The following is a 72,089-nucleotide window of genomic DNA, read 5'->3' as shown; positions in this document are numbered from 1 at the left end:
TCTTTCTTATTACTTGAAAAAAGTCTCCTAAGATATGAACAAAACCAATACACATAGCAGAAGGGTCCCTGGGGATCTATTCTACAAAATGACAATTAGACAAGATCTAAACTAGGGGCTTGATCATAACAGCGATTAAGGGTCTGACTCTTTCTTTAAACTATTGAAATAAAAGCTAAAGCATAGATTCAATTTTCTCAGAAAAGTATGATTTGCCTTGCATAGCTTTATTAGACTTGGTGAATTAGAATCGTTGCATGGCCTGTACCTACTTATTTATCAGCATATATTATATCACCCCTAGGAAGTCTTGTCAGAGCAACCCTACTACTGTAGACTAGACCTCAATCCACAATTCCAGCTATTTTATTTATTGTACTGCATCCCTTAAAAATTTTGCACCTTGCATGTTATTTCTGTGCAAGCCCAAATAATACTTAATAGGCTTCTTCATTCACTCTGTAATGCTCCAATTTCCCAGTACTTTGTGAGTGGCTCCAGTGCTGTGGTTTGATCCTGATCCATGTTCATTTGTGGGTGATCACACCAGTTTTAATGGCCTATGTGTTTGTTGTAAGTTTTAAATGCATGTGTAGTGGCTCTCAGTGAAGGGAAGGAAACTCATACAGATAGATCTATCTTGGGGATTGTGTTTGTGCTTGTGGTAGCGACCATAATGATTGGGATTATAGCAGAAAAAGAGAGTTTGAAGCTTGACTTCTAGTTAGACAGAAAAAAATCAGACCTTTTACCACTGACAGCATGTAGTTACCCATCATCTAGCTTTCTCCACTTCCTCAAGATGTGCTAGCATCTTTGACAGAGATGGATTTAAATTTAAAAAAAGAGGTCTATGTCATGACTGAGCGGTTTGATACAAGTCATTTAAAGAAGTATATTTTAAGACTGACTATGATTAGGTTATGGGCTACTTTTCTTTAAAGTAAATTTGTTACCTACTGTGCATTAGTATCAGGCACGAGGCTTTTGTCACTGGAGGAAATCTCTTTAAAGGACCAGAGCAAATCCCTCACATTGGTGAAGTATCTATAATTCCTGATCTCCCACGCATGACTGATTTCCACAGGAGTGAAGCTTTTGTGATCCGTGCATTAGCAATAACCAGTTACAGCTACAGTAATTAAATGGTCTAAATCTACCATCCTGTATAGATCCACTTTGATTGCTTTTTTTCTAACTGTTCTTGTTAGTGGACTCCAGAGATTAACACTTTGGTAGGCGCTGGAAAAGCCAGGTTGCGCTTTCCCCAATTCCTGTTGTAAAATGGACAAGCCATTTATTGGTGTTAAATTTGTGTTCATATAGTAATAATATTTATGCTTTCAATAACTGCAAATTGCAAAGTGCGATGCCAATTCAAGCAGAGATACTATTTGGTGCTATTTTTTCAGCAAGTTTTTGCTAGTGCATTGGGTTGAACAGAATTAAAGGGCCACTTTGAGAAAAAAGTATGAAACATCTTCTGGTGGGTAATACACACTGGTCGACTCGCAGGTTGTTTCAAGTTTTGCCTTCATTTGTTGACCAGTAAAGGCAAGCGCTATGACTGGAAGAATATTGACTCATGACATGGGACATTTTTGTTGAAGCTGGCCCTCGAGATTTTGTCTGTCTGGCCTGTTGGGCCGCAAGCCAAACTGAAAATTATCGTTACCCATCTATAGGCCTGACAGTTTTGCAGCTCAGCTTCACATCTAGAGGAGGTATCAAGTGTTCAGTCTCCAATGTTTGTTTACAAAAGACACATAAGTTATCTTTCTCATCCTCTCACAGGAATGTGAAAGCTTAAAACCCACTTTTTTTCCCCTTTGTTCGCAAACTCTAAGCTTTTCACCTGGGAAACCCTTCTAGGTCAAAGCTCCTCCTCTGAGACCATATGACCTTTAAAGGTGGGCTTGAACCTTTTTTTACACAGCTGCTCTGCAATACAAATGAACCTCAAAGCTTTAGCAGCCAGACAAAGAAGAGGTCTTTAACCCACACAGTCTCTGTAAGGGGGGTCATTTATGCTTAAATGACCCCTAATGGGCAAGTGATGAGTACTGTTCAGCACAACAATATTAATGGGCAGGCAGGAGCACAGAGCAAGGGGTAGGATGGATGTTTGCATGTTTCCATACCTTACAAAGCAAAAAGGGGTAGGCAAACTTACCTTCTCCTTTCCCAAAGGACAGCCAATAGCATCTGAGTACTTCAAAAGCGATGTGGCTTTTGTCCATTTATTTCAATGAAATGAAAAGATTTCTAAATTCACATTTAATTAGATAAGTTTAGATTTATCCGGATTGTATAGACCGACCGATATAAAGGTGAGGAGAAGTAGAAAATTTACTTTATTTCCAATGATCTGATGTCCATTTCCATGGAAACAGAAATGGAAGCAGGAACCAAACATAAGCAGTCACAGCCCTGGTTAATTGCCCATGGCTGCTTTCTGTTTCCACTTCTATAGTGCTGAACTCTATGTTTTCTACTGACCCCATTCCTATAAAAGTGTGTGTGAGAGGGGAGTGGTGAGGGGAAGGGAAAACTGGGCACAGGAAGACGGAGGGTGGAAAGATCTGAGACAGAGCGAGCAGGCTCTCCGGGCTGACCAGTGAAGATTTCTCCTTTAAGGTTTGTTTTACTTGACTGGAAAAAAATGGAGGAGTAACATCAGCAAAGCTAATTTTAATTAAGTTATTGCTATGAGCCTGGTGGTAAAACAACTCTTAATGATGATCAATGTAAATCTGGAATTGCTCCATGGAAGTCAATGGCAGCCTCACAGGTATTAAGAACAGAGGCTGGCTTTTAACGAGAAAGGCAAAAAAACATTAACAGAAAGTGCGTTTTCTCTGGTTGCTGGGACAGTGACAAAAGTAGTAGAAAGAGTCAGGTTTTCTTGATTTGGCAAGTTCTGATAGATCTACCATGCAATGGAGGTCTAGAGGTAGGCCACCGTATCCAATGATCAAATAAGAATTGAGTATGGGAAACAAACCACAAGCAAATCTATTTCCAGGCTGTGAAACTGTTATATTTGTTCATTAAAGTAATTGAGCACCTCTGCACTCGCAAATTTGGCCTAAAACCAGGAGCAGAAAATAACATTAAAAACAGTACTCCCTGTTCTTGTTGTTTCCAAAACCAGACCCCCCCCAACAGGAAGCAATGATCCCCAGAGGTTCAGCTTCATGGAAACCAAACCAGATCTTAGGCCTTTTGAGGTTTACCCATCTCTTGTAATCATGCTGGCGTCTGTCCTGCAACAGATTTCTTGCTGATACAGAACAGCTCGTTCTAACCTAAGCTATAAACTAACAAAAGACTGCTGTTTGGAAGAGTTTGAAAAGGCTGGTGTAAAAATAAAAAAAAAAAGGGGTTGGGGGGTGTTTTTTCTCAAATGTTTTGTGGACAAAATACTGGAAATAATCCAGCATTGCCTTTCAATATGGAAAATAAAGAAGGAGAAATCAGGAGTGGAAAGAAAAAAATAAAGATCTATGTTATAAAGTGGATGTCCTTAAGCTTGGAGAAAAGGTATGTTCAAAGCAGAACAGCTTCCTCCTCCCTGCCCCAAGTCCCACCACTGTTCAGTGATGTTCTGCAAACGCTCCTGTCTGCCATGTGAGCACCCCTCGTGCTGCTCTCCCTTTCCCCAACGCCCTTCCGAGTGGACATGACCTTCCTTTACACGTTAAACTTTGACCCGCCAACGAACAGGAGGTGACGATGGAGTTGTCCATCAAACTATCCCAACAGCAAACACCCAAAGAACAGAAGTACAAACTTTTACAAGCACTATTCCATCAGGATGCACTGCGGTATCGAAACACACTCGCATTTTCTTCCTCAAATAAATCTTCCCCTCCATTTTAAATGCTGCCTGGGGTATCATGGAAAAGGAATGGTGATTTTAAGCTGGGCAATTTTTCCACAGCTTTTGGAAGCGCTTCCCTGATTGTCTAATTTTGTATTGCTTGATAGATTGAGCGAGAATTGTTTCAGGTGCGTGGAGTCAAAAGATCAGGTGTAAGTGGTGAGGGACGTCTGACTGCAGCTGGAGTGTGGACAGGCCAGATGGCTGTCGAGGAAGGAGGTGGAAACCTGGGGAATTCTAATGATGAGAAGCTCTGAAAGAGTCCTGGGACACAGTAAAGCTGAGGTTTCTGGGAGATTTAGCAATCAGCCTCCACGCAGCTAGTGCAGGACATTCTCACACATACAACTGCGTTGTATGGATGGCAGAGCCTTACAATTTGTGGTGCACGCGTGAAATTAAAGTTGGAGCACACATACCAGCTCCAAAGCAGTGCACGTATATTGGAATCACGGGGTAAAGTCTGACTGAGGAAGAGCAAAGGACACTGATTTTACCGATATCCATGGTTTCCAAAATGTCCAGCTTAAAATCATACGCTTGCTCTGACTAAAAGTTTGTATTTATAGAAAATAAAAACATATAGAAAAACATAGATATCTGTGAGCCAGAAACCTCATTCTCCATTTCCTCACACCTTATACTACCAGGCTGACTTGGTGGTGGTTTGCCACCTTTTTGCACAAATATAAAGGGCTGTTCGAGGCATAAGATAAGGGAAAATCAGGCTTAATATGTAAATAACTTACTTCTGTCCTACGCTTTGCAGCAGAGAAATATCAGTTGCAAATGGCTTTCTGTAGATTTTGATGATCCTAGGGAAAGTGCAGCAAAGATGGGCTCTGACAAGTTAAGGCAGTCACATTCCTATGTAGGCTAACTAGAATGGAAGCGTTCAAAGCCAGGCTGGATGGGGCTTTGAGCAACCTGCTCCAGTGGGAGATGTCCCTGCCCATGGCAGGGGGGTTGGAACTCAATGATTTTTAAGGTCCTTCCAACCCAAACCATTATCATAGACTCACACAATCATCTAGGTTGGAAAAGACCCTTGGGATCATCGAGTCCAACCATCTACCCCACTCTACAAAGTTCTTCCCTACACCATATCCTTCAACACCACATCTAAGCGACTCTTAAACTCATGCAAGGATGGTGACTCAACCACCTCCCTGGGCAGCCTATTCCAGTGTCTGATCACTCTTTCTGTGAAGAATTTCTTCCTAATGTCCAGTTTAAACCTACCCTGTTGCAGCTTCAATTCATTCCCTCTTGTTCTATCGCTATTTGCTTGTGAGAAGAGACCAGCACCAACCTCTCTGCAATGTCCTTTCAAGTAGTTGTAGAGAGTGATGAGGTCTCCCCTCAGCCTCCTCTTCCTCAGACTAAACAGTCCCAACTCCCTCAATCGCTCTTCATACGATTTATTCTCCAGGCCCTTCACCAGCTTCGTTGCCCTCCTCTGTACCCGCTCCAGCACCTCGATATCTCTCTTGTATTGAGGTGCCCAAAACCGGACACAATACTCCATTCTATGATTCTACGGAGATATGTGTTGTGCTCTGTGCAGCACATGCCCCCTGCATCTGACGCTTTGTCAGATACCGCCAACCCTCTTTTTGCCTATGGCTTCGCTCAACAGACACCTGCACAGATGATCAGTACAAAGTCAAGGCACAGGGATGCTTTCACCGCGGCCAGGCATCTGTTGCACCTCAAGTGTCGAGCACCACGGTTGTAGCTTTGGGGTTGTGTTACTCCTAGAACAGATTGGGCTTCGCTGCCAATGCACGGTCCCTCCTCACATGCTCAATGGCCATTTTGTATGGTTATTCCAGGTAAGAGTCAGCTCAGTCACACTCAGTGCTTCACTCTCACGTGCTCTCATGTTGATAAATACACAAATTGATGGTTTTTTTTTTAATCTAAAAAAAAAAAAAGAAAGAAAAATGGAGGAATGGAGGACTACCAAACATTAGAGCTTCCCATAGGAAACTATATGTAGTGTCTAGTACCGAATGTGGAAAGCCCAGCGAGGTTTATAATCTGATTGAGTTTCTGGAAATAAGAATGGCGCAAAAAAAAAAGAGAAAATGTTTGGAGGTTGCAAAGTCTAAACCCTGGATTTCCTGTGAGTGGGAAAGTACAATCTAGAGACTTACTTGACTTCGTACATACTCATCAAATATTACAGTCCTAAAATACCCTGTCTCTTAGTGGCCAAGCAGTTAAGATGTTATTGAACTTTAGACTGTAATACTCAAAAAGTATAGTGAGAGGCCATATTGAATGAGTCTGTTTTTTCATTTTTTCACAGCAGCTGCTTCTGCTTTGTTCTATCATATTAAAGGACAGGAAGACTTTCAGAGCAGTAGAGCTCCCAAAACAGAAGAGTGACTTGATTCAAAGTGAAGAGCAGGTAACTGCCAGCACAGGAGCCTGCAGGTTAATTGGGTATCCTGACCCAGACAAAACTCAAAAGAGAGAGCAGTTCAATTCTTTCATGCGGTCATGAAAAATTGCTGTTTGTGTTGCACGGAGTTCAGTTTAATCAGCCCTGTGAGCTACTGTTGTATCGTGAAGTGGATCACTTCTTCCCAGGAAAGAGGAGGAGAACTACAGAGGAGACCCATGAGAATTAAAAGATGGTAACTTTAAAAAAAAAAAGTGAAGTTAGTGATTTTGAAAGGCACCGGATTAGCAGCACAGGAAATGGCCTCCTTTATTTAATCATGCCTAAGTGCTTTGAGATAGATTCTTATTCCTTTTATCTTGATGAGTAGCACATCTCCACGATGGGCACAGCATCTGCAGGGGCAGCTGTGCCAGAGAGATAGGGGTCAAGCCTTAGGTAAACCCAGCCAGACCTGTCAGCAGCAGGAAGTGGATAAGCACAGCTTCGTTCCTCTGCCACCATGTCCCCTATCTACACATCTTGAGGTTAGCCTAGGAAAAAACTGCAAAGGAAAAAGGTGTTTTAAGTGGTGTGCTGAAGCAGATTTGCAGCTGAAGAGCTAAAATAAACTGAGACTTAGTGCTACCTAAACACTTTGAGATGAATGCTGATGGCCTTCTTTTGGACTAGGCAGTTTCAGAGGACTGTGGAATATATATATATATATGGGATGCCAGAAACATGGCACATGCTGTACCCTACCCACCTGCTATCTCCATAGCTGTCCTGTGGACAGTCTGCTAAAACCAAGTGCCTACCTGATATTTGAATCTCACCGTCCAAGGCCAGGCTGGATGGGGCTTTGAGCAACCTGGTCTATTGGGATGTGTCCCTGCCCATGGCAGGGAGGTTGGAACTCGATCTTTAGGATCCCTTCCAACCTGAACCATTCTGTGATTCAATGATCCTTTGGAGGGTACACCCCAGCCATACCAAGAGATATGTCTACAGATTTGTAGTCTGAAGATATGGTAGGGACTTGAGTTCGCACTCAAAATAACTTGGTAGGATGACCAGTAACAGCCTGTGGTCAGAGACCTTAACTTTGGGCATACTTCTGGTAGTTAGGTGGTACAACGTTGTCAAAGATTGATCCTGTATCAAATACTACTGTTAATTCACAGAAGATGGCTCAGAAGTGGTGCCAGAATGATGTCTGACCACTGAGACACCCAGATTGAGAATAAAGACCTGTAGGGTGAGAGAGAAAAAGAGACTTAGACGGGTGTAAAACAGCTGTGAATGACCTGCATTCTTCAGTCCCTTGGAGATTAATTCGGGGACAGTGTGTGTTTTTTGGCTCCACTGAAGTGAAGAGGCTTTCCATTAATGGAGTGTTTTGTTTTGTTTTGTTTGGTTTTTCCCCACAAGTGGGTGAACATAAGAAAGGGGGTATAATATTGAAGGATCATAAGACAGGCATGCTTTACAAAGTCAGGCATATAGGAACACATTTTTATGTAGACTAGACATGTGATGTCAACTCTTTATGTCCCAGGAGTGGTTAATGGTTCTTACCTTCACATTTTCTTCAAAGGATCTTGCTGATAGATTTGCTTTTGGCAGATGCTGCTCTGCATTTGAAAATGCACCTATTTGTTCCTTTCCCCTTTTCCACCTTGCCTTGTCAGTCTCCTTGTGAACTGCTTGCAGTCCTTGTTCCTGGCGCAGGTCAGAACTTGTTGCCTCTCACCTCTCTTGCCCCAGGAAGCTTGAGGAGCAGTTGTAAGCACGCTGTTGCTCTTCAGGTCTGCATGAGAGTGGATGTCACTTCAGGTACATATACCCAAGTGTGGATTTTTCAAAACAGCAGCAGCTCTGAGCTGTTTGCTTCTCTGTGTAGCTAGTCAAGGATAAAAAAAGGGTAGGTGTACTTGTGGCTCTTGCTTAGTTTCCTCACCCTCAATGGTATTGGTGGCATGGAAACAAAGACTAGAGGTTGTCCCATCTGCTGTTTGTACTGAGCTTCAGATTTGTCAATTCTTGACCAAGAAGCAAGAAAAAAAGAAAGAGCAGAGTAGACTGAAGGAAGTCTATTGTATCAAACAATTGTATGTGCAAAATCCTGCCATTTGTCCCCCCATAAACAAGAATATCTTTATAAAATGTCCAGTAGTGGAAGGCACCCATCTAAGAACGCATGGCACTCAGATCATATAAATATGCACATCTCTATGTATTCCATTAGTTGTTGCTAGTTCTTTCTCAGCTTATGGGGCTAATGACTAACTCCAAATCAGTAAAATCTTAGTTTCCTGTTGGCAGATTTCCTTCATTACAAGTGCTTCTATTCCTGTGGGTATCAAAATGATTCCAACACCCCATAATTAGATCTCATGTCAGCCTAATATACGTGAATTTGCCTTATGGATTTAGTCTGCAACCTCATTAGCTCTGAGTCAAGTCAGTCTATTCTCAGATAAGACATTGGATAGACAGGAAACTCTTGGTGCCACATCTTGTTGCAGAACTGGTTTGGTGGCTTGAACATAAAAATACATGGGAAAGCTTCTCCTTGATAAGGACCTTAATCACAGCTGCATCACTAACACATTAGGAGCTAATTTTTTTACCACCTTTGTAGTCACAGAATTTTGGCCCAGGAACTATGTTATGAAATGACATACAGATTTCCTGGAGGTGGGAAATACAGAAGTGGCCTGAACAGCATTCTGATCTCAAACCTTAGCAGGATGACTCTTCACAGAGTCATGGCAGATGCATATTAAGAAAACAATCTCCACGAAGGCTTCACACTCATACCTGGGGAATCCAAATGGTCCTTCATCTCCAGGAGCCTGAAAAAAGATGCAACATCTTCCTAAGGAGGCAGTCCATAAGTAGTAAATACAGACTTTGTATATGGAGGCATCATTGGGAAGACCCCAGAACAGATTTGCTCACCTCCACGAATAAGAGCTTCTGATCCAAGGAGGCCCAGGTCCAGGATTGTTATTGGATTGTTTTTCTCCTGCTGAGCCCTGTATTATGCCTTTCCAGTAGCTCCCCTGATTCCTAAGGTAATCTGAAAGATCAAAAAGAGACAAAGACATGATCATTCTCCAGCCCTGTAGTGGCCAAGACAGTTTTGGCTGACAGACTAAGTACAGATGGTCATCAGCCTCTGATCCAGCTCCTGGACTGCCTGGACCTGATCTCACAGCCCTGCAGCCAGACACTCTGTCCAGACCCAGAGTCACTGCACCTGACGACACTGCTGTTGCTTGGCTCAGTAGCACTGAGAGACATGAATCCCTACATCTGTAGGGATCCTGACACAGTGTAGAAAAACAGAGGAGGAAATATACTTGTCCAAGTGGAGAGTTTTCTTTATAGGCAGTCCAAAATTGACTGATCTGACCTTGCTACCAAAGGCATTTCTCTGTATTTAAAACAAGCTGCCTTTGTTTATCTTGGTTTGAACTGATTTGCACATGCCACCTGCTTATTTAATTATTCTTGGTCTTTTCTGAGAGCTGTTGCCCAGCGGCCAGAGACAAAACTTTGGCTTTGTGTCTGGAATTAATGTTCCCAAGACTCCTAATCTCTTGGAATATCTCTTATATCGCTTGTATATTACCTGGTTTTGAAATCCACCTTTCTAGCAGCTATCACCTAAACCACAAGGCAGACCTCAACTCTCTCTTCTAAACTTCTTCTCTAAACTCTACCATGTAAACTATGATTTTGAATCTGAAGCCAGATTTGATACCAGAAGAAAAGACCCCTGTAAAAAAATGACAGCATCACGCTGGTGTCAGCTGACTGGTGACATTCATTCCTCCAAGACTAACTCAATGTTGCTTGTCAACTTTACAAATGATCCTAAATCCCCATTTGGCCAGAAAATTACTGAGTACCACTCCCAAACGTAACTTTTATGACTACAGTCCATGTTCTTCGACTGAAGCAGAATCTAGTTATTTTTGCACTCAACATTACAGTGACTCCTGTGTTATTCTGATACTTTGGTAAAGGTAGTGCATCTTTAGGACACTTCTAAGATTATGTCTGATTTTGTTTGTACATTAGGAATACGCTCGCAAATCTGGAGTTTCCAGCTCAGCTGTTAATTAGAATGACTGCCTTTTCCTAGTACTTATGGAAGACCTGCAACAGTTTCTGAGAATGCTATTTCTTCATTTTTACTCAGCTATATCTAAAGAGATCTAGGCCTTATGCTGGAATAGAAACTACACTGAGCTGTAAAACACTTGGGGACTGCGAATCGAATCAGCTCAGCCTCTGTTTGCACTTTTGCTGCTTTGATTTCTGTGGAGCCACACCAGAATCAACCCAGCCAGAGGTTTTGGCCCTAAGTCTTCAGAGCGACACCCAGTTCTTACGCTGGTGTTTCACAGCAAAAGACCATTTCAGATCCTTCACTTTGGTTTACGCTTGCAGCTTTCTTGCTCTTTAATCTGCAATATGTGGCTTAGTGCAGTGAGAATGATGTCACCAAACAGGAGCCCGAGCTCCAGCTGATCCTTTTGTAAAAACAGTTTCTGCTTTGGTTTAATTTATGGCAGTTGCTGAATAGCTAGTTTGGTTTACCAGCTATGCTCTGTCAGCTATTAATAAAGGTGAATTTCGTGAAGGGTATATTTTTCTTTCTGGCAATAGGACTTACTTTGCTCGGTTTAAATGAAATCCTTTTGTTCACCAACGGGATTTCCATTGAATCATTTTCTCGTTGAATGCTAAATATTGGAAGGGGTGAAATCTGGAAATGGAAATGGTGATTCCTTTCATTTATTGTGAATGAGCCATTACTCAGCCACTGTAATTTGTCAACGCTCCCGAACAGTAGGAGCAGTCGCTTAAGATTGGCCTCATTGCAGTATTTAAAAAGGTACTTGATAGAGCTGCCTGTATCTCTGCAGTAAAATCTTCCCCAGACCCCCGTTTCCGAAGCGGGGACCGCGCCGCATCCGCTGAGCTGAGCTGGGCTGTCAACTGAGCTCCAGGTCTTGAATAAAGATGGCAAAATCTCACAAAGAGGGAAAGGAGGAGGAGGCCTGGGTGATTTTATTGAACGTTATGACATCTAAGTGCCAGAATACCAAAGAGCTTGTTACAGCATAGAAAATCCCCTCTGCTCGCGACTCCATTTGCACTCCAGCGCTATTCCGTTGCAGGGCCTATAAAGCAGATTGCTAACAAAAAGGTTATTCAGAGGGTTCCTTTCAATAAACCCAAAGGTAACAAGTATCCACTGAGCAGATGTCATGAGACTGAGCTGCACTCTGGAAAACTGCCGAGATATTTAAAAATAACGCTTTCTTATTAACCTAAGTACAATACTAAAAGTCTTTTAAAATAAAACTTTCCAGATGCCACCTGCATCTGAGATGCTAATAGGATGAATGCCAGTAAGCCCACTAATACTGGAAATGCTCTTAAGGAACAGCTACAACTGATTGTACTGGCACAAACAAATCAAAAACTAATTTATGTATTCCTGCAGCTGCATCTCCAGCCAAAGCAGAGGCAGGAGTCAGGACCAATTCACAGCTGACTAATGTTGCCTCGTTCTTTGCAGATTTCTGGCATTTAAGTGTAATTAAGATTTATTGTTTGCTAACTCGCAGGTCAGAACAAGCACTGCAATACGGATAACTTTTTGTCGAATAGTAAAATGCCTGTTAGGAGGAATCATCAAACCTTCCAAGCAGAACATGACGGAAATACACAACAGAGTTATCCTCATTTCATCTGACTGTTGTGATCCCAGTAGGATCAGGAAGGGCTGAGTGAGTGGGTTGGGGAAACCCACTGCACATGGTGGCACGGTGTAGAGATGGCTGAGTGCATGGCAGCACAGGACATGGTGGGCACACTGTAAAAGCTGGTTGGTCTTAACTCCAAGACGGATTTACCTACCACCATCAGTGCTATGGCCTTGCTTTTATCACCCCTGATGCCTTACAGAGGGATGTGGGAGACAATGCAGGGCTCCCTTCACCTCTGCTGGTGTCACCAGGTAAATAAAGAATCCACCAAAGCTTACCATCCTAGAAAGGAGGTGAGAAAGGGATTGGTTTCTACTACAGCTTGGCTGCAGAGATGATAAGGAGAGGCAGAAGGACATGAGCTAGGCACCGCTGGTCCGCGGCTTCTATCATCAGTAGGTTCAGTTCATTCATTTCCGTTACGTTGGCAGAACTATACACTAGCTGATGACTGGGCCCTAAACACACTTGGGGACAGAATCAGCGTCAGGGATGGTGAATTTCTTCTTTGCAATTTGCGTGGGACTTTGTTTAGTACAGATGGCATGAATTTGAAGCTGAAAGCTCAGCTGATGAGGAAAAGCTATCTAATGTGCAAAATCACACTCTCATTCTTAGAACAACATTTTATGCGTTTGTGTTCCTTGCAGCTAAGACTTTCCCAGCACTTTTTTTGGCATTAGTAACTTAAACTTCCTGGTGCACCTGAGAGTTACCTGCATGTGACTGTCACTGCTTGACAGAGGGGTAACTGGAGGGTACTGGACTCGTTTCCTTTTTCTCGGTGCATTTTAGCTGGTTGCCATTATCTGTGCAAAGAGGAGACAAATGTAATCACTTTGGGCTTTCAGACAGCCTAACGCCTGGGCCTGGAGATGCAACGAAGGCGGTTTGGTGCAAGGAATGAAGCTGGTTTGTCTCAGGTATCGCAGGAGCAGAGGGGTAAAGCTGCAAGCAAAGCCCGGCTTTCCTTGGCTGCTGCTGCCAAGCCTGATCACTAGGGCTAGGACTGCCTTGAATCTTGTAGTCACTTACATCCCTGCCAAGAAACCTTTACCAAAGCAGGGTGTTAGGTTTCTACAGCTTCATTCTCTTCATCCTACTCATTCTTTCTTCCACCTCAAATCTCTCCATAGGCTGAGTCCAAACTGCCGAGGAGGGACGCGGGACAGGGAGAAGGAGAGCTGTACAGATCCAGCTCATTGACCCGGCAGTGCCAGCACTGTATGACAGCAAAAGTGGCTGTCATACATCCTGGCACCAAAGGATGGAGCAGGAACATGTCTGAATGTAATCACTTTCAGGAACCTCAGCAAATAACGAAGGGCTGACTAATACCAGCAGCCTCTTCCACAGTTCATTTACTGTATATGAGCTAGTTCTGAGGCACGCTCGGCAGACGAGAACGCACATCAAATGTTTTGATCTATGGAAGAACATTTTTCCTAATATTTTTTCAAGGATTTTTTTCTCAGCTTTGTAATGTGACTCTGAAGATGGTCATGCCATATTTTTAAAGGAGACACTCTGTGTGTGTTTTTTAAGACCTTTTTGGAAGGGGGATGGAGGGTTGCATATTTTTTAACTCCAAAACCCAGATGTTCTTTAACAGAGAAAAATAGAATAACATACATTAATAGCTTGGAAAACAATGGCAATATTTAATTAACCTTTAGAAATGGCTAATCTGTGAATCTGCACGTGTCAGCTCATCTTTAGAACAGAGTGACTGTGTGTGCCTTTGCCAAAATCAACATGCTTGTTCGGTGGATTTCTTCCACTGGGGATTCACATGAAGAACAAAAAAATGAAAAAAAAAAGAAGAAAAAATAAATTTTTTTCTGTTGTTTGACTTGAAGCATTCATGTGATCCAGATGACCTCGTCAGGGTTGATGTAGCCTGGTGTGCCACAGATCCAAGATCCGTGTGTTCAAGGCTTGGCTCTTAGCCCTTAGTCGTTGGACCAGACAGTCCGCAGGTCTTGTGGGACCATTAAAAGCTTCAGTTTAGCAAGGGGGCCGTTACCTCTTCATCACTGACTTTCTCTCTCTCTCTCTCTATCCCTTTAGCTTGGCTGCCATCAGCGCTTATCTTCAGCCGACCCTCTACCTGCCAAATCCTCTCTCTTCTGAATCCTTTAAGTAGGAATACAGACTGCGGGAGGGGAGAAAAAGGCCCGTGAACGTTTGGCTCCTTTTTTGGAGCCCCCCGTTTCCCATCTGATAGGAGTCCCCCCGCTAAAATGGGCTGGGCTATATCCCTCCTCCAGCTGGCTGCCAGGGCTGCAAGGTGCAGGCAGATCACAGCGTTTCTCAGCATGCAGGAGAGGTATCCGAAGCATAAGGCTCGTGGTGCATACGGGAGGAGTGGCAAGTACACCAGAAGGTGAAGAGATGGCTGGAAGCAACACTAATGCCCCTCCATCTGGAAAGATGAGTGCTGTTTAGTACGTCTGGAAAGCATTATTTCTGCAAATAGCTCAACCTCTTTCAGCTTAGAGGCAGGGATCCCAGTCTGCTGCCAAGCTCAGATCTCCCTGATGGCAATGTGGTAGGGGAGATGGTGAACAAGTGTACTAATGGCATAAAGCAGGAAAAAACAGCATCCAATACATCAGCTTAAGGTACATCAGGCATCTGCCCTTCTCCCAGAAGGCAGCCTGCGACTTCAAATTGCATTAAGACACACTTGTGTTTTATATCACGGGATCAACCCATATGATAAAAGTTTAATTGGGTGGGTGTGAAGGGGAATTTAGAAGTTGCTCAGCTGATTGTTCCCGGTGATTTAGCTTCGCAAAAGAGATATGGGAAAGGTTCAGCTCTAATCTACTGGTGTCCCTGATTTTTTTTGTTTGTAAATGTAGCCCTGCAATGATCCAGCTTTACAGGAAGCTCATCTGAAAGCACTGAGGTGCTATTTCATGCTGTTTCAGAACAAACGCCTGACCCAAGCCTTGATTCAAATTCGGAGACCAGAGGGGATCGCTCAGCACACCGCACCAGGCCTTTGGCTTTGTAGCAGGGCTTTTCTCTAAATATTTTTGAACGGCTAGAGATGTAGGTGGAAGTTGCAATAAAATACTTGTTTAGCTTTTAACTATATTAAGTCCACGGTCTAAACATCTATTGGAAATGCACTCCTCGTGAATTTCAAGCAGGACACTTTCCAAACTCCTTCTTATCAGTGTACAGCCTGTTTTCTAATGATATATATTCATGATCAATGTGGGATGCTGTGCGTGGTAATGAACAAGTTGTAATGCAGCTGATGTGTGAGGGTCTTGTGTGTATTCTCCTGGGTCACTGTTGACCAGCCATCTGATATGTGCCAAGTTTGGATGAGACACGTGGTGTGCAAAGCCCATGAAGGGTTTCTGGAAAGCATGGCTTTGGTTTATTTACATCAGATTTGCACCTTGCAAAATGGCTTCGTTTCCCCATGAAATTCAATAGATGTTCTCATTTGAAAGCATAGCTTCAAAATTTATTTTAAAACACTCTTGGATTGGACTCCAGACCCTGAAATACATTTTTGGAAAAGCAATCTATTTTCAGACTTGAAAACAAAGGCACAAACCCCACTTTTTCAGCAGTTCCAGGAGAATTTTGTCAATAGTTGTGATGGGTTTGTACATCTTCTCACAGATTTGTGGATGTTTGCTTTGAAAATTTATTGAAGAGGTATCTTTCCACGTCTGTCTTCTGTACTGCATGTGAGCCTGTTCTAAAATATTTGTTGAATTTTGTGCAACTTGAAGGACTCCCCATCACTTATATGCTTAAGTGTGTGGAAAACTTCACAGGTTAGGGCTGACATTTGTTTCCTTTTTAGAGTTTAAAAATTGGCTATGGTGATTTAAGATAACTGTAGATGCAAACTCGTGCATTCACTGGCAATATATCATACTTTTTAATGGAAGAAATCAAAATGCGAGGAATGAGTAGCAAAACCAGTAGCAAACCCAAAATCTTTATAAGCCCATTTTCCTTGCTTTAAAAAATGGACTTTACTGTTTCTTTTGACATTCCCTAGGTGTTTTCTATAGTTTTCACCAATATTGTTTCAAAACTATTTGCTTGTCAATTTTTATTTCTTAGCGAAAAAGTCTCCATAAGGATTGTTTGGTTTTGTGGTTTTCTTTTTTGTTTGTTTGGTTGGTTTTTTTTTTACTGTACAAAGTTAAAAGGTCCGTGGGCGTTCTGCTAAAATATGATAGAAAATCTTCAATAATAAAGAAAAATGACTGGCGTATTTTGGTATTTTGTGAAGAATTGTTTTTGGATAAAATGGGTTCTTTTCAAGTGAAAAGGCATGTCGTGCAAAAAATTCAATTAGTTCTAGTTTCAAGATCCCTATGGGCCATATCCTGAATAGTTATTGAGACAAAGCTCCCATTGAAGTCACTGGGCATACTTCCTGATTAAAGCCTTCAGGACTAGGTCAACTGGGAGTTTTGCCTGAGTAAGCACTTCAGGATTTGAGTGTAAACACAGCCATTGGGGAATAAATGGGTTAATACAGCAGCCTAATACATTCTCTGCATTTGTAAGCTCTGCTTTATATAAGGGACGTGGAACCCTCTTCCTCCTCCTGAGGATGGCAGACATTTTATTTTCCATAAGCCACTGTGCTGGTGCCTTTTCATTCGTGTCACCAGAGCGGTGTTGTCTGGTCTTAGTCTTTCCCTGTTCCCCTGCATCTCTCCCCTCCGAGACTGAACCCCACCCCCTCATAAAAGGCCAAACCACTTTTTTCCTACAGTACCGAGGGAGGAATCCCCCTGCCCCCTCCCAGCCAAGCCCATTCCCCCATCCAGGCTGAGTTAGTCATGTCTGACTTCTCCTATTCACATTATGGCTACCCTTGTTGCTTTTTGGGTTTTGTTTTGCTTCCTTACTGTTGTTGTTTTTCAGCCAAAGCTGTCATTTATCATGAGAACAAGAGCAGCCATGTGTTGATTTTTCTGGATTCCTTTTGGACAGTGTCCCAGTGCTAATGAAGGCCCTTCCAAAGTGCTAAAGAGCTGGTGCCAAAATCAGTTACAGTGAAAACAATAGGGGAGTGGTGCACAGACAGCACATCTAGTGTGTGTGTGCGTGCATGCGTGTGTGAGCGGAGGGAGCACTTACAATTGTGATTTTGGTCCCCCCTCCCTGAAGGATAATAAATTCGACTGAACTAAGGGGCTCGAATTCACATTTGCTCAGGGTCGGAGGCACATTAGAAATAAAAGCCAGTGGAAAAATAGATGGTAGATGTTCACACATTATGTCCTGGCTGGTCTGGATAATAACACAAAAATCAATGTTGTACGTAAGCTGTGACAATGATGAGGAAGCTTCTGCAAGAGTTATAGGGCCTTGAAATTCAGGGCTTTATCTCTGCTCGTGGGTCATTTATCTAAAAACTTTTTGTTTATGGGCTCATGAAAATGCCTTTTTTTTTTTTTTCTTTTTAATATATGTAATACACTTCTTAAAAACTGAACTATTCTGCTTCTCAGACTTTATAAGCTGCTACATTTACGATGCATGCTAGGTCTTACCCATACCAAGCGGGGGTTATTACATGCTATACTGTTAAGGTGCAGGAAGGCGATGGGAACACACTTTCCCTGGGACCACGAAGGTGAGAGACACGCAGAAGGTGCCCGAATCTCAGCAAAACTACCGACAGAGCTGCTCTCTCAATCTGAACTCAAGAGTAAACACAGGCGCTCAGACAGCTCGGGTGCTGGGGCTTTGAGCGTTTTCCCCTCGTCGGAAGCGCACAGCCCCTGCGTTTTCCTGTTATTATTCATCTCGGAGGATTTATGCATTTTATGAATCAAAAACACTCGGCAATTTCGCAGCCCCGCGAGCGCTTCCTCCACCCCCCCCCCAACCTCCCCAGCCCAGCTTCTAGCCTTGTGCTCCACCTACCGGCTACCGGCCACCGTGCTGCCGCCTCGCTTTCTGCCCAGCCGAATGGCTTTGGGACACGGGGACCGAGGGGGGAAACCCCTTCCCCCCCACCTCGCCCCAACTCCCCGCCGCCGGGGGGTCCCGCTGCCGCTGGCCCCGGGGCCGCCGCCGGGCACTGTGAGCCTCCCCCGTCCTGGCCCCGGCGCTGCCCCTCGAGCCCACGGTAGCCAAAACCATCCAGAAGAGAGCCTACATATAAATATACATATACACGCACGTATATACGTGTGCATTCGTATACCTTGGGCCTGAGAGGGATCCGGCCACTTTCGTTGTGTTTCTGCAGCACCCATTCTTCTTTATTAAACCCCAAATGATTTAATCAAAATGGTGTTTACCCAACATAGCCGGGGAGCAATACTTTCATTACCAGATGCCAATCTCTCTTGTGTGCGTTTCAGTTGTGAGCAAGCCAGTTAGTGTTCAGAGGCAGATGCTAGTGATTTGGAAAGGTCTTTCTGTTGATAGTACCCACTAGCACTGCTGTTGTTTATTTTGAGTTTCGTTCCAAAATATATAAATATACAGGATTTCGACAGAATAATCTCTATAGCTTGGACAAATCTGGGGAGCGAGTGAATCTACACATCAGTTTAATTTACATCTGCTATCTATATAGATTTGCTTCAGTGAATAAAAAATAACAGATTTAGATCCCCATTTAACATATATTGTTACTGTAACTATGTACTTGATTTTCATGTTTCTTGTCTGCATAGACATCACCGTCTGCAAGATTTGGTAGACTCCATAGATTCTTAGGCCAGAAGGGCCATTATATTCATCTGGTCTGACCTCCTGCATAGCACCGGGCATACGATTTCACACTGTGATTTCTTCATCTACGCAAGCAATTTGCAGCTGAGCCAAGTCGTAGCTTATAGAAAGACAGCAAAAATGCACACAGCCCCATGTTGCACTCCTACCTACCTATCTGGGCTTTAAATTTTCTTTGAAACATAGCGCTCCATTAGAAGTTTCCATCCATGCTCCCCCCCACCCATACCACAAGATTTCCTTATCCCCCTTTGACAGCACTCAGCTATTTTAGATGTAACATTTATGCACATAGATGTTTTCAGGAGAGCTCTAATTTATCAGCTCTCTCCTCTTCTTTCACCCTCTTATTCAAGTATTTCAACAGAGCAACAGATGGTCCTTGCAGGCCATTTGCTGTGATCGGAATTGTAGTGTCCCAAAGAAGGGCGTCTTTCTTATAGCTAAAAGTGAGTCTGTTTCCTTACCCAGTAAGAATTTCAAGTTATGCCTTTATTTGCCTTTCTACAAAAGAAAACAAGTTTCCCAACAGTTGAAGGGCAAAATCTGCAAACTTTTAAAAACATCTCTCACCATATGGACTATCATACCCTTATAATAAGACAGAATGGAGATTTTGAAGACACAGCAAAGAAAAGTCCTCATTTTTGTCTCTGTACCTTTGGATCCTGAAATTGGGATGACTGAAATAGTTATTTGTTTCCAAGTAACGCCTCTTCTCATTATTTATTGATAGCATTGGCACATTTAAAGATTTGTAGGGACTAGTTTCAGTTGTGTACCCTATTGATGCACCTTAGGAGCACAGGCATTACATGAGCCAAAAGTTTTGTCCTAATACAAAAAAAAAGGATTAGAATGAAAACTACTGGGATATAGTTCTACACAGCTACAGAGTATTGTTACAGGTCTGTAGGTCGAAAGCTATGTGGTTTACTTTGCTTATCGTCTGCTTCCAGGGACCTCCGTGCCCAAAGGTACTTTGAAACTTGGGCCCTGATTCACATTGTGGGCATTCATAACTCTTAGGGAAATGAGAGCCAGGCACCTTGATCCTTCATGCTTTTTGTATTTTTTCCCTAGTTGACCAGCTGAAGTGAATGCTAGGCTATGGGCATCTTCCCAGGGGACACTTTGGCCAGATGAGGTCTGTAACTTGGATGTACAGCAATGTTTTGAGTTAGAGGGAGTTGGGGTTGTTTAGCCTGGAAAAAAAGGAGGCTGAGGGGAGACCTTATCGTTCTCTACAACTACCTGAAAGGAGGTTGTGTAGTGAGGTAGGTGTTGGTCTCTTCACCCAAGTAACAAGCGATAGGACGAGAAGAAACGGCTCAAGTTGCACCAGGGGAGGTTTAGATTGGATATTAGGAAAAAATTTTACACTGAGAGGGTTATCAAGCATTGTAACAGGCTGCCCAGGGAAGTGGTGGAATCACCATCCCTGAAGGTATTTAAAAGATGGGTAGATGTGGTGCTTAGTGACATGGTTTAGTGATGGTTTTGTAAGTGTTAGGTTGATGGTTGGACTCAATGATCTTAAATGTCCCTCCCAACTTAGTCAATTCTATGATACTATGACGCCTGGGTGACATTGAGGACTGCTAAGGCTCCTTGTAGAGCACACGAGGTCTTCTGCTGAGTTTATTCTATTCCTGTTTTATGTAAAACAGGTTTCAAATTCTTGGTAAAAGAGAAGGTAATAGGCATCTTCCTTCCTCTCCTCTAATGGCCCTATGGCTAGGTATTCAGGGCACTTTCTATCAGTATGGAAAATATAAATTTGAACCCTGTGTGGCTGTACAGGACTCTGAATCCCATCTGTAGCTTTTAGTCCTCAGCTCGGGCTGAGGAGAGGTTTTATTCACCACTTTTTTAGGTGTCTCAGGTCTTCCCTTATGTACAGCTTTACAGCCTACAGACCTGAACTCATCCAGCCTCTTGGCTCTGGGAATTGACTTTGTGCCATAGCCTGTTCACATCTGTCTTGTATGAGATGTACAAGTTCACAAACCAAGCAAAGGGATGATTCAAGCCTGTGATCTGAACCCTTAGACCAGGACTTAAGTGTAAAGAGTCACATTGTGTGATGTCAGGTTCTCAGAGGGCAACAAATTTTTCTCTCCCTCTACAAGAAAGATGTTCTTGTTTTCTCCCAGGTTAGAACATTAAATATAGCTTAATACACTTCTTTCATACCTCAACAGATTTTATGCAGAGCTCAACATAACCAGGTCCATGGATAAGTAAAATAAACTGGGAGTTTTCAGACGGAAAAGACATTGTGGCAGGAGAGGAGGTTACTGAGGGAAATATGTTGATTTAGCCAGACAGGAAAAGCATATGTGCTAATTGAGGTAGTCTGGATTATGGAAGTAAACTCTGTAATTTTAAACTACGTTCACAAGGTGAACTCATACAGCAAACCTTTACTCTTTTATGTTCTATCATCTTGGGGAATTCATAACCCAGATTAGATTACAGACTCCCTTATGTAATGCAGAAGAATTAGATGCCTGAGAATAGGAAATACAGAAAGCATCATAGCGAACAGGAAGCTGTAGGGGTGAATCCATGGAAAATGTCAGTAGATTTTGCCTATCCTTGACCTGGAAGTTTTCTGATTGCCCCATGTGCTCAGAAGTGTTTATTCTGTGGAGATAATCACCTTTCTACAGTATGAAGCTTCAGCCTGGTCCAGATTTAGGGCAGATGAGTCTGTGAACTCCATCTAGGAGTCCTTGGAGAGTCGTGAAAAGCTAGGTGTGTCTAAGACTGACTAGCTTTGGTGGTGCCCATCTTTTACATAACTTCCTACCACAAGGGCATGGCAAGAACGTTCTCATTAGCTTTATGAGGACTGAACTCAGACAGACATAATAAACACCAGACCATGGAGTACCTGGTGTGACAGCACTTTCCAGTTTTATAATTTTTTTCTGTCAAAGTTGAGTCACTGTGCAGCTGTGTATGCAACGCTGGTGGGAACACAAACCATGAAGTGGTTATAGCACTCACCTGGGTTGGATGGTCGGGCTCAGAAGGTAGAGGTTAATGGATCGTACGTTACCTGGAGGCTGGTAACAACTGAAGAATTACAGGGGACTGTACTGGGACTTGTCTCGTTAAACATCTTTATCAATGACCTGGAGGACATGACAGGCTACACTTGTCACATTTGCAAATGGCACCAAAAGGAGGGGCAGGGGAGGGAATGGGGACCCACTGATATGCCTGAGGGCAGGGTCACCATCCAGAGGGACACAGGTGGGCTGGAGGAACGGGCCAACAGGAGGTTTATGAAATTCAATCAGGACAAACGCCAAGTCCTGCACCTAGGATCACCTTGCAGTGATACAGGCTGGGGATGCTCCAGCAGGGGAGCAGCTCTGCTGAGAAGGACCCGAGGGCTGTAGCAGGCAGCAAGGTGAATATGAACCTCCAGTGTGCTCCAGCAGCAAAGGCAGCCAGCACTGTCCTGGGATGTATTAACAGCAGCATGGCCAGTACAGGGAGGGCAGTGATTATCCCCCTTTGCTCAGAACTCCTTAGATGGCACCTAGAATACCACAACCAGTTTCTGGCCCCCCCAGTGCAAGACAGACATCAATCAAATGGAACAAGTTCGGATGAAAGCTACCACGATGGCTGAGGTCTGGAGCCCTTACCTTGTGGAGATAGACTGAAGGATCTGGGGTTGCTTCAGAGGAACTTGACTGCTGTGGACTGCTTTTGGATGTGAGGAGCAAAACCCTGTCTTTCCTAGCAGGCTGCCAGTAACTGTGAGGAAGTTATTGAGAAGACATAGCCAGGCTCTTCACAGAGAGGCGTGCTAGGAGGGTGAGAGATAATGGGTGTTGAGGTAGGAGGTTCAGGTGGGTATAAGGAAAACCTTTTCCCCCGTGAGGACAGTTAGGCGGTGAAACAGATCACCCAGAGGCTATAATCTCCACCTTTGGAGGTTTTCAAAACCAAAACTGGACAAGGCCCTGGCCAACCTATTCTGATCTCATAGGTGAGCTGAACTCAGGACATAGTCCTGGCTCCCATCTGAATGTAAGTGAAATGCAAAGTGTAATGTCTTTGACAGGACTGGGTGCAGTGGTGAGGGATGGTAACCTAGGCTTCATCTGGGGAAATGGGAGGTGAGAATGCAGTTCTTCAAAACAGGGTGGAAATTACTTATAGTTTTCTGAATGATGATTAGGGTACTAAATATGAAGCCTAGAGATGGCAAGGAACTGTGCCATTTTCTCTTCTACCTTTGCTGCACAAAGCCCTCTTGTGACCATACTCTGGGCCTTGCAGACCTTCTTCAGGAGGTGGGACAGGGGCTCTTCCTGTGGCTGTGCAGCCCCCTTGGAAGAAAGGGGGTACTTGTCTCTAAGTGACTTAGGGTGAATCCGAAGGTAGGTAGTGGACTTCAGTGCTGAGCTAGGTCATTGTGTTCTCTGAGTGAATCTGGGCTCATGCTCTTTTTTTATTCAAAACAATTCGCCGGTATAGTCAAATTGCTTAAAGTCAATATACTGGACTCCACGGATGTAGCTACCTCATTTCCCTTCTTTCAGTGCCCTTATATGTGCTGCTTGAGTGATATGGGAGGGATTAAACATTTTTCCAGGCAAGAGATCTATAGAACAAAGAAGGTTGATGGGGAGGGAAGGGTAGCAATATAATTTATAAAAAGCTCTTACAAGCAACAGCCTTAGCTTTCTACTGTCGTGGAGTACGGCTGAAAATAGCAGGTAATGGGACCGGTGTCCCTTTAAGAATTCTTGAGGTTACTAATGGATATAGGTCATGGTGACAGCCTTAAATAAACCTTCAGTAATAAACAAATCATTTTGAGTTTTCATAAGATTACCATCACTCTAAGGCTGCTCCAGTAGGGCTAAGAATGCGTGAAGGAAATGAGCATGATAGATCATATACATCATACTGTCATACCCCAAGAAAAGGACAAAAAAAATCTTTCAAGGAGGCTCACACTGTATTCCTGATAAAAGCTGTTAAGAATGTGCATTAATATTAATCCTGTATTTTACAATAAGCTATTCACTGCCTCTACACAAAATGCAACATTGCATCAGAGGAAGAGGAAAACAAAACTTAGGAAAAAAGGTCTCAGCAGGCATGAGTATCCTGTTCCCAGGATTTGGAAATTGAAAGCACCAAGTGGGCTACAAGGAATAATCATGTATCCAAAATCATTGTAAGAATAATATGGAAGTCTACACATAACAGAAATTCCATATCTCATTGTTTCCTGCAGTACATTCCTTATGTATTGCAGCTTTCATTTGGTTTTAGTTATTTACATTTAATTTAAATAGAGTTCATAGTTCTTATCTATTCTAAAAGTGCTCCCTTTTTGATAGCTTTACTGCATTCTTATGGTGAAGGACGAGGTGCATTTAAACAGAAATATTGCTTGTTCTTATTTGATGCTTCTGTATATCTTACTGTAATCAATGCTTGCACTTGGTGTTCTTACTACGGCACTGAGAAAGCTGAACTGGAGTTCAACTGAATCAAGGTGTGATTAAAATAAGATTTCCTTCTTTAGTAATAAAGCCTTCTCTAAATTGAGTGTCACTTCGTTATTTACCTAAGTCCCATTCTGGTATACAAATGTCTCATGGATTGTTTTTAAACATTTCATACCTCTTCATAAATTCCTCCACCCCCAAAAAGGAGTGTAAGAGAGTGAAAAAAGATTTTGGTGTAGAGCGGAGAAGTAGTAGGATTCATTGCTGAGGAGAAAAATTAGTTGAGATATCTTTATGGATAATGACCTGCCAATGATTGTAAATACAAGGTGAAATCTTTAAAGATAAGGACATTCACAAATCGATTAGACAAATCAGTTAAGCAAGGCCACACAGATATATAGCTATATTGGGACTAAAATATCCTACTGTATGGAACACATAGATGATTGCAAATATTGTAATGTCTTCTTCCTTGTGTCCATAAATAATAATAATCATCATAAACGTGCTCCTGCCGACAGCCTAAGCATCCCAGTAATGTGAATTGATTGTTAGCATTTTGCTTTAGAGGTAGATTAATTAAGGCTGAATCATATAGCAATCCTTACAAAAGTACTGTACATATGACATCTAAATTAATACCAGATGAATTCATCACAAACAGGGTAATTACAATGAATATCTAATGAATTAATAATGATAGATCATTTATGATTCATGCATATATATATGTATATATACACACACACTCACATGCACAGAGGATAGCAAATTTGCTGCTGCCACATGGAAGAGTGAGATCTATGATTTTTAGCTCTGTATGACAGAGTTCCTACTGGTTTTCAGTGAGCTTAGCACTGTATTATGCCAACTGCTGGGCAAAATGGAGGCAGAGAAACTAGCTGAAATAACATCCAGCTACGGGCGGTGAGTCACTGTCATAAAGCTGTGATCCTTCCTTCCTGTATAACAAAAAATACTGGCAGTGACAGAAGCAGGGACATAATTTTCATGCCATTTCAAAGCCACTCTGGATGGACTTTGGATACTTTTTTGAAGCCATGCAGATGGGACGTGGAAGCTGGGTGCCTAAATGGTACTTATGCTCCAGCAGCAGCGGTTTGCTGTGACTGGCTGGCTGTGCCAGGAGCCTGCTTTCACTAGCAACAGCCCTGAGTTCTCCCGTCATCTGTTCATCAGCCTCTACAGGTTATCACTACTTAGAGTGAGAAGGCTTTCAGTTTTAGAAATGCGAATAGACAGTGCATATAGGCATGAACAAAGACCTAAAAACCTGAAAGCGTTGGGCTCATCCCTATCCTCCAGGTCACAGATACTTTACTTTCCCACCATTTAAATGTCTTTTCCCTCTGTCATCTGACCCATCCCTCATCTCCTCTGTCTTTTAAAATCTAGTATCTAGATTTTTCCTTTCTCAGCAACTTCTATCTACTTCTGATTTCAAACTTGGTGAAGGTGCCTCCTGCTGCCACCACTTGACTTGCATTGAATCTCCCATCCATTACTCTGCTATGGGGCTGAAATGAGGCACCTTCATCCACTAACAAGATGTTTGTCAAGGCCAACATGACCCTTTCTGGCTGCTGCCAAGGCTTCTTGCTATTTTCATGTTCCCCAGTCTGTCTGTGACTACCGAGTTACCAATGATAACTCAAATAATCAATTTCTCATTGATTATTCTCTCCTCAGACATCTTTGACCGTGCTTCCCTCCTTCTCAGCCTTCCCTTTCTGACCAGGCCTTAGTGACTCTTTGTTACTTTGGCTCTGTCTTTAGCCTGTTCTCATTTTCAACATCTGGTAATCCCTTGGCAGCCCATTCCCCTGTCCATGCTGGCAGCTCACATGGCCATCACCTTGTCCTTGACCCACTGCCTGGCCATTCTGTCTCTAGACTTCTTCCATAGCTCTGACATTGCTGTGATGTCCTCATCAACTCAAACTCAGCTTTATATCAACTGGATTCTATTTTTATCTTTTATTTTCCTTCCTTCTCCATTACCAGTATGATTTCCCCGGGCTCCTTGGCAAATCAACATGACTGGACTCTTGCCAGATGGTCATGATAGTGTCCAGACTTTAGAGGCTGTAAGTCCTTATCTTACCGGGACTGAGAACAGGCTAAACCCTGTTCCTGCATTTCAGGAGCAAACCTCATGCCTGGCAGCAGGAGGGATTCCTCAGTCTTGTAGTTCAGCTCTGTCCAATTCTTCTCAGCCCTTGTTATGTCTCCTTGTATCCCACTGGAGGAATATCAGTCTTCATCTGGTTTACAATTTGTTTCTTCAAGGACACGAGAGATGCAGGTGAAAAAAAATATCTCTGCATATGCAGACATACACACACAGAGTTTGCTTAAGAGTCTAAAACTTGACTGATCTTTTCTAAATAATACAAGAAGCATGTGAGTCTAGGCAAGGTTAATAAAGCCATAAAGCCATAAAGCCTCCATGCATTTCCATTACCTCCATTTCCTCCTCATTCTGGATGCAATCTTTGGGCTCCATTCAGAGCCATTTAAGAACACAGAAAATATTTTCTCTGCAACACTGAATTGTCTTTTAAACCAAAAGTTTCATTCAGCTCACTTTAGTACAGTTGGTCTTGTCAATAAAGAGGGTCTTCCTATTACAAAGGCATATCTTTTTGTTCCCCTCTCTTATTTTAAACCCTCTCTCACTGCCATCTCAGTGAGTGTCTTCTGTGCATGTGTTCCAATGCTTGATTCCTTTGTTTTGCTGCTGGCTCTTCTTTCCTTTCCACTTCACCTGCAGACTAGCTGGAGTAAAGTGCTTCTCCTTGCTTCTGCTGACCCCCTTGGCATTGTCTGTTTAGAGTAGAGACATGAAGATCTCTATTATAGCTAGTCTGGGAAAGACATGCTTATGGCCTTGTGAGTGAATACACAGTGGCATTCAACGATACAATAGTTTTCATAGGAACAATTTCATCATATCAAACACAACTGTGAATTTATACTTGCAATCTTTGACCCATTTTTCATCTCCTCTTTCTCTTATTCCCCTCCCATCCATACACCTGGCTGATGCTCAGCAGAAAAGACAACGCGGTAACCAAACTCTTTTCCCTCCTTTGCAGCTTTCATGTGATACCTTTGCGTAGTTGTGCAGCCTGGGACCCCCTCGTCCCTCGAATCAGTACTCCTTATTCAGCTCCTTATTCTGGGCAAAAAATGTGTTTACCATCTGGCAAATTATCTTCCTGGCCTACCACACCCACATAGAAAACGGGAAGGGAGCTCAAAAGGTCATCGGGCATATCGCTTGCCCCAGGGCAGGATCAGCCACATCTACAACATTCCCAACAGATGTTTATCTAACTTGTTCTTAAAACCTTCAAATGTGGAGATTTTCCAAGCTCCTCATGCAGCGCTCAATTCTCCTTGCAAATTCTTAATGATCCTCGGTGTCCTGAGCTCTTCAATTACAACCTCTCACATTCCCCCATTAAATTCAACCTGCTTATCTGCTCCTTCAAAGGCTCTGCACAGCTCTGGCTCCATCTGTCCCTAGTTCTTTATGAGAGTGTCTTCACAGGGTGTCTGGGTGCCTTTGCCCTCTTACTGATTAGCTATTTAAGCCGCATATCTCTCCTCACTTACATTCTGCACCCACCCATCTCCCTATCTCCATCTGTCTGGCGTCCCTTTGCCCCAAAATCGCTTCATCGGGCTTTCATTTTCACTTTCAAGAACTTTCCCCTTAAACTCTTTTCTTTTTGTAAAGTAAGCAGGCTCAAGGCCACTCAAAAATGTGCTTTTTTTTTTTTTTTAAAGGAACCACCCCCCATCCCTCCCAGCCCAGAAGGTACCATTCAGCCCGCCACCCTGTGCACCCAGCCAAGTGTAGGGTTTTGTTTGCCTTCATTAGCCTGTAAACTCATTTTGGGTGGGGCTGTTTTCTGCCCTTTGTTCTCCGCTGTGTTGAATGTGCTGACAGTGCTGAACTCTCCATAATTAATAGCACAAACAAAGCTTAAAAAGGGACGGATCAAAGGAAGGAGAAAGGGAAGGCAGAGGGAGTATGAAGTTTTGTTTAAAGCAGCAAGGAAGCTTCAGGATAAATGTATCCTGTTGGGATGTGTTGAACACCTGTTAGGAAGAGGTTATGGATAAGACTGTTGAACAATCTGCGCGGAGGCGGCCTCTGCATCTCCCTAAAATACTCAGAAAAAAATCCATTCAGTGTAACACGTAGACAGTTTGCATAAGTTAATTTGAAATGAGGGAGACCACCAGTAAATGAGTGAAATGAGTGGAAAGCAGGCAAGTTGCAAATAGGAGGCAGGAAAAGTGCCACTGACCCTTTACCAAAGGGTTTACCTTGGTCTGATCATTCAGTCTCACTGGCATGTGTCCACTCTGCTACACTTGGGTTAGACCCATTTAGTGATGACCACATTGTCACAGTACTAAGAGTTCCACAAATCTAAAGCAGACCTTTGAAGTTTCATACTGTAGACTTAAAGGTGACTGCCCGTTCCTCTGTGTGGAACTGCTGAGCAAATGCAGGTGGTGCTGGCCCTACAGGATGAGGAAACCTCATCCTATCACTCTGCTTTCAGCAAACCCAAAGTGGCATGAGACCGGAGAGACAGAAGCTGGTGCTTCCATGAGACATGGTATAGAGCTTTCTGATGGTGGTCAGAGGGCGATTTCACACACTGATGAGTGGATAACATGGACCACCTGGAGACCTCTGACTGTAGCCATGAAGGGTTTCAGAGTCCTTATGTGCTGACCACTGACGGTGGAGCAGGAGCACAAGGACAAAAAGGTCCATTCTACAGATCTAGGGAGGGCAGGACTCCCAAGGAACTGTGCAAGGAGTTTTCTTCACATCTTCTGTGCTAGGACACTTCAGATCTGACACCCTCACAAACTCCAGAGGCAGATTTCCATCATCCTCTGTCAGCAACTCACTCCACACTGCTGCCAGTCTGTTGGAGGCTGGACTATGGTTGGCAAACCAAATGCCAATGCTGTGGTGATAGAAGAACATGAGGTCTATTATTGCTGCTTTTCCCACCAAAATCATGGTTACCTCTGAGAAAATAAAACCCCCAAATTGTGCTGGGAACACAAGTGGCAGGCATGTGTTCATTGTCTGCCTCTGTGTGTGTGAATTGAAACCTAAGAAAACACTGCTTGTCCATTATCCAGTCTTTGGACAGTCATCAACATCAATGTGGGATGTGCCAATTGGTTACAGAAGGCAGGGTGGTAAGGACTTCTGGAGTTAACCTGTCTGGTCACGAAGAACTGTGTTGCCTCACAGTAACACGAATATCAATGGACAGTCTGCCTCGCTGCTGTTCAAGTGACTTGGGCCACCATATTTCATGTTGGCCCTGAAGATGGACGTGGATGAAAGAGCACCTGGGAAAAAGTGGCTGCCCTCACTTCAATGTCCAGAGAGTGTACACCTGGTGAGATGTCCTGCTGCACCCTAACTTCCACCCCGGTGTCTCTAATCTTATTTGTACTATTAAGGGTGTGCAATGCACAGCATGACACATGCATCAAGAAGGGATTGGTGGGGCTTTCACCAGGAATGGGAGGATTTCAATGTTTCACAGGCCTGATCCAGGCAATCAGAGAGTGCACCTCTCATCACAGAAGCTGTGTCAGGAAAGCAAGGGGGTTGCTTTTTAAGAGAAAAAGCAATTTGGGGAAGTGCTGTAATACACATATCAATCTGTCTATTTGCTATTATTATGATGATGAGAATTTATTAAAAGTTTTAGTTTAAACTTCCTGCCTCTTTATTTTTGTAAAGAACCAGATAATCAGTAGATTGTGTAACCGCGGTGGGTTGTACAAACACAGACATCCCTGCCGTTGCGATACGAGGAGCGCAAATGTTAATATAAGCAAAAAGGTTCAATGGGCAAGGACAAGCGGCAGACAATGTCAGAGAGGCCAGTGCCAGCGGCTGCCGAATCGCCCAGACTCTGGCAGCCGTGAGAGCACAAGGCAGGGGTGAGCAGGGGCTGCCTGGCCACGCTCGCTTCCCTCCCAGGAGTTCACTGACCCATCGGTCCAGGCAAAATCTTCCAGTCCTCGCTTCGGCTACAGCACATGGCAAAAGCAACCCAGAGCTGAAGGGCTAGGGAGATTATTTGGAAGATGTTTTTCCAATAGGATCTGCCCATCGGGGTTAACTAAAATTACATTTCAGATACTGATTTTGCTATACAGGTCAGAATTTTCACCTCACTATTTTCTAGGAAAAACCACCTAATTGTATTTGCTTGAAAATATTTTGCTTTGAAATTAGTTTCTATTTGATAGCTAAAAATGTATTAATGAATGATTTTTAATTTCAAATTATTCACATGATTCAAAATGAATTACTTCCAGGAAGTTTTATTTTTATAGAAAAAAACCCCAACAAATTATTTAAAATAATAACCTTTACCCCTCCAGACAGAGCATAAAGTCTGTTAACAAGATTTTACCTACACCCGCACCACCAAGTGGATATGTTAGTACTAATGTTAATGTGAAGCCTAGGTTTAATTTATGTCACCGTTTGAGTAACCAAGCCCGTATTCAGGGCACAGATACATCTGAGTGAAAGACTTCTGTGCCTAGATAAGAAGAGTTTAAAGACAATCTGGCTCGCAGGCTAACTGAAGAGATGATGTGTTCCCAAAAGGCTGGGGAGGGGGAAGTGCACAGCAGAGAGGAATTGGAAGAGAGGGAGGGAGGGAGGGAGGGAGGGAGGGAGAGGGAGGATGTGTGCATTAGGGAAATTGCCAATAGGATGGTTGGAAAAAGATTAATTACAGCAGTAGCAGCATAGCAAAGACAAAAGAACTGACTATGCCTGATGGCCATATAAGGTGGATTAGTGCAAAAGAACAAGATCAAATATCAAGTTCTTCTTTAAAATGTAGTGGTGGCAATCTGTGGTCTTAGCTGACATCAGTGGTATTACTCCAGGCTTACACCACTTTCAGTGAGAGGATTCTCTGACTTGTACCTATTATGTCGCACTCTTTCAGTCAGATACCCAGGTGGGTCTGAGGTGCCTCTTTGGAAAAGGTGGAATTCTCCCAGTCGATACCAGCAGAGGATCAGCTTCTGAAAAGGATGAGATTGTTTTAGTGACATTTGGCTGTGAATTTAATTTCATCCTATTGAAAGATGGATTCCTCTCCAGTCCTAGTGAATTATCTTTGTGGCTTTGTCCATACCTGCTAAACACTCCCCTGTAGTTTCCCAGGCATGTGTTCCTGGAGAACGTCTGTGGAAATGTTGAGGGCCTGGTGTAATCATCTGAACAGCAAGTACCCTGATCAGTGAGCCACATGCCAAGTGAGTTTCATGAAGTTAAATGAAAAAGGAGCTCAAAGGATGGCTGCTCTTCTAATTAACGGTATCTCTGATGTTGCACTGCACCTTCAAATTATATGTATGCCTACAGTTCACCAGAGCATCCATCCTTCCTTCACACAGCTGATTAATGATTCTCTTGCACATGCATTTGAAGCTTGAGGAATTTCATTTCCTGATGATAATTTTCTTTATCTCTGCTGTCAGTGAGGGAGTGTCTCTTTGTCCAGGGCAGAACCTGGCAAGAGAGGAGGCAAAGCTGTGGGTGGCTGCTTACACCGCACACGCATGTTAGAGAAGTCCCAGGGGACACCTGTGGAGGTGAAGCAGCCTGTGAAACTGGCTTTCAGTAAGGACCAGTACTCCCACCTGGGAACACGCTGCGATGAAGGGAGGAGGAAGGATGGAGGCAGGGAGGGAAGGGACTACAAAGATGGTCACGGTTTCCACGCACTGAAGGAGCTTAGGATTGTTGTGCCACCATCTGGGGTCAATTGCTAAGTGTAGAGCAGCCACAGCATGCTCTGAACTCCCACCATATCTCCTCATTTATGGCTTGAACCTTCCGAAAGGGACTGGACAATGCCACCCCACCTTCACAGACGAAGTCTTCAGGCTTCATCTTCTGAAGACTGTATGCAATGTTTTCACACCGCTCAGTTCTCCCTGGGGGTTAAGATTTCTGTAGTTTTCTGTGCAAGTCTGAATTTTATCTGCAAGCGCATAACTTCACTTGAAGTCCACCAGGGGCCAAACCCTGCTCTCAGACAGTCTCGGGTATGTCCATGGGCATCTGCAGAAGCTCAGAGTGAGGATCCAGTTCTGCCCAAAGGAACTGATGAAAAGTCAGAGACTGAAAGATGAGGTCTTTTCTCTTTTATTCCTTAGGACACAAAGAGTTATTTATTTAAATGACTGGCTTAGCATTATTGTAATTAGTTTCACAATGGGTGTCTGGACGTTCCAGCCCGGACCAGGGACCTCTTGTTCTAGGCCCTAATCTTGTCACTGTGACCTTTGGTTCATTTAATACCTGGGTGTATCTCTCTGATTTTTTTTTTTTAATGAGATAAATTTACATGTCAGAGTCCATTCACATGTGCTAATCTAGTTATGAGCCAGTTTCACTCTTCATGAACTTCCTGCCTACAGGCATTTTTTTGTAAATTGCTGTAATATGATAACTGGAAATCCTTTTTACTATCTCAAAATGGGAAATAAACATCCTGTTGTGAGGAGAGAATTAGAATTATGCATGATGCTTCTGTTGTAATTTAGTCAATCTTGATAACATGTATTATGTGGGAGAGACTTCTAGGGCATTAAAGTAAAGATGACCAGCCATAAATCAACCTCGAGGAGAGAGTATGCTGAATCCCTGTTGAATAGCACTTAGATCATTCTTGTTCAGTTTGACTGTTGCCTTTGAGACTGACAAGGAATTAGTGAGATTGGAAAATATTCAGAAATTCAACAGCTCTGGGTCTGCATTGTGTTGATTTTCAGGTGAAGACTCAAATAATTTGTACTTTCTGTCACCTATTACTTTATATTTGGGAGATGTTTCCTTAAACATCAGAAGTGTCTGCTTGTAGAATGTACCTAGGACAGTCTTTTGTGAGATGGAGATTTCCTTTTCAGCAGTGGGCAGCAAACTCTGGTATCTGAGGTCTTGAGGTATGTATTCTGCTTCTCATCCTTATATTCCCCAATCAATATAAATAAAGTTTCTCTTATCAGTCTTCCTAAATCTGCATTTTTTTTCTCTGTTGGAATTATTGAAATGTAATGTCTTTTCCTCAAGGGAATCTTTCCCCTTTGCTTTTCACTTAATTTAGGCTTTTTTTTTTTTTCTCTTCTTTTCTTTTTAATTGCATATATTAACACAGGATATTGCTAGAGGTCTCATGAAGATGTTCTTATTTTAGGTGTCAATAGGAATTTTAAAGAATTGCTTCTCATTTTATACGTTACATGTCAAGTCAGTGATGAATTTCATTTGAAAAGGGAAAGAGCCAGCCACGTTACTGTAATTTCTGAAAAGTGTCTTGGTGATGATTTGTGACAGAGGAATGTTACGATATCTCTAAGTTACATAACATCAGAGAAATTACACTAACGTCAATGTTTGGATTTCTACCGTCATTCCCGAGAAGTCTTTGAACCAAAACATTAGGGCAAATAATCTTCGTATGATATTCCTTTCTGAGTGATGCTACACAATTATTTATGAATTTGGAGTTCTTTGTTATACTAATCATAATATTATGAGAGAAATAATTCCAGTTTGGCATACATTTATAAACACTGTTGAAATGTTTAAGTGCTTGCAACAGCTGTAGGACTGATTTTTTTGGAGCCTTTCTTTCTATGCATGTGTCGTGTTTTTATTTTTAGTTTAATAGAAGTAGCTTTCAGAAGAATGAGAAATAAGTGCAAGACAGTGCGCTCACACAAGGTAATATTTGAACCTGGAGAAGGGATTACTGGTCTGACTTTATTCAGGTGCTGCTGGTCAAACTGGATAACAACTGTTTTAACCTGGGTTTTTTGAGCCTTGGTAGGATCCTTCAGACGAACTCTGAGGTTTCTCTTAAAATAGACTCTTCTCTTTTTTCCCCGCCATTCTAAGAATACAGTTTAAGTATTTTACCCAAGCACATTTTCTGAGAAGTGGCTGGTGGTTAAAGGATAGGTCTCTGAGTCAGATGTACGGGGTTCTAATCCGCTGTCTGCTTTTGAGTCATTCAGCTTTGTCTACCCTGATGAGTTCAGGCAATCGCACCTCTCCTTCACCCACACACCAAGTTGGCCACATGTGGGCCAGCACTGGAGCAGCTGCATTTTTGTGGTGCTAAACCCAAACAACTATATCCTGCCTCTTAGCATGGCTTATTACAAGCTTGTAACCAAAGCTGTGATTACACAAGCCACGCACTGAAATGTTCATCTCTCCAAACCCTGCAAGACATCCCACATATCTCGGGGAGCAGGAGCTCTGGGAACGCTTCATAGGAGGGAGGTAGTGATGACTTATCTCCCTACTCTGTTACCAAAGGGAATGGGTCTGGGCATTCATTTGGTTCCCAAGGCAACTGAGCAATATTGACTTTATCATCCTTTGATGATTTGCTTATTGCCACAGCTGGGAACTCAGATTACTCGGAAGTCCCCATGGCTGTAGGGTCTTGCTGCTGATCATGAGTGCAAAACACACTTGAACTAATCAAGAACCACAGCTGGGCCACTTTGAGATTATTGCCTTGGACTTGTGCCTGCAGAGCTCCTGGATTGGAGCTGGTTCCTGTCCATCAGAAGACAAGCAAAGCAGATGCATGACTGTCAGCACCTGTAGGCCCCTCAGCTCTGAAATCAGGCAAGCTACCAACCTCTTCCTTCCAGCACCTGCTTGTAAAAGAGGTTTCTTACACATTAGGAAGCTGTGATTCCTGGTCTTTATTTGCTTAATTGTGCTTTAACATATTCTTAATTCATTTTCAGAAATGACTGCAACTGCAACATGCTGGCGTCTTTAAAAGTGACTTTAAAAGTGGTTAAAGAAGAAATGTCTCTGCCTTGAAGAGTTTTCTGATAAGGCCCCAGTTCTGCATCTTGATGCAAGTGGGCATGTCCAAACACCTCTCTGGAATGTCAGACTTGTTCCTCCTTGCGCATATTTGTCATTTTAAACAACAAAGTATTCTCAGCAGAAGTTTGTTTTGCTTTTTGTATAAGTGCGTAGATGAACACTCCCTTTGAGTTCAGTGGAGCTGAGGTTTCATTTGTATAGTTATGAACCTCCAAGGAGTTTCTGCAGCTTAGGTAGCGTCCATAGCGCCACTCCAGAAACGTAAGTTAGTTTTGATATTTTATTGACTTATTAAATGGTGCTGCCTTGCTTTTGATTTATTAGTTACAGCTATTTACACAGTGACCGTTTTCATCTCCACAATCAGCTTGCTCTGGGAGTAGCTTTTGCAGTGTGGAGGGTGGTGAGATCAGTTACGGTTTGGAAATCCCTGTAACTTCTGTATACATCTGGATAGGCCAAGGGTGGAGCTTTCTCTTTTACTCTGAACTTCTCTGAATTAGTGCTATTTCATTTTTGCTTTTGCACCCTCTTTGCAGTTGTTGGAACCTTGTCATCTTCATCTCTTACACCCCCTGCTAGGGGGATGCACTCTCATACATTCCACCTTAGCTTTTGTAGCTTTAAGGCTGAGAAAGAAATGACATCCTCCATCATCCCTTTAGGTACTAGCAGGAGAAAGTGCTGGTTTCTTTCCACAGAAGTGTAGAGCAATCCCAGTCATTCAGCGAGCTGATTATGCAAAGAATCAATCTGATTTCTTGAAAACAGTTAGTGCTACCTCTCAGCTGTGTGAACGAGTGCAGCAATGTTGACTTGAAGTGAGCAATATGGTTTGATTCCATCTTAGTGTCTGTCCGTATACACTGTAGGTAAAGGCTATTAAAAACACTTACATAGTAATGACATTAAGGGATCTACACAAAGTCTGAATCAGAATTTGATAACTTCCCCTAGAAAGTCCCTTTTTTCTCCCAGCTCACAACTCATTTTAATGCTCATTTTGTCTTAAATACTGGATTGAGAAAACAAACATCCTTTTTTTCTTTTCCTGTGAAGTGCTTAAAAAAAGGCATGTCTACGTAAGCATCACTGCTCACTATTGCATGAGATCAAAGCTGCTCATCTGCATGACACATGTACTGCATTGTAGGAAGTTTTAGAGGTTCATTGCTCACTTAGTGGAAGAGTCCTGAGATTTTGCAAAAGGAGGGTGTGAGTCTTCCCGGTGGAAACAGAAAGAGGATCTGCTACTGCTGCCAGTTCCAAAAGATTATTACATGCATCAGCATTATGTGTCTGAAGTTTTAGGAAGAGCCCAGTTTCACTTCATTTCTTCCTGTAATGTCAGAAAATTCTTCAATAGCATTAATCAGCTGAAGCCTTGGATCGCAGGCTAGATACTGATTGATTCACTTAACAAAAAGATTGTTAGTTCCAAGAATACAGGGAAATGCAGATTCGGATACAATGGACTTGTGTATGAGGCCAAGTTTCAAAGGGCTTTAGATGAAGAAAGACATAGACAGGTCCCTAATCCTATTTTCAGTTTAATGAACACATATATGTTGGCTTCCAAAGGGTCAATTTCATAAAGCAGAGAACTGCTATGAGTCCCTAAACCAGGGGAATAAACGTGTAAACAGGAAAATGAGAAAGGGAGCATATAGCAAGCACCAGAAGTTAAAGGCAAAAATAGTAGAAAATTCAGCAGGGAAGCAAAATGATTCAAGTAGAAATGCATAAACAAAAGGTAATTTTACAGGATTTCAGGTGTAAAGCCTATCCTAGCTATGATATTAATGCATTTCCTAGCTGTTAGGCTTCTCAATAATAATGCAGAAAAGGCAGAAGTGTTCAATCAATACTTGTGTTCAGTATTTGGGGAAAAGCCAGATTCAGGACAGAATGATGATGAAATGCTTTCCATTCTAGCGGTAACTAAGGGAATGTGTTAAACAGGAGATATTAAAGTTAGATACATTAAAATTAGTGGGTCTGGATAATTTGCATCCAAGATTTTAAGATCAATAGTCAAGGAGCACTACAGACCATTAATTTTGATTTTTAACAAGCCATGGAGCACTGGGGATGTTCCAGAGGACTACAAGAAAGCTAATGTTGTGCCAATATTTAAAAAAGGTAAATGCAGTGACCCGAGTAATTATAGGCCTGTCAGCCTGCCTTCGATCCCAGGCAAAATAATGGAATGGCTGATAGGGTGCTTGAGTAATAAGGTATTAAAAGAAGGCGATGGAATTAATGACAATCAGGGTGGATCTTGTCAAACTAACTTGATACCATTTTAAATCAGATTTAAGATGGGGTGATTTAATTTACACTTTTGATGCAATAGATTTAGCCTTCTCTAAGATGTTTGTGTGGCTTGACATTTTGATTATTCAAATAGAGGCCAGCTCTGCAAACAGTAGTAAAAAGAGAAGTTAGGAGGAGTTTAGGCATATGAATCTAAAACGGCAATCCTGAAAGCTCAGCTCAGTGGCTGCCCAGAACTGCCTTAATCTCCTCGGTTTTCAGCTGGAGAAGTTTCCAAGGCAACTGAGGTTCTGCTTTTGTGCACTCCCAGAAGACATCTCACTCCTGACAGGGTTGAGCGGTTCAGTATCAATGTCATAACTATACATTTGTCTGCCTGTTTCCCGTACAGAGCTTGGTCCAAGGAGTGTGCTTGTGGCACACTTGAAGGATCAGCCTGTGCAGAAAATGCAAAAGCAGATGCAGCCTTCCTTTAACACATGACCACAGGAAAAGATCTTTTATTCAGTTACTCAGTGGTTAGAGCACTTGCTTGCCCAGGTCAGAAAAACTCAAGATTGAATTCTTTCCTCTCTTGAAAATATTTCAAATCCACTTATCTCACTCAATCTCTCCAATTATTGGTGTATGGTGACGATGGAGAAAGGAGGGACTGAATACACATTAACAGGAGTAATAATCCTGGCTGAAGTTGAGTTACAATCACAATTGCTCTCATCATGAAGTGCGATGAATCTCGAGTATAAATTCTGTAAAGAAAAGCTATGTCAAGAAGAAAAGTGGAGAACATCAAGTGACTGCTCCAGAATTATCCTACAGGTGCAAATAAGGATAATAAATTTATTCATAGTCAACAGCTATAATCAGTACAGACCCCTTCAGAGGCCATTTTGTCCTATCCCAAGACAGGTATCCCAGATCTTTGGGATGAATTCCTGTATTCAGGTTCTTCCATTACTGCACAGCTAAGTTACGTTACTTGCATAGTTAAAGTTAGGAAAAAGAAGCCCCACCATACACATCAATCAGAGAGGGCTCTTGAGTTCAGCAAGGATAACAGCCAGTGGTGGAAGCATCATTCTAGTAGTGGAAAAGAGTCTAGGCAAAATCAAGCAAGGAATAAAGCACTGGCTTTTATCAGTGAAGGTTACTGATCAGTTGTTTACCAAAAGCTACACCAATTTGGGAATTTTTTCTTTTTTACATTCAAAAAATAAGTATATTTCTCCTAAAATTTATTCTTTTGTCTATTGCAGCTGCTGAAACAGGAATTAATTCCGGGAGCTCCCAGAACATGTCTTGTATAAGGGGTCATGACCAGATGATCACTGTGGTTCCCTCTGGTCTTAAAAGATCCAGCAAAAAGCACTGAGGACAAACAAACTGAAAACCCAAGCCCATGCAGTAAGAAGCTTTCCCTGCCCAGGAAAGCAGATAATCTAAATAGACAAGACAGACTGGGGTGAGAAAAAGGATGTGTTATCTCTGTTTCACAGATGGGAAACAGAGGCACAGAGAGATTAAGTGATTTACACAAGGTTTGTGTCAGAGCCAGGAATGGGAGCCAGATCTCCTGAATTCTGTGTCACTACCTTAACAGCAAGACCATCTTTTCTGTCTCTTGCCATAGCCTTGAGAGGGAAAGGCCTGTACTGTCTTATACATAAAATTGCACCATTGCTTACAGAGTAATCTGATAAAATGCTATACATGTAGCATACATCTGGTGTTCTGATTTCTCCTCTTCTGTCAGACTGACTCCTCTTTCCTTCCTTCATCTTTCCTTTTATCCTCCCTTTCCTTTGTTTTCACTGTCTCTTGAAGAGAAATCGGTGTCAATTATACTAGAAGACAGCACCACTGTCTCAGAAACAGCATATTCAGACCATCTAACCTTTCAATGTACAACAGAAGTGTACCAGGCACACCTGGGCACATATCTTCTAAGACTGAGTTTGCAAATATAAAGAGAAGAAGAATTAGAAAAAGGCATTTGAGATTTGCCCGTTTTATTATGACCAAATCTGAGTACGTTTTCAAGGGAGTCAGGGATGACCTCAACGGGGTCTGCTTAGCTGAGTCGGCTAGGTTCAAATATGTCTAAATCCTTAAATCTTTCCCTTCTGTATCTTCTCATTTCAGACATGGTTCTGGCCTCGCTTTTCTAAGCCCCTTTGGGTGAAAACATACCATTTTTGATACTGATAGCACTATCCTGAGAGGGGATAGTACCTTGGACAAAACCCGTAAATATCCAGCCTGTTTCTATGGCGGTTCTGAGAGTGCCAGTTCCCCTCCTGGTCTATGATATTCTTGCAATAAGGTCTCCTTCTGGTGCCTCAAAATCTCACAAGTTTGCAAGATGCAGAAAGAAGAACATATAATAATGCTGACCGTATGCAGAACAGAAGGATATCTGGGGGGGTGTCAAAACACTTTCAGTGTGGCTACAGATAGAGGAGGGTCAGCCATTGTTGGCTAGAGGAGGACAATTTGCCCAGGGCCCTGTGTTTTGAGAGGTTAGAGAGGGCCCCGGCTAATTGCCTAATGATACACAAGGGGTCGTAACCTCCACCTTTGCCCCGAGCCCCCTGGAGCCGCTGCTATTGCTTGGCCCTGCAGCGTGGCCACCTCCATGTTGTGGGGGACAATGGCCAGCCAACAATGGTGCTCAGAGTTTTATTTTGGGGAGGCAAGCAAAAGCCATGCGTGGTGCCATCGTTTAATCCCAGCTGGCAGCTAGAACCACACAGCCGCTCGCTCGCTCCCCGCAGTTTGGAGGGGGAGAGAACTGGAAGAGTTAAAAGTGAGAAAAAACTTGTGGGTTGGGATAAAGAGAGTTTAATAAGTAAAGTAAAAGTTGCACATGCAAGCAAACCAAAACAAGGAGTTCGTTCACTGCTTCCCATGGGCAGGCAGATGTTCAGCCACCTCCAGGAAAGCAGGGCTCCATCACGTGTGATGGTTACTTGGGAATACAAATGCCATCACTCTAAACATCCCCCCCCTTCCCCTCCTTCATTCTTCTTCCCCCAGCTTTATATACTGAGCATGATGTCACATGGCATGGAATATCCCTGTGGTCAGTTGGGGTCAGCTGTCCCAGCTGTGTCTCCCTCCAACTTCTTGTGCACCCCCAGCCTGCTCGCCGGCGGGGGGATGTGAGGAGCAGAAAAGGACTTGACAATAGGACTTGACTTAGCAACAACCAAAACCACCAGTGCACTATCAAAAGTATTTCTCATCCCAAATCTAAAACATAGCACTGTAACAGCTGCTAATTAACAAGTTAACTCTACCCCAACTGAAACCACGACACGTCAGCCAAAATTTGCATCGAGCAGGATGCAGATAGCGAGGCAAAGCCTAACATGAGCGTATGGTAAAGGTGACCCCCCCCGATAGATGTAGCTTTGGGCTCTGCTGCATCATAAAAAGTTCTGGTCAAAACTCAGAGTGCCTGAACCTCTTTCCAGCTAGATGCGTGCTGGGAATAGGTTCCCAGAATCAGGTTATCCTCCTATTAAGGGAGGCATAAAGGACAGTGCTGTGAGAATTACAGTGCCTTTTTATGGAAAGATCAATGGCACGTTCTCAGCTAGAATGCTGTTTTTAGGTAAGGGTAGTTTCACCTCATAAAATATTATATGGCTGACATATTTTTAAGTCCAGAGAAGAGTAACAAAACCTGTGATGAAGAGGTATGGAAACACTTTGAGATGAAGATACAGACAACTGAGTAGTGGAAAGTGGCAAGTAAGAGATGTCACTGCAGTATATAAAATAATAGATGGTATCAGGTCACGTGGTCACTCCTGTGTACCCTCTCTTGTAATAAATATCAGAGGGACACTTTGAAATAAAAGCAACAGGTTTAAATCTAAAACAGCAAATGCTTTTTTAACAGTGTCTCTGATGTGGCCTTGGGAAAATACTGGGGTAAAGAGCCTAGCAGGATTAACAAATGTTAGACATTGCAATCGATACCTCCTACATCTATAGTGAAACTATCCAGGGTAAAAGTTAATCTATTCACTCATATTTTAATGTAATATTATTTGAATAACTCAAATCTGTGCTTCAGGGCTTGTGACAATGAGTACTTCCCCCTCACAGTGAAACTTGGCTGCTGGGCACGTTTTTGGATGGGCATTTGTCCTTTGCAGGGGGTGTTTCTTCTGCATGTGTTCCTGGCGAGGGGGAGAGGCAGGATTTCAGGCTTGCTGGACCTCTGATCTGATGCGTTCTGGCACCTGAGGCTGGCTCGGGCTGCTGAGAGGCGGCTGGCCTGGGCTCCCCCGCTGGCAACCGGGGCTGAGCTCCCAGAGCCCTTCCCGGGGCTGGCCCCGCTGGTATTGCTGCTTGCCAAACCTGGGCTTGCAAAAAGGCAGGCTCAGCTTGGCAGCGGTGAGGGCGGCGTGTTCGGGCAGCTTTTGAGGCTTCACCCAAATCGCCTGCCCTGCCCTGGAAGACACCACCTGTGCTAAACTCGCCCTAGGCAGGAAATGGAAGAACAAATCAGGGCTAATTCAATTAAAAAAAAAAAAAAAAAAAAAAGAGAGAGATCCTTAAAACAAACTGCTTATAGTCTTTGCACGCCATCTGCATAGGAGCAGGGGGGATGTGCTTGATTCATACTGTGATTCGAATGGAAGTGAGAGTAAATTGAAGGCTGATATATATCAGTGCTGAGGGCAGGATTTAGACAAGGGAACAGTTGTTCCTACAACAAAACCAGATAATGTTGTCAAGTTTGTTCCCTAACCAAGGATTCAATCAAACACTCACCAGACTTGAGCTAAATCTCCACAACCTTTATTGCTTCCTGTACACTCACTTAAATCTTGCCTAACCCCTTCCTGTCCCAGCGCTGGTTTCCTTCTTCCTCCCGAGGGTGGTATTAGCGTCTGCCCACTAAACCATGTCAGCAGGTGAAATTTATAGATGAGCTATGGCAAGCTATTTATCATCATTTTTGTAATTTCCGTCCCCACTCCTTATTAAATGCAATAACCTTCTGAGCACTTTAAACATGAAATCCATTGCTGTATCCAAAAGATTGTTTCATATGTGAACATGGCAATTCACTGTCCCATGGCACCACCGAAGGCACTTAAAGGTCTTTTGAAATATTGTCTTTTTTTGAAAGAGAGAAAAAGCCACAACACACACAAATTAGGACTTTTACAGGGTTTGCAAATAGGTAATTTCCCTTAATGAGTCTCTTGATTAAGCAAAGTAACCACAGTCACGTGGAGAAATAGTCATGACCATTTCCTCTCAGCATTTGGAGACCTCAGAGAGCTTATGCCATCCATGACCAAGCGTGGATCTCCAGGGAGTGACACCGATACTACAGGGTTTCCTTGTACTTGGCCTCTCCATCCTCGATCTCCTATGAGGACAGGCTGAGAGAGTTGGGGTTGTTCATCCTGAAGAAGAGACGGCTCCAGGAAGACCTTATAGCAGCCTTCTGGTGCCTAAAGGGGGCCTACAAGAAAGCTGAAGAGGGACTTTTTATAAGGGCATGTAGTGATAGGATGAGGGGTAACGGCTTAAAACTGGAAGACAGTAGATTTAGATTGAATGTCAGGAAGAAATTTTTCATTGTGAGGGTGGTGAGGCACTGGAACAGGTTGCCCAGAGAACCTGTGGATGCCCCATCTCTGGAGGTGTTCAAGACCAGGCTGGATGGGGCTTTGAGCAACCTGGTCTAGTGGGGGTGTCCCTGCCCATGGCAGGGGGGTCAGAACTGGATGATCTTTAAGGTACCTTCCAACCCAAGCCATTCTATGACTCTATGATTCTATGTCTTCCACATCCATGTTGCTATTTCTCTCTTCTTTCTAGCAAGCAGTGGACAGATATTTCAGAAAAGATTTCTTAGGAAGGGAAGTAAACATATGTTCAGAAAGGAGTTGTCTCATGCTCTCATTATCAAGCAAAATTGACCATGTGGAGAGTACATTTTCCCTGTTCCCAAGCTTGCCAGAGCCCTGTGTGGGGAAGGGAGCTGTGGGGAAGGGAGCAGGAGAACCACTGCTGGGGGCTGCTCCATGGGGGTGTCGGCATGGCTGCCCTTGAGCTGCCGGGCAAAGTCACACTTGGGAGACCGACAGCTTGGAAAGTCCACTCCCTCCAAGTAGCTCTGTTTCCTGGTCTGACTGTGCTGCTCTCTTCTGGAGTGGATAATGCGAGCTGACACCTGGGGTGTGACAGGAAGATTGATGCATTTTTGTATATAAGATATTACTCATGAATAAATAAATTTGGAAAAAAACCCACCCAACATTCTGAGAGTAATGAAGGAATTTATTGGGGAATTATGTGGGAGGTACATTTGGCTCACCAGGTGGCAATGATAATTTTTATCTGGGTTTCACTTTTCAGTGTTAGCTTCTCACTGGCAGAGGGAGAGAAAAATAGGAAACATCTCAGGTGTTACACAAAGAAGAGGGGCAGTTTCGGAGAGAGTTCCCTCTTGCTTCCTTGACAAGGTAGACTGGAGGAAAGGGATTGTGCAAGAGGTGAATACATTGGGTGAGTTTTACTTCAAAGACACTTTCAGTCAAACACTACTTTAGCCGAGGAGCCTGAGAGTGAAAAGCATAAATGTGTTTATATAAATACATGGCAGGGTGTGCCCTTAAACACGAAGCAGTGCTGGTGTGTTGGTTCGCTAGACAGGCACCAGAAAAATCAAACAACAGTGCTCTGCTGCTTCAGCACAGCCAAATTTTTACCTTTGGATACCCTTTTCCTTTGATAAATCCAGGGTGTCTTGAACTTTCAGTGCCAGTTTATGCCCTCTGTCCCAGAGCACGCCCGGTGTTACTGAATCACAGAATCACAGAATCACAGAATCTTAGTGGTTGGAAGGGACCTTTGAGATCATCGAGTCCAACCACATTAAAAAAAAAAAAACAACACACAAACAAACAAAAAAACACAACACACAAAACCAAACAAACAACAACCCCCCCCCAAAAAAAGAAAAAAAAAGCACCCACCAACTAAACCCCACACCCACAACCTCACACACAACACCCCACCACGAACCAACAATCCCAGGCACTAGAGCATGCCCTGAAGAGCCACGTCTACACGTTTCTTAAATACCTCCAGGGATGGTGACTCCACCACCTCCCTGGGCAGGCTGTTCCAGTGCTTGACCACTCTTTCAGTAAAGTAATTCTTCCTAATATCTAATCTAAACCTCCCTTGCCGCAGCTTCATACCATTTGAAGATAGCAGAGCTTTCAGTTTAAGCCCGACCTGTCCTGCCAGCTCACCCCAGTGCCACAGAGGGTGCAGGAGATGGTGGGGGAGTACACACATGCTCACTCACTGCCTTCAAAGCACCAAGGGAGGGAGGTTGCAAGGAAGCTGGGAAAATTTGTCCAAGGAGCCAGCTGTCTAGCATCCTCTAAACATGGAAGTTAAAAAGATTTCAACAAACAAACTATTCTGGGCTTTAAACCTGACTCAAGTTTTGATTCATTTCCTTCTTTGCTTCAGTCACTTCCAAACCCTCCTTTCTCTAGCCTTAAAGTCAAAGGGTGCTGCAGTGCACAGGAGCTGTAAAATTTATCCCCTCAGTAACTGCTTAAATCTCATCTCTAATCCTCCTTGGTTCAGGGTAGTTTAAATTGTTGTAAATATCTTTGAGGTGGATTATACCGCTTAATTGCTACTGAGGGAATAATAATATTATGTGTATGTGCATACATAATATAATGTACATAGAAAGACACAGACAGAGACAGAAAATCTTCCTGGCAAAGAAGGTATTAAATAATAGTTTAAACTACTCAGGATTTGGGAAAGCCTGTTAAAGGGATTAGAAACTAAATCCAAAACTGGACAAGGGGTAAAGGCAATAATTTCCACAGACGACGATGGTAGCAAAACACTATTTCCTCTCTTTCTATGTTTTCTTTGTACATGGTCTATACTGCTTAACGAGAGAACATGATCTTTTCTATTAAGTTAACCCCGATTATGTAAAAGATACTTACGTTTGAGGAAGCATAGATACTACTCTCACAAGAAGATGGAGGCAGAATGTACAGCAGTAGAATTTCTCTCTTTGGGAGGAAATAGTTTCCCATCATCCGAACATCAAAATTCTAAGTCCATCTGTTCTAAGTAAAAGAATTTAAACCTGAAAAAACTGCATAAATAAGTAGCTAAATATAGCTTCCTACATGTGGGTAGTCCTGCTGAGTTGCTTGTGACCAACGTACATGTGCAGATGCCTGGACAACTGGGGCCAAAGGCTTTGTCCTGGAAATGTGCAGTCAGATATAAACCTTCTAAAGAAAGTATCTGTGATAGCAACTGTTCCTGAGAGTGGGAGAGAAGAATGTTAAGAAGATTTTAATATTTAAAACAATCATAAGAAGAAATGTTATGATAGGTATTCCCAAAAACGTGGTTCCCATGAACATGTATGTCATTGTAAATGTCTGCTCTTCTTTGCTCTTCTTCTGTTCTGTCCTATTCTCAAAACGCTGCAAATTAATTCTTCTGGAAGGTAGCCCTGGTTGCCTGTGTTGACCCCAGACATAAGCTGGGATCTACCAGAGTTCAAGGAACCAGTTCCAGAAAATAAATCCAAAGTGTTGTAAGGAACTGTTTTTAAAAGGAGTTTACTGAAAAGGTTAATTACTGAATATAATGGCTGAAGCAAAACACCTAGTGAATGAAAGAAGTAAATACTATGGTCTTACAGACTTAATAGAAAGAAAATAATCCCAATACTGAGTGTTTCAAAAGTAAGAAAATACAATAGTGGTCAGGCTGTGAGGGCTGGTTCTTGCCCAAACTTCATTCACTACACAGAAGCAAGGGGCTCATTGCACCTGTAAGTTTGAACCTGAGCATGAGCATGGATTCAGTTCCAGAGGAACTGTGCCTTGGGGCACCACCTGTCTTTTATCATCTGAAATGAAGCTACTTTATTACAAATACAGTAATTGGGTGTACTTAAATTATTACCCTCTTTCAAGGCACACTAGATCTGCTTTTTAGCCTAGTGTTTATACTCTGTGATTAAACCAGTTTGATCTTGTTCGGTGGTAAGAAGAATAATCTCCTCTCTGGTAAAACACACATTCCTCTTACCACCCCTTGCCCATTCTTTGGTTCACCTTCACTTGATACTTCTTTTGATTCAAGGCTGGCTAAAAGTCTTAATTTATTAAAAATCATGTGGAAGGGTCTAAGGAACATTAATGTTATTGAACCCTCTTTAGCATTCTTGGCATATGTTTCCTATTTATTCTTTAGGCTCAAAGTACTCTTTCCAGTGTTTGCACAGTACCTTGGAGAATGGCTTTGGTCCATGATTTGCTCTCCTTGGATCCGGCCGAAGATCCATACCTGTGTGTAGGGAAGCCGGCGTAGCCACACACGGAGCCACGTCTGGTCATGAGCGTGCTAAGGCCAAGGTCGGATGTGGTCTTGTGTGATCTGTGAACGCAGCAGGGTGTCCTGTGGTCCCACTGCTCTTCATGTACAGGCACAGGGCTGAAAGGAACAATTTTGAATGCAGTACCCGAGATTAGTTTTCAAACAGCTGGAGACAGAAACAAGCACCTCTCTGCAGAGCCAAAAGTTCATGTTGTACAGTAAAATCTGTTTAGACTGCTAAATATATTTTGGTTTATGTTCTTTTCTATATAGTTGCAGTTTTTAATGTCCTTTGCCTTAATTCAGCAAAGTATGCTTAAACACAGAAGTAGCTTGCTAAATAGGGATCTACATGTACTTGAGACTAGGTCCAATAAAGGGTGTAGTGACCAACAAGTAAGGGGAGGCAGTTGCCCACCCCCGAGATGGCCAGGCTCTTGGGTTCAGTGTTTAGGTTCTCACTGTAAACTCTTCCTGTACAAGAGCTTTACACTCTTGTGTAAGGGAAGGGAAGAGGCAAGGCGTACAGTGGAGGAACTGGACCTGTTTCCCAATAGTGCAGTTGTGTTTCTTATTGATAAGAAGCAAGTGGTTTCGATGCTTTGTACTTTTTGGGAGAGGGGATTCCTTTTCCTTGGTTTCTGCTGACTTCCAGCCTTGGCATTTGAAGGAAGAGATACTTAGTTTAGCTCTTTCATCATTACAATCTGTTCAATTGATCCCTTCCCACTGCTGTGTTTGCTAATTTCCTGACATACACAAAGTGTGTTCCTTTCTTTTGTAACAAAAGTTAGCAGCTCTCCTCATTCTGGAGACAGGGAAACTGAGGCACAGGATTGGGAACTGGCCAGGAGTTTGTTGCAGAACTGAAAGACAAGTCCAGCAGTGGCTATCTGCCATCTTCTGGCCTACTGTTGGTTTTGGCAGACATTAAAACAACGTCCCAGGTTTAGTCACCTACAATTTCTAGCAGCTTTTCAGTTGCTGGCAAGCAGGCTGGGTCCTCAGCAGAGCTGCTGGAGGCAATCCACAGCTCTTCCATTTTCTTTTTTCCAGGTCATTTTTGCTCATTAGGCCTTTTCATCTCCTGTCCACGGAGAGCATGATTTCAGAGGTGATCTGCTTCCTCTACCTGTGTAATCAGAAGTGAAGGCTGTGATCATGCTTATTTACAAGGAAAAGGGGTAGGAAGGAAAAAGAAAGACAAGAATGGTATCCAAGATTCCCATCTTGGGAAGATGGATATGAAGGGGGGTGAATTTATTAGATGAATGTTTTTTGGGTGATAGTGAGAAAATGAGATGAAAAGGGAGAGAAGCAAAACAGAACAAACCAATAACAACCACGCTAGTAGCAGCCATGGACACGCTGCCATACTGCAGCGGCTTTCAGGCACAGGAGGAGGATTCATATAAGATCTAGAAAAATTCACAACAGTTTCCAACCTTTCCTCTCTCCTAAATAAAACACAAGGAAAGAATCTCCTCAAAAAGTGTAATTGAACCTAAAGCAAGCACAGATCAGAATATCGCCCCCCGAAGAAAATGGCTGCCTCCTTTGCTAACAGAATATATATTAAAAAAAGGAATTTGTGGTATGCTCGAAAGAAGCAATAACTTCTGTGAGGCTGCTTGAAGAGCCCAACTTTCCTGGTGTTGTGAGAGATCTGACAATGAAGAAAGCAAGTGTGCACCAATTCACAGCCAGAGAGTAGATGGAGTGCTGCTCCAGCTTGCGTTTTTTGGGGGTAAGGAGGAAAAAAAAAAGGAGAAGCACTGATATTTGAGCAAGACAAGTAAGAAGAGAAGAAACAATCTCCAGAGGCAGAAAAACAGGTAGAAAAACATCATTAATAGAAAATAATCTGCACATGATGCCAGGTGCAATAGCTGTGGCAAGAACCAGACAGGCAAAGCAGAAAAGCTGCCCCATGAAGTCTCAGAGCAGGCATTGCTCTGAGTTCCTTCTGTCGCTAGGACTGCCGAAAGGTTATCAAGATATTTTCGAAGGACTGGGATATCTTCCAGGCATGTTTCACCTTGAAATAGAGACAGTGATTCAGCCAGGATGGCACCTGTGTAACCGCTGCACCAAAGGCGAAGGGGAAGCAGCAGCCAATGCAGCGAATGGAGAGAGATGGCGTCAGCGCTGCAGTTGCCGCATCCCCGGTCGGGAACGTGGCCTGGGAGCCAACCTCCACACGGGCAAACGCCTCATTCGCATAAGCACGAGCAACCTCATCAAAGTACGACAAACTGCTCATTACCAAGTGCCTGCAATGAAAGCCACGTTACCTGACTTGGCAGTGTCGTGGTTTTGGCTGAATTTACCAAAACCGGACCGGCAGATGGCCCTTCCCCCCCCTTCCCCCCCCTAAAAGAGGAGAGAGGAGGAGAAAGAGATAAGGAGATTCAGAAGTTTAGAATGAACTAAACTACTTTAATGAAAAATTAATATTAAAATAAAAATAAAGAAGAAAAATAATGAAATAGATACAATATATACAAAACCGTATCAAGTTCCCAGGATGACAGTCACATCACCGGCAGGCACTGGGGAAGTCCCAGACTGGACTCAGTGACGAATGGGAACTGGATTCCAGCTCTGGAGTCAGGAACACACGGATCGGGATCAAAGGCAGATGAACAGACAGAGTCCTCTCTGGACGTCGGCCATCGCAGGAAGGGGGCTGACCCTTTGATCCCTCAGCCTTTATACTGAGCATGGGGCAGATGGGATGGAATACCCCAGTTGGTCAGGTTTGGGTCACCTGTCCTGTCCGCTCCTCCCCACCGATGTGACCCCTCTACGTTTTTTCCGTTTCCGACCCTCTAAGGGGGCAAATAACAAAATTGGCTGACCTTGGTTGTTATAGCAATAAGTATAAGCAAGGGCCTCCCTGCATACCATTCCTTGGCATGGAGCACAAACATTGGTCTTATCACTCTGAGAACGAGCAGTTTTCTCCACAATATGCCGTTAATTTCAGAGAGTTAGAGGAGGCCTAGCTAGGATGTAAAGTTACAGAACAGAAAATTGGTTCGGTTTTACTTCAAACCGGGACATTCCACCCCTTATTCCATACCATTTGCATCATGCTTAGATTATAACTACTATCATCTCTAAAATCTATACATACATACATATATAGATAGATATATGTAAATCACTCAGTTATAATTTATCTCTATATACAAAAGCTTAAGTCCATTTCACAGTAGATCAGGTTCTCAGGGTAGGAAAGACAGTGTGAAATTCATTGTGGTTCGTGCCCATGGGTAACATGTCCATCTCGGAGAAGTTTTACTAGACGCCACTTGATCAATCCGGCTAGGTTTCATCCTGAAAAACACTTATAGAACACTGTTAGTATTATAAACAACTAACATCATACTCGGAATTAAGTATTCTCACCCAGGGTCAAATTCCCTTGAGGTACACATTGAACTTCTCCATTCTTCAGCATCACCCACCAAGTACATCCAGGTCCTTGAGCAAAAACAGTCCCACGAATGGGTTTGCCTTTGCCCGAGGCAGGAAAAACCCATACAGTTTTCCCCAGCATATTCCTTTCATGCACCACAGGGACTTTATCCCCTTCTACAATATGTAAAAGGTCTGATTGAGCAGGACCACCTCGATTGATGGATCCCCTGGTATTAACTAACCAAGTAGCTTGCGCTAAGTGCTTGTCCCAATTTTTAAAGGATCCACCACCCATCGCTTTTAGGGTAGTTTTTAACAATCCATTGTATCGTTCAATTTTTCCAGAAGCTGGTGCATGATAGGGAATATGATATATCCACTCAATACCATGTTCTTTTGCCCAGCTACTTATAAGATTGTTTTTGAAATGAGTTCCATTGTCAGATTCAATTCTTTCTGGAGTACCATGTCGCCACAAGACTTGCTTTTCAAGGCCCAGGATGGTATTCCGGGCAGTGGCATGGGGCACAGCATAGGTTTCCAACCATCCGGTGCTTCCTTCCACCATTGTAAGCACGTAACGCTTACCCTGGCGGGTTTGAGGGAGTGTGATATAGTCGATTTGCCAAGCCTCCCCATACTTGTATTTCAACCACCGACCTCCATGCCACAAAGGTTTTAACCTTTTAGCTTGCTTGATTTCGGCGCATGTTTCACAGTCGTGGATAACCTGCGCAATAGCGTCCATGGTTAAATCCACCCCTCGGTCACGAGCCCATTTGTACGTTGCATCTCTTCCTTGATGACCTGAAGTGTCATGGGCCCATCGAGCTAAGAACAATTCACCTTTATGTTCCCAGTCTAAATCTGTCTGGAAAATCTTAGCTGCTCGGTCCACTTGCTGATTGTTTCGATGTTCCTCAGTGGCTCGACTCATAGGTACGTGGGCATCTACATGGCGTACTTTCACGACTAGTTTCTCTAGCCGGTCAGCAATATCTTGCCATAATTCAGCAGCCCAAATGGGTTTACCCTTGCGCTGCCAGTTGCTCTGCTTCCATTGTTTTAACCATCCCCACAGAGCATTTGCCACCATCCATGAGTCAGTATAGAGATAGAGTATTGGCCACTTTTCTCGTTCAGCAATGTCTAGGGCCAGCTGGATAGCTTTTACCTCTGCAAATTGACTTGATTCACCTTCTCCTTCAGTAGCTTCTGCAACTCGTCGTGTAGGACTCCATACAGCAGCTTTCCATCTTCGATGCTTTCCTACAATACGACAAGATCCATCAGTGAACAAAACATACTGTTTCTCATTATCTGAGAGTTCATTATATGGCGGGGCTTCCTCAGCACGTGTTACCACCTCCTCTGGTGGCATTGTGAAATCTCCGCCTTCGGGCCAGTTTGTGATCACTTCTACAATTCCTGGACGATTTGGATTTCCTATTCGAGCTCGCTGTGTGATTAAGGCAATCCACTTACTCCAGGTAGCATCGGTGGCATGATGAGTAGAAGGAACTTTACCTTTGAACATCCAACCCAACACTGGCAATCGGGGCGCCAGGAGGAGCTGTACTTCAGTACCAATTACTTCTGAAGCAGCTCTAACTCCTTCATACGCTGCCAAGATCTCTTTCTCAGTTGGAGTATAGTTGGCCTCGGAGCCTTTGTAGCCTCGACTCCAAAATCCCAGGGGTCGACCTCGAGTTTCCCCTGGTCCTTTCTGCCATAGGCTCCAGGTAGGGCCATTATCTCCAGCTGCAGTATACAGCACATTTTTAATGTCCTGTCCTCTTCGGACTGGTCCAAGTGCTACTGCACGCACAATCTCCTGTTTAATTTGTTCAAAGGCTTGTCGTTGCTCAGGACCCCACACAAACTCATTTTTCTTTCGAGTCACTTCATAGAGAGGTTTCACAATCTGACTATAACCTGGAATATGCATTCTCCAGAATCCCACAACGCCTAAGAAGGCTTGTGTTTCCTTTTTGTTAGTAGGTGGGGACATAGCTGTTATTTTGTTAATCACCTCCATTGGGATCTGGCGACGACCATCTTGCCATTTAATTCCCAAGAATTGGATGTTTCGTGCAGGTCCCTTGACCTTACCTCTTTTCACAGCAAAACCTGCTTTCAGAAGAATCTCAATTACCTTCTTACCTTTCTTGAAAACTTCTTTTGCTGTATTACCCCACACAATGATGTCATCAATGTATTGCAGGTGTTCTGGAGCTCCACCCTTCTCCAGTGCAGTCTGGATCAGTCCATGGCAAATAGTAGGGCTGTGTTTCCACCCCTGGGGCAGTCGATTCCAGGTATACTGGACACCCCTCCAGGTGAAAGCAAACTGTGGCCTGCACTCTGCTGCTAAAGGAATAGAGAAAAAGGCATTAGCAATGTCAATTGTAGCATACCACTTGGCTGCCTTCGACTCTAGTTCATATTGCAGTTCTAGCATGTCTGGCACAGCAGCACTCAGTGGTGGTGTGACTTCATTCAGGCCACGATAGTCTACTGTTAGACGCCAGTCACCATCAGACTTGCGCACTGGCCATATCGGGCTGTTAAAGGGTGAGCGAGTCTTGCTGATTACTCCTTGAGTCTCCAGCCGACGAATCAGGTTCTGAATGGGAATCAAAGAATCTCGGTTAGTGCGATACTGTCGTCGATGCACCGTGGAAGTAGCAAGTGGTACCTGTTGTTCTTCAACCTTCAGCAATCCTACCACAGAAGGGTCATCTGAAAGGCCAGGTAAGGTAGACAGCTGTGTAACACCCTCAGTCTCTACAGCTGCTATACCAAAAGCCCACCGATACCCTTTCGGGTCTTTGAAATACCCTCTCTTGAGGTAGTCTATGCCAAGGATGCACAGAGCATCTGGGCCAGTCACAATAGGATGCTTTTCCCATTTATTCTTATTCAAGCTCACTTCGGCCTCCAGTACAGTCAGTTCTTGAGATCCTCCTGTCACTCCTGCAATAGTGACTAATTCTGTCCCTCTATGATTCGATGGCATTAGGGTACACTGTGCACCAGTGTCCACCAGGGCTCTATACTTTCGTGGCTCTAATGTGCCAGGCCATCGAATCCACACAGTCCAATAAACTCGGTTATCCCTCTCCTCCTCCTGGCTGGAGGCAGGGCAACCCTAATGCTGAGGACAGCATCTCCAATTGCAAGGTGAGTTCCTGTCTGGACAGGGGCAGTGCATATTCTGAACTGGAGCAGCCATATTCATGTAACCATCCTTTCTTCTGTTTGCTTTACCTTGCAACTCAAGCACTCGTGCCTGCAGGGCTGAAGTAGGTTTTTTATCCCATCTCCTCATGTCCTCTCCATTATTGCAGAGGCAAAGCCACAGGAAACCTCGGAACGAGTCCTGTTTCCCTTTGGTTGGTCTCATAGGAGGGCGTTTTTTCTTAACAGCTGCAACTCTGGTCTTAACTGCAGCTTGGGTCTGAGCAGGCACCTCAGTCTGAGCTGCAACTTGGATCTGAGCAGGAGCTTGAGCCTGAGCTGCAACTTGAGCCTGAGCTGGAGAAGAATAAGATTCTCTCCCAATCTCAGCAAGTTTTTCAAGCAGTTTGTGAAAAATTGTATCGTTTTGCTCAACTATTGCCTTGGTCATTTTCTCTATTGTCTCATTCTGTGTCTTAGCTATATTCTCCATTGTTTCAGTTTGTGTCTTATTCATATTCTCTATGGCATCAGTCTGTGTCTTATTTTGTTCAGCCATCTTCTTAGTCAGGTTTTCTATTGCTGCAACACCGATGGGACGAGAGAGACTATCTTCATACTGTCGCACCCTATCAGCAACCTCATTTACAGTTGGTGTATCAGTATCAGATGCTCCCCAGACCATTGTTGACAAAGTGTGGGAATACACTGATGGTGCACTCTGCACAAACTTTTTCAACAAAGGTCGTTGACATGGCATTTCATCAGGATTTATAGTCACTTGCCAATCACCATAAATCACTTCTCGAATAGCCAGTTCTCTCAGGTATTTAATACCTTTCTCCATGCTGGTCCATTGCCTTGGACGGCTTTGGATATCATCCTTAAAGGGATATCTGCTCTTTACAGCTGATAACAGTCGCCTCCAGAGACTGAGAACCTCTGCCTTATTCCCAATCGCTTTATCAATACCTCCCTCTTTGGCCAGATTTCCCAGCTGGCTGGCTTCTCTACCATCTAAGTCTATGGAATTAGCTCCACTGTCCCAGCATCGGAGCAACCAAGAGAGAAGTGGCTCCCCATCATGACGAGTAAAATCCTTCCTTAGATTTCGCAAATCCTTTAAGGACAAAGAGTTAATAATTACATCTACATCTGAGGCATCATCCTGTATCGAGGCTGGCTGAGAAGGACCCTCTCCCCTATCTACCTGAGAAGGGGCTGCCCAACTGGTTGACTGTGTTGTAAGAGGGTGCTTTCCTTTATCTACACCAGACGGACCCTGTCCTGCATCTTCATCAGAGGAACCCTCTCCCGAGCTCTCTAGCTTGGGCATGTCCTTGTCGTAAGGAGCAGGGGACCGAGCCGACCTCTTTTTCTGCTTCCTGGTCACCGGAGCAACTTGTGCCGGTGTTGCTGGCACTGGGGGAGCGGCAGTGCTCGGTTTGGGAGCTGGAGCAGTGGCAGCACTGGCTGTCGGGGCCGGAGCAGCCGGTGCAGCTGCGGGCGGGGGAGGGGCTGGCGACGGGGATGCGGGGGGTGCGGGCGGCGGAGCCACTTTTACCGCCGGCTGCGGAGTGACCGGGGCCGGGCCGGGCCGGGGCGCGGCTTGTGCCGAAGCCGGTGCCGGAGCCGGTGGGGGGGCGACCGCTGCCGCTGGGGCCGGTGTCGGCGGGGCCAGGGGCGTGGCTTTCGCCGGGGCCGGAGCCTTGGCTTGTGCCGGTGGCTGTGGGGGAGCAGCCGATGCCGTTGGCACCGGTGTCGGCGTGGCCTTGGCCGGTGCCGCTGGCTTGGCTTGGGCCGGGGCCGGGGCTGGTTCTGTTTGTGTCTGAGTAGCAATAGTGCATGTCACACAACGCTCACTTCTGCACTGACATTTCATAGCAAATACTGCCTGCATTACATTCAGTGAAATCGACACCACTATTACAATTAAGTGACCGTAACAATAATCACAATCATTCTCCAAAGAGCCCACAGGTTTCTCATCCCCTAATTCCGTTGGTATCACTTTGGGATAATCACTAAGAGGCAAGGTAAACTTTCCCCAGCGAAAATCGAAAGTGTGATTAGCAACAGAATCCATCACATGATGCCCAAGATATGCAGGTACCATAGCAATCCAACTGACCACATTATACATCTGGAGGCACATCCACACGAATACAGCACGCTTGACCCACCGCATCCAAACACAAAAAACAAATAAACCTTTCAATATATTCGGCCAGTTTAACACCACTGTGTCAATGAACTTCATACAAAGCTCTCTAAAAATACCATATACAATATTCTGTAGGTACAACATGATGAAAGCTATCGGTTCTCCCTGAGCAAACTGGAATTCAAACTATTCAGGCAATCTTATCAAACCACAGTCGTCGAGCCCCACGTTGGGCGCCAATAAATCTGTCGTGGTTTTGGCTGAATTTACCAAAACCGGACCGGCAGATGGCCCTTCCCCCCCCTTCCCCCCCCTAAAAGAGGAGAGAGGAGGAGAAAGAGATAAGGAGATTCAGAAGTTTAGAATGAACTAAACTACTTTAATGAAAAATTAATATTAAAATAAAAATAAAGAAGAAAAATAATGAAATAGATACAATATATACAAAACCGTATCAAGTTCCCAGGATGACAGTCACATCACCGGCAGGCACTGGGGAAGTCCCAGACTGGACTCAGTGACGAATGGGAACTGGATTCCAGCTCTGGAGTCAGGAACACACGGATCGGGATCAAAGGCAGATGAACAGACAGAGTCCTCTCTGGACGTCGGCCATCGCAGGAAGGGGGCTGACCCTTTGATCCCTCAGCCTTTATACTGAGCATGGGGCAGATGGGATGGAATACCCTAGTTGGTCAGGTTTGGGTCACCTGTCCTGTCCGCTCCTCCCCACCGATGTGACCCCTCTACGTTTTTTCCGTTTCCGACCCTCTAAGGGGGCAAATAACAAAATTGGCTGACCTTGGTTGTTATAGCAATAAGTATAAGCAAGGGCCTCCCTGCATACCATTCCTTGGCATGGAGCACAAACATTGGTCTTATCACTCTGAGAACGAGCAGTTTTCTCCACAATATGCCGTTAATTTCAGAGAGTTAGAGGAGGCCTAGCTAGGATGTAAAGTTACAGAACAGAAAATTGGTTCGGTTTTACTTCAAACCGGGACAGCAGAAGCAAAAATAGCCCCAGCGCTTGGTGCCAAAGATAAACATTGGCGAACGCTATTGGATAAAGAAAGCAACCACCTCGCTACATCTTGGACACCAGCAGATAGCTGCAGATGGTGGAATATGCTGTTTTGGATCAAACCTGCAGTGGAAGAATACTTCTGCTGCCAACAAGATGCGCTAACAGGACTCACAGGGATCAGAGGTGTGGATGATGGCATTCTGCAGTAGAGCTGCAGAGACACCAAAATGGAAACAGCCATAGATCACAATCTCATTTGTTTGCTGTGAAGAGCCAAGAAAATAAAGCCGTAGTTAAATACTAATAATAGTCTTATCCACAGTAATAGTAATATTGCAGCAGACTCTAGCGTCAGACCCAGGACACCTAGAGGATGTTGACATTCAGTGTGACTACTGGATGTGGCAGTTGGGGCTGGTGAGCAGTTGTGGGGCTTGGGGGAATTGGAAGTGGTGCTATGGGGCAGTGAGGATGACCTGTATTCCCATGGACCTGGAGCAAGGTCAGAAGGGACTTTCCACAGCAGCCCTCCTAAACTGCCCTGTTCTGGTATGGGTTAGATGGAGGACACCCTGAACTGCTGGGTGCCACCAAAATTAAACAACAGCTCATCTCAGCAGCTGTGTAGTTTCAAATCCAAAATCCCCATTTACTTTCAGGGAGGTTTTTTAATTTTACCTGGGAGCGAGAGCGCAGTCATACCAGGCCTTCGGTCATGTTGGGTCTTCCCCTGTCACAGACAGGCAGCTGGGAAAGCTATTAAAATTCCCAGCTGTGGCTTTAAGAAGGTTCAAGAAGAAAACAAAACACACACAGCAAGCCAGCCTTGAACTCTGAAGGAACTTTGTCTCTAATATCAGCCCCTATAACACACAATGTCAAGATGCGCCTCTATAGGATTGCCTATGGCTAGCAGTAGTGGATGGAGGAAAGGAGAAGAAAGAAAAGATGTGCAGGAAGGATGTAGCCTGTCACACCAAAGACCTTCCCCGTTGGTGTTTGGAGATGCAGTTATAGGTAAAACTGTTTCCTCGAGACATGTGAGGCACGTGAAGGCAAGCTGCACCGATCAGGCTGCGAATTCCCGGTTTGGGGAAGATGGTGGTGACTGGGCTTCTCTGTCGCTGGTGCCAAAATATTGTCAAGTTTTACAAATAGATAGATTGGCTACAGCGCTGTGTGCACTCTGCTGAAATTGGATTAGCCAAATGCTGAAAGCACACAGGCTTTTGAGTGATGGCCTACAGTACCGAGGCATGAACCGCCCTCTCCCCCCACCTTCTCCCGGCAAGAAAAATATAATTTTAGGTGCAGTTGTTAGGCACAGTTCTCATGTATGGACTTCAGAGGGATATACTGGCAAACTAAATCTGGAAGCAAGCTTAGGCAGTGAAGTTTAATTTTGCACCGGAACTTGGGAGATCAGTGACTCGCTAGGTGGCCAAAGGAAAGTCTTTTTGTCCCTCTAAGCCTTCATTTCCCCATCTGGAGAAGAACTGCTGCAATATTTGCTGGTGTGAAATGTGCTACTTGCAACTGGGTATTATCATCGTCTGAAATGAATGTGACAAACGGAATGCTGTGATAAACAGCTTCCTCGTCCCCGAGTTGGGAGCACAAGGGTGGGATTGTGTGGGAACTGTGAGAACGTAGCACATGACCAGAATCGGGTATGGGCCACAGCGGCATAGGCAGGGGGAAGGAGAAAGCCTCAGTGTTGCCCTGTCTCGGAGTTCTCTCTCCTTCTGCTTGAACACCGAATAATAAGGTCAGCTGTGATTTTAACCAATTCAAAGAGCAATTCCTAATCTCTTTCCATCTGGACTTTCATTTCCTGGTTATCTTACGTAGTTCTTCATGCTTTTTTTGGGACCAAAAGTCACGTCAGGATGACTCTGTTTCCATTTCTATCAGACAATAATAGGGATAGCTCTCAGGTAGCCAAGCTAAATTATCTGCATTTTTCCTTAATCGCAGGAAGCTTGCCAGCGGCTTACGTGACCGGGCGAGCTCTCCGAGGCCACGCACACAGCGAGGCGCTGTGCCAGTTGTCTGGGTGGCTCTGCTTTTCACAAGGGAATGAGTCACTGCAGCGGTCGCCGCCGCTCCACTCCACCCCTGGTATTGGTTTCTAATATCTTACGCTGGCGGGAGGTCAGGAATCCAGGAGGATCCAGATTTGGGTCCAGGCTCCTGTTCCGTTTCCTTCTCTTTACGGCAATAATGGATTTCCTGCGCTTCCCTCCCTTTCCTCCCCTGCTTCTTTATGGATGTGGCCATTACGTGGCCCTGAGAAAATGGATTACCAGGCAACGCTCGCCATCGCCACCGCTCTGCCGCCCATTTGCGTGTTTGCAGAACTGGACTTGTTAGGCAGAGGTTTTTAATTGCTGTATTTGTTTTAGCAGTGTTATGCGAGGCCGTGGCATTTCAAGGCTGTGGCAGGCTGGGGAGGCGTCGCGCCTCTCGCCTACGTTTCCCCATCTGCTGCCAATTGTTGGGGGAGACTCCTCGGTGCTTCTTGCAACCTCTGGATTGGGGATGTGTCAGCGTTCCCTTGAAGGCTCCATCGCAGCCCATCGTCGTTGCCTCCCCCTCAACGTGGTGTGCAGCCGGAGGCTCCCGCGGAGGCAGGGGAGCGGAGTTACAAATGGGTGCACCTCCCTGACATGAAGCAAGCGTTTTGGCGAAGGCGTCTGTGCCAGTGCCACCCGCAGTGTGCAGTCAGCAGGGCAGGGAGCGATGGAGGGCCTCATTAAACAGGCTGGTACTTGCTGGTGGCGTACGCTGCTGGCAGAGAGTCACTGTGCTCCTCTCGGGCCACAGGCACACTCTGCCCATCGCTCCGCGGGAACAACCTGTGACAGCAGCTACTGTTCAAATGGGTGCATTAGAAAAGTGAATGGGAATGTAAGTGCTTCGGGGGCTGCTATTTCATTATCACTGCTCATAAAGCTTTCTGAGAAGTGTGAACATTTCCTGCTTTTAGCCAGGCTCTTAATTCACACCACGCTAGGCTTGACCATAGCTCCCACCAGCCTCTTCCCCTCTACCGCTCCTCTTCCCCAAACTCTGCCCGGCCCCTCTCGCTGAATGACACCACACCCTCCAAATCGGGCTGGTGATGCCACACAGTGATGCTACATCAACCCTACACCCATGATAGTAGATGTCCCACATCTGCTGCTCTAAGGGAATGCAAGGAGCTCCATTGCATGGAGGAGTGGGAGGTGTTTATGGCTCCTCAGTTTCTCAGTCAAGAGACGCTTCAGCGCATTCATCCTCCTCATCCACAGATATAGGTTGAACCCATCCCTCCTGCTCCAGCTTATCCCTGTTTCAATGAGCCTGGGCTAAGAGATCTCCTTTTCTATGTGCAAGGCCACAGTTCCTCGCACATAAACTCCACCAAACATTTTAGTTGTTATTTCTCTATTTTCTGTTTAGCAGTACATCGCCCAAAGCATTTACAATATTCAGGAAGGGAGCAATAACTTTGTAAAAGTGATAGCAAATGTTTCAGGAATATCTGTACAAGTATCACACATCCCTGAAAGGCTGTCACTACATATATTGCTAATTCAATTTAAAAAAAAAAAACAAACAAATTTATATGGCAGAGTATATTTAGTCTAAAGAAATTGTATTTCTATTTACAGTCAATGAGATAGATGTATTTAAAAATCTAACAGTGTTATTTGCAACAGCTGGTTTAGCTTATGAAGCTACTATAAGTAGAGAGAGTGGTCTCTGAGACAGTGATTTTATACTTCAGAGCACTAGTAATCTGTTTGTCCTTGCTTAACTTCTTCTGTGCCATGCCCTGGTTCACATTTGGAGCTATATTTTATCTCCAAGTTCCTATTATTTCTTACAGGTTAGCACAACATACGACCTATGACACCGCAGCCGTAAAGAAAGTAGGCACATGTGATTTTTCTCTTCAGTTTTCATATCTCAGCGCTCTGGCCATTCAATTTAGTTTCCCAGGTGCTGACAGCTGGTAATGCTCTTAACTGCTCTCCCCTGTTGGTAAGTTATGGATATTTCCTAACTGAAGTTTAATTGTATAACTTTACTTCACTCAAACTGCCAAAGGTCCTAGGAACCCATTCCTCCTCCAGGCTGATTACGGCACTGAAGATAATACTGTTTGTGGATGGTGAACCTAAACGCCTGCCGAGTGTCTTCTCAGACAAACTGACATTTATTGCGTTCCTCGTTACGACACGCCTGTTCAGAGCTGGCCCAGAGGACACAAACCCCCAATTTTTAGGTTACATCATCCATATATATAAAAGCAAACATAAAAAAAAAAAAAAGTCATTTGAGTTTCACTGAGGCTCAAAGAGAAGATGGTAGGACTGAGACATATAAAGGAAGAGGTATTCTGTAGGTACCAAAGGCAGGAGCAGAGGACTGACTGCCTCAGGAGCACTCAGGTGGGTATTGCAGCAGCCCAGTGAAGCAGGATCTGGTCCCACACGTGGTGTCTCGTACCTGCCACATGCAGTCCACGTTTTTCCCCCTCTTCCAGGGAATGGCAGCTCCCCGGCCTCAGCGTGGGCATGCTGTGCAGTGCCAGGCATGGCATCATCAAGTGGGCACCGGTGTCCTGCTCCCTTGGTGGCCTCAACGCAGTAGCTAGAGTGCTAAGGATGACCTTGGAGCCCCTCCTGTGGGCCTGTTGCCTGCCTTGGTTATGGTTGCCCTGGCTGCCTTGCTTCCTGGGTGGGCAGAGTGACACTGGTGACACTGCATCCCCCTGGGCTTCCACCCTCTGGAAGAAACCTGGCCAAGTGACCCCAGGATGCTGGGTCTCCTCGGTGAGAAAGTACCAGGTCTGTGCACACAATCTGTAGGACCGCAAGCAGGTCAGATAGGCTATTGCACCATGTTATCCAGCACCAGCCTTCCTGGCCCTCATTGGGAATTAGGGACCAAAATGCCTGTTGAGGTTGCCGTGAAGTTTGTCCATAGCTTTGCTCAATGAGTGAAATACGCCTTCACTTCATCCCCGGGGGTAAACTGAGGTTAAACTGTGAGGGTAATAAGCTGAGGATAATGAGCAATAAAATAATGGTGAAATGTTCCGACGCTGTTGCAACAGAGAGGCTAAGATGGGGAGGGCGGGACTGACTGATGTCCCCATTGCTGAAAGGTGAGCTCTCTTTGCCCAGTTCCATGACTATCTGAAGACTTCTGCAGCCATGGCAAGCTGGGTCAGATGGAGAGGGAGAGAACCCAATAAAAAATAAATACAGCACCCCTTTCGTTCTGTCTCCGCTCTGTAAATTCATACCTCTCTCTACCTGGGAATATCTAACCTGCGCATGGTAGTGCCAGCTTTGGTGGGTACAGCTGCTTCTCCCTAGGAGAGAATGGAGCGAAGTTTGTTATGGGAACCACTCTGAGATGAGTCCACCAGTTTCACGGTGAAAGGAAAAAAACATTTGTCAAAACTTGGCCCACATTTTATAAATCCTCAACAAAGCAGCTTCACCTTCTTCATTGTTTTTACTTTTCACTCTTCACAAGACTTCCCAAACCCCCGCAGCTGCCAGCTGGCTGCTGCCTGTTCAGCAGCCGATGGGGAAGGATTGGCCCCGTGGGAGAAAGTGTTATGGACCTCCTGGAGCACCTGGCCCAGCTGTACAGCTTGCCAGTGAAGCCCAGAGGGGAAAGGGCCAGGCTTTCCCTTCCCAGGGACATGAACCCTCCTGGGAAGACCTTGCATGAGGCACAGGAAGGGTGGTGAGGTAAAGGCTGTGTTGCATTTAAGGGCTTGCAGATGTGCTGTGGCAGAGGAGAGGACGCCATGCAGGGGAGCACCTGTGTCTCTTGTGTGCCCCGAATCTCCTGCCTTTTTCCAGACAGCCTATGGGACTTCCTGATGATGAGTCGTGAACTAGTCTAATGCAGATCCAGTGATGAGGAGCTAGGAAGAAGCAGGTGAGTTGTTTTGGTCCACTTATTGTAGACAGCTGGCTGCTGGTCACCATTAACATTTCTGTAGGAAGAAAGCAGTTTGAAGAGGTCCTTGTCCTTCCCAGCACATTCCCTCTCTCCTTTCCATACTGCAATTTCCTGTCCCCTCCCACAGTTACGTTAAGGCAGCTATTGCTGGTGTCACGGTCTAAAAGAGATCAGCAGGGTTTTTCTGGTTTTGCTAAGATTGGCCATTTCACTAATTTAGTTTAAAGGGTATCAGCGCACTTAGGAGTGATAAATGTGAGGGAGGAGAGAGAATAACAAATAGCTGTGGGTGAGAAAAGGCAGGGTCCTCCTTTGGCAGCTTTGCCATTAGATAATTGTGGTGTGGAACAGCACCTTCAAATGTCCACTGAAAAACGCATCTGCATTTGGGCCCTGATTGCAAAAAGCACGTCAGAGTGTGCTTCACTGCTGCTCTATTGCTTAATTTTCAGTAAATTGTCAAGCAAGCACGTGTCCGGCACCCACTGACTAGTGATGCGCTGCCAAACTGGGGCTTAGAGGGAGGAGAAAAGTAAATATTGCTAGCTCTGTACTGATGAAACCTACAGAAAATAGATAATGTAATACTTTCAACGGAACCAAAATATACACCCTGTGTACCTTCTGCAGGTATTGGAGCAGCACAGCTTTCTGCTGAATTTTCCATGGCTTTTGCTATAGCACCCACCTCTAGTATTTTAGGCTCACACGTATATCTAGGATTCTTGCTTCTGTTTAGGTGCCAAACTTTCACTCTTGCAAAAGCTCCACGGGCCTGTTTCTGACTTATTCCAGTGAGTAGTTTCATTTTCTTGAGTGAGACTTCTCTTGATTTCTGCTGGTGAAATGGAACTGGACTATAGGTCTGGGTACACAGGAAAGGTATACTGGGAATTGCTGCAGAGACTACATGGTGCTAATGTACTGTTCCCGATCATCCTGGTTGCCTAAGGATCACCTGAATAAGCATATGATTTAAATGCTGCATGTCTTGATAGACAAGGTCACAGTTACGTAGCCTGAAGTGCCACCTAGAGTCTTACTTCATGTGTCTTTTATAACATTGCTCCTAGGACCATGTTTGACGGTCAGGCGCTGGATAGTGGGGGCAAGGTTAGCAAGTGACCTTCAGTGGTCTAAGAAATGACATCAGTGAAAATTAGATGACTGGGATGAGTAGACCATCATCACTGGAAAAACCCTGTTTTCTGTTCCCTAGCCTGATCTCTCCCTCACCCACAGAGAGGTGGGCAGGCAATGGGGTCAGATGGGAATGCCTGTGGGGCATGGGATGGCTGCAGAGTCTCCTTTGAGTGCTCAGGTCAGCAGATGGGGGCTAGAGGTGTATTAGCCAGAGGTGGCTACAAACAGGCCCCTGAGGGCCAGTCGGTGTCCCCAGGTTCCCCCAGTCCCCTCTGGCTCATCCACCAGCCCCCTCTGACCGATCTGTGCCTTGGGGGAAAGTCAGCCAGCTAAGGAAGACTTCTTCTGGGGACACGTTGTGCTGCTCAAGCCGTTCCACCCATGACACCTCCTCCCTGCCTCATCCCAGTGGATGCAAAGAAGAGGTCTGCTCCTTCCCCTGCCCCCTGTAAAGCCACACTCTGTCCCTGTCCCTGCTCGGGGAAGCACATAGCCAGCTGAGATGGGGTTTCTTATCCTGACTCCTTTCCCTTCCCGGTGTACGCAGTTTCCCCCCTGCATGCTCCTGGAGGGCAGGCTCTTCCTTTCTCCCGTGCCTCCTGAGCTCACACATTAAATTGGAAAGACCTTTCTGAGATTCACATGTTCTGCCACGGAAAGTGAGCCCCTGTGGTTCTTGGAAGGTAAACTGCCCCCCTTTTTCAGGGTTTTCTGGGGTAACTCTGGGTGGTAATGCCTGAAATCACAGGAAGAATGAGGATGTTCAGAGCTGTGTGAAAAAAGACAAGCCTATACCGCCAGATCCTAATGTTTCCCATATATAATATTCCATAACATCCTGAATCTGATTTCATTTGTAGCTGTTTTGGGAATAAAAGCTTTTCCTTCACCTACCAGAATCAATCGGCCCATAGTGTGTCTTTATTCCCATTCAAATTAAGGGCTATTCCATACCGAAAATGCACTAATGTAACTAAATTGATTTCTAACTTGATTTTAGTTAAATGGGTGTAGTTCCCTGCGGGGATACACTTAAATCGGTCGAAGAGCAGGTAAATTATGCATCTTTGTATATTTCTCCGCCGCGATTTATCTTAATTAGGTGTAAAGGGATCTCGCAGTATCTGAGGCACTGACTGCAGGTAAAAACCCACATGCAGAAACCCGCGGCTTCCGATTCCCGGGGATGCTTAGCAACTCTCCTAAAGTGTGGAATGCTCTTAACTCCTGCTGTCGAGCGCCGGAGGTGTTCGCTGCCTCACAAGTGTTCGGCACTTCTGGAGATCAAGCCCTGCGTAGTTGTTGTGTGTGGCATGTCCTCCCCCTCCCCATATTTCACAGCAGATAATTGCCTTCCCCTCCAACTCCCCCCGAAGCCAGGCGCAGCCTTGGTTCTGAAGCACCCTCGTTGCTCTGAGAGCTGAGGCTAAGTGCAGCCCTCAGCTTGCCCAGGATCCCGGTGGATTCGGAGGGAGGCTTTTTTTCTTATTGGGCTGTGCCACCCTTGCAGCGGGGCTTGTCTTCCTGGTGAGAGAGAGAGAGAGGGAAAAAAAAAAAAAGCCTTAGCAAAGGAAAATCAAAATGATTTATAACCTAAGGCACAGCCGGTGCTGGGAGATGCCTCCCAGCTCAGCCCGACCTCGGCTGGGCTTAGCCACATCTCTGAGCAGCTGGGGCACCGGTGCTTGGCTTCGCAGTGTTTCTTTGCTCCCGGGTGGAAACCCATTGCCTGTTCCCATTCCCAGTGTCTGCCGCTGGAACGGAGACGAAAGCAGGACATGCCTTCAGACCAGGGATGCTGCTGGGCTCTGGCCTCGGTGGCTGCGGTCCTCACCCCGGGAGGGTTTTACATGCGATGTTATACGGGAGGGAGCCACCCACACTCAGCACTCCTGCAAGCTGCAGTGCTTAAAAAAAAAAATAAAATAAAATCAATGTTATATTATTTTAATTGTTTTCAAAATGGATGGATTGTAAAGCCACGCAGGCCAAACTGCATGTAACCCCTTGAAAAGAAGAAGAAAGGGGGGAATGGCATGCCCCATCACTCAGGAATATGGACTTTGAAATTTCTGTAGCTCACTTATGGGAGAATATATGCCGATATCTAAGTTTGGGAGACTTCTGACCTTTTGCCATTGACAAAGGCTGTGGACGGCTCTGACATACACTGGGGTAATGGAAATATAAGCAGTGGCTTCCAGGGTAGAGGCCAGAAGCGTGGAGGCTGTGGTCATTCTTCCAGGAATGTCATGCAGGCTTGATTGACCAGAAACGTCTCTGAGAAAGTGAGAGACCCAAAGAGGTCAATTCCCTCTCTTCAGTGGCTCTGGCTATTTTCTCTAAATTAAAAAGAAAAATGGGACACTCTAGTCCTTTGTGTAATTCTATAGCCTAAGGAGTATTTCCTAGGCTTACTCTGCTGTGTGTGCTGTAAAGCAGGATGGGATATTTAGCCCCTGAATTTTCACTCGGGTGTTTTTTTTCCTCCTGCTAACAGTCATTTACTGTGCGATATCAACTTCTATGTTTTCTGTGTAGTTTAGGCTTTTTTTTAAATTGAGGATTTTCTATTAATAAACCATGGAATCTTAATGTCAATGTTTGCTAGCACCATAGGCACGTGCAATATTATACATATTTTCTCCCTTCCCTCCCCCTTCTTTCCTTCTCTCCCTTCTTCCTTCCCTCCTTCCTCCCACAGCCAGTTACAATGTTTTTGTATATATTTTTCCACACTTTCTCTAAGCCTTTGAATGCAAGGAGGTTCCCAGTCAGCTCCGTGGAACATCATGGTAACGGTGTCCATTTAAAGATGCTGCAGAACAAAATGCCAAATGGCAGCACCAGAAGGATCTGTTGGGCTCTGGGTGAAGAGAGCACCCATCACATTTGCTCATACAATGCCTGCAGTCTCTCCTCTCCTCTCCTCTCCTCTCCTCTCCTCTCCTCTCCTCTCCTCTCCTCTCCTCTCCTCTCCTCTCCTCTCCTCTCCTCTCCTCTCCTCTCCTCTCCTCTCCTCTCCTCTCCTCTCCTCTCCTCTCCTCTCCTCTCCTCTCCTCTCCTCTCCTCTCCTCTCCTCTCCTCTCCTCTCCTCTCCTCTTCCCTGTAAGACCATAATTTTGGAGGCAGAGAGGCCTTCAGCAGCCCTGCCTCTCTCAGTCCCTCTGCTTTTGTTTCCAGCTCTACACCACAGTCCATTCACGCCAGCAAGTCTCTTTGCTGAACTCACCTGGGTTAAAAATACCCTTTCTTATGGGGAAGACCATGAGGTGGGGTGGGCAGGAGTGCTGTGGGCCAAACTCCTTAAGTTGGTCTTTTCACCAAAGCCTTTGCATTATGAAACTACACCCTAAGGAGAACTTCACAGCTTAGAAATACTTATGTATCTGTGTCTGTAAGTATCTATATGTGCATCTATGTATTTACTTACGGTGCCTAAAGGGGGCTACAGGAGAGATGGGGAGGGACTCTTTATCAGGAAGTGGAGAGATACGATGAGGAGTAATAGTTTTAAACTGAAAGAGGGGAGATTTAGACTGGATATTAGGAAGAAATTCTTTCCTGTGAGGGTGGTGAGGCACTGGAACAGGTTTTCCCAAGAAGTTGTAGATGCCCCATCCCTGGAGGTGTTCAAGGCCAGGCTGGATGGGGCTTTGAGCAACCTGCTCTAGTGATTGGTGTCGCTGCCCATGGCAGGGGGTTGGAACTCGATGATCTTTAAGGCCCCTTGCAAGCCAAACCATTCTATGATTCTACAATTCTATGATCTATGATATATGTATTCTTATACTATGTAAACTTAAGCTTTTTCACAGTTTTGGAACTAAGCAAAATAATACAAATCTGCATTAAAGTTTACCATGATAGGGCCATGACAACTTTTCTTTCCTCTGAACCTGCGTGTGGCAGGCTATGCTGTTGGTGTCGAGGGAGTCTCGTGGTGGGTGGGCATGTGCTATTGTGAGTACCTACAGCTAATGAGTATGCTTTCTACTAAAAAACTTTGGGCAAGGAACTGTGTTAGGTGACAGATGCCCAGCACTGCAGCCTCTGTCCTGAGCTGGAAGGGCTGTCTCTCTGCAGCTCTGGCAAAGTTGAAGATGTCCCATTTGTGAGCGTTTCCATCTCAGTGAGAGCTGACACTGCTCCCCAACGAGGGCTCATCCCTGTAGTGGTGTTGTAGCTGGTGTAGCATCCCTGACCTTGTGGCATCCCCCACATTCAGCTCATGGGAGTTTGCAGGATGGAGCTGCACCTTGTTGTCCTCCGAAAGGCAGTCCCTCCCAAGGAGCCCACATTGTCGCTGTACAGGCAAAGGCAAAAAGGCAGCTCTGACTCCCATTCGGTATTTTCCTGAATGGTGGTGAAAATGTGCCTCATCATAATCTACTCAGTAATAAAAAAATGATCATTTTTATGTCATTCAGCAGAAATGTATGGTAAATGAGATTCAAAGGATTAATGCACAAAGGAAATGTCAATGTTAATCTATAGACAGTCCTTTAGTCCTGCTTGTCATAAATTCAAAGCAAGAGAGTTTGCAGACTGGCTTGGGAAGGGTAAAACTGAAGGATTAAACAAACCATAACTCAGTCTTTCTATGCCTTGAATTCTTACTTTTGGGGTATTTTCCTCTGTACTTGTTTATTAAAAGAACATATATCTTCAGTGAGAGAGAGAAATTACAAACATTAGACCATGAAAGTTGGGCTTTCTTGTAGTCATGCTTCCACACGCAGGCTCTAACTCAAATCAGCTGTGCCGGTTTAAGGCTGTGCTAGTATCCTTTATTGCTAACACTGAGCTACTTGGGTTACTCACTGTTTTGTCTTCTATGGGAATATCAGAAGAGACAGGCTGGCTTTGTCTCCCTTCTGACAGGGAGGCTCTTTATCTACTCGTCCTCAGCAATCAGATCATAAAATTAGAGCTTCATGATCGTTGTTGTTGGTTGTTTGTTGGGCTTTTTTGGTTTGTTTTTTGTTGTTTGTTTTTTTTGTTGTTGTTTGGTTTTGTTTTTGGTTTTTGTTTTTTCCCCAGGTGAACATTAAATTTGTTTTGCTTCCCAGTATTCCAGCTCAGCCTGAAAGGAGGGTGTGAACCTTGGGATAATGTGAAGGACAGCTTAAGTCTGATTTTTCTCTGGATGAAGGGCTCAATCTTGCAGCGGGATTCACAAGGGCAGTACTTTCTGCTCATTCATTTAGACTGCAGTCTGCCTGGTGCCAGGCCCTGCCCAACTTCTTAGCATAGGAAATGTGCATTCAATTGCATGTCTAATTTGTTCACAAATTTTCCACGAGTGTTGAACCAAATCACACTGCAAACACTATGCCTAGTTATGTGCCTAACTCAGCATTTGCACACAAAATTGCCTAATGAGCATGTGCAATTACGGCAATTAGACATGTGAATTAAGCATGCAAATACCCTAGCATTTGGGTTAGAGAGTCATAGCCTATATCACTAGAAATAGCATAACCTATTTTAGATATGATGAAAAAGCACATCCACCTTTTCCAGTGTGACCACACGCATGAAAAAGAGCACTGTTAGACCTTTGGCTTGGGGAGGAAAAACTACAAGCTCTGGGTGGAGGCCACCAGGAATCGGCAAATGAAATCAGGCTTTAGGTGCTTTGGCTTCTCTGTCCCAGGTGTCTTTTGCTCGTAATGAAATACCAGAGCACTCTCACTGAGCCTACCTTGTCTTAATGGGTTTAGTTATTCTGCGTGCGAGGCAGCCCCCATCAGCAGGAACTGCTGTAAAAAAAGGTGGACAACTTCTCTTCTGTTAGAGTCCTTTCTTCTATAAATAAAGTACAATGAAGAACTAACCTATGCCCACCAAATGTCACTTGAAGGCTCTATAAACTGCTGAATCTGTTAGTTTTTAACAGAATTCCACTTCGAGGTGTTTCCATCCTCCTGAGGGAAGGCACTGCTGGCTGGCTGCGGCACGAATCCCAGCGTAAGGTGTGAATTTGGTTGGCAGCTGCCAGGACTGAGAGTTTTGCATCAGCTTCAGTGAAATAAGGTTAACAAGCACAGAGGTGAGCAGGTGGCCAGAGATAAACAGGTGAGGGAGCACATTTCTGTAATAAAGAAAAGTCTTGGGAAGGAAACCACCACCCCCCCTCTCAAATTTCTGCTTCATTAAGGTGATTTCAAACTCGCTGTGAAATCAAGGACTCGGTAGCTGATCAGCGCAAACAAAAATAATCCAGGTGGCAAGCCTGATGAGATATGACCTTGTTCAAAATCAATAGACTGTTCCCCTTCCACCGAGCACAACTGACTCTCGAATGAGTTTACTTCAACGGAGGCATTTCCCTCACAACATTAACATTTTAATTGCTTGTGCAGGATTTTCTGGAAAATTAACCCAGCGATGGTTGAGCACAGGCAGAGGATGCTGGGCAGCAGGGCTGGGAGCGCAGGCGGTGCTGCGGGGAGCCGTAAACACATACTGCCACCTAAAGGAAAGAAACCTTCAGGAAAATACGGGAGGCTGCCGCCTCTGCCTCTGTCAGAGCTTGTTAAAACAAAGAGTCTTAATTTGCTCTCTGCAGCCTGCCTCCCTGATGCTTTCCAAAGGGCTGTCTCACCGGCAAAGCAGGACAACTCCCATTAGCATCATCTACTTTCTGCTGCAGGTCTAGTAACGCCATGGTTGAGCATCTGCGTGTGGGCACTGGGTGACTTCTGAAGTTTTCACGACTTCTTTGTGTGTATACAGGGTCCTGTAGCAGGGCCACGAATTTCGTACAGCCAGGCCGTGTGCCAGGGGAGAGATGCAGCACTCAGGGTCCAGGGAGTGGGACCCCTGTGAGCAGAGCACCCCATGGGCTGCGGCGCAGGGCTGTGGCATCGCTCTGGCTCCTGCTGCCGGGTCCCATGTGGCAGGGCCAGCTGGGAACGGGAAGAAAGCTCAGGCCATCAGTAATGGATGGATGGAGCAGGTGGGTGGCGGCTGAGTAGGTGGTCTTCAGATCACGTCTGATTTTACTTCATTATCTGATGTAGATTGCATAAATGCCAAGGGGACAGGACGAAGATCTGCTTCAGCCCCACTGAATATCTTAACTGCTGGTGTTAAAGAGATGGGCTTCTTTTGAATAGTCTTTTTCTGGCTTCATAAATCCCACATTCCTGGCTGCACAGAGGAGGCAGGCAGCAGAAGAAACTATTTACAGAGAATATATTCCCACCGAGTATTCCCAATCAGTCTGTGAGCGTAGCCTGTGAAAATAAAGGGATGGGGGGTGGGGGGAGGGGAAGGAAGTCTTCCTCCTGCCTTCTGTAAGCTCGTGGAGCGTAAAGAACCTCTTCCAAACACACGTACAGGCAGCGCTGAGCCACAGAGCCCTGTCCTTGAGGTGCAGCTAACGTGTCAGCCATCCGCGGCTGAGCGGACGCAGTGCCAAATCACTGGCAATAAAGAAGGGCGAGTTTGGGAACTTTCCGTGTTTGGGAGTGCCAAGCGGCCGATTTCCCAGCGAGCAGCTGCCAATACCGTATTAACACCAGGACTGCCGGTAACGCGGTGCTGCTGGGAGGCTGAGCCGGCGAGAGGAGGCTGAAGAGATGCGGGGGCACGTGTAGCTGCGCGCTAAAGCATCCTGCGCGGGAGGGGGCTGAGGTGAGGGGAGCCTGTGTACACAGCAGCCCTTTTTGGTAGTTTGAAGGCAAAACTTCGGTGTTTTGGAGCACTTCTGCAGAGCAGTAATGTTTCCTTACATGGACGCCCGTAGACAGGCGTTATAGACACACGTTCCTTCCCGTCTAAGCACTGGCCACAGTCTATTACCTGATGTCTGGTTGCAAGTAGTTCCTAGCACCTGAACGTTGGCACTGCACACACAAACGGCATCATCCTGGGAGGGATGATGTCCGGGAGAGGCAGGAGGTTATGCACAGAAAGCAGCACCCCTGCTGAGCGGTCATAACCAGCACATTCCTGGGATTCCAGCAGGGCCAGCCCAAATCTCCAACTCAGAGCTCACCCAGCGAGAGGACTTCTGGTCTGGTGGGACACTGGGCCACTGTTCTCTGAGGTCAAACTCTTACCAGCTCACAGCTCCAGGAAAGCTCTCCAGCCAAGCTGCAAGGTCTCAGGCAGGCAGAAGGGATATTATTTTCTCTTACGCTAGTTGTTTTCTTTTTAAAACCAGTCACAATCTCAGCAGCCCTGCTCAGTGTGCCCAC

This window comes from Numenius arquata, chromosome 4 (genome assembly GCF_964106895.1).
Source record: "Numenius arquata chromosome 4, bNumArq3.hap1.1, whole genome shotgun sequence".
Classification (NCBI taxonomy): domain Eukaryota; kingdom Metazoa; phylum Chordata; class Aves; order Charadriiformes; family Scolopacidae; genus Numenius; species Numenius arquata.
Note: the sequence above shows the minus strand (reverse complement) of the source record.